General features: G+C 37.3%; 2 protein-coding genes across 3 annotated transcripts; one reads left to right on the top strand and one right to left on the bottom strand.

The window, feature by feature from the left end:
• The first annotated feature begins 38,359 nt into the window (after nt 1-38,359).
• On the top strand, nt 38,360-40,114 carry LOC111189643 (uncharacterized). Of its 2 annotated transcripts, XM_022663307.2 has the most exons (4): nt 38,360-38,626; nt 38,924-39,034; nt 39,133-39,409; nt 39,789-40,114. In XM_022663307.2, exons 1-4 carry the CDS (start codon nt 38,538-38,540, stop codon nt 39,996-39,998), a joined length of 687 nt encoding a protein of 228 aa, XP_022519028.2. In that variant the 5' UTR covers nt 38,360-38,537; the 3' UTR covers nt 39,999-40,114. The 2 variants fall into 2 exon arrangements, with proteins under 2 accessions (XP_022519028.2, XP_022519029.2); XM_022663308.2 differs by lacking the exon at nt 38,924-39,034 and having other exon boundaries at nt 38,365-38,626.
• A 1,179-nt stretch (nt 40,115-41,293) lies between these two features.
• Nucleotides 41,294-46,097, bottom strand: LOC111193424 (uncharacterized). The gene is made up of 13 exons (XM_049471995.1): nt 46,037-46,097; nt 45,434-45,528; nt 45,252-45,308; nt 44,918-45,134; nt 44,649-44,724; nt 44,242-44,516; nt 43,845-43,918; nt 43,509-43,639; nt 43,169-43,366; nt 42,366-42,452; nt 42,030-42,283; nt 41,531-41,925; nt 41,294-41,440 (listed from the first exon to the last, which is right to left on the bottom strand). The coding sequence occupies exons 1-12, from the start codon at nt 46,049-46,051 to the stop codon at nt 41,773-41,775; spliced, it is 1,632 nt and encodes a 543-aa protein (XP_049327952.1). The 5' UTR covers nt 46,052-46,097; the 3' UTR covers nt 41,294-41,440; nt 41,531-41,772.
• Between the last annotated feature and the right edge of the window lie 25,992 nt (nt 46,098-72,089).

The raw sequence follows: 72,089 nt of genomic DNA, 5'->3' as shown, positions 1-72,089 counted from the left end.
GGTTACATGACTTGCAAATACTGCTATGTTCTCTTACGGACACTAGAGGGCGCAAGAACACAAAACATATGAGTAATGTGTAAATGTTTTTTTGTCGTTTTGCAATACTAACTAAAATGTTGTTGAGAAAAAGCTAAGAGACTTATTTTGTTGTTCCCACGATAATTTTATGAAAAACGTTAAAAACCAACATTTAAACCAACCTTTTTATTCAGGCAAATATATATTTTTTAAACATCACCTTTTTATTGGTTTAAATAAATAGACATCTGCATAGAACAAAATATACCAGCTGATAACAGCTGTTAAGAAATGAAATTGTTTATTTTTTTAATTAGCAAGTGTTAAATGAACAATTAAACAAGCCTTTCAGTTAAAAAAAATAGATTTTGATATCAAAATATTCTTGAAAATATATGCCTCACAAAAAAAACAAACAAACAAAAAAAAAGATCTGTGCAAATTATTCTGTAGATTCTGTAGACACAGCAGATAAGAGAACATACCACTAAAGTAAATATGCACTATATAAACATTTTTGGGTAACCATATTTGCCAGTGGTATGTCATTATTAAATTAACACAGAGTCCACTTTTCATTTAAGATTTATTTAATACATACAGCACTGATTTACCGATGGCAAATTTGCTATGTCAAATATACCAAAATTAAAAAAAAAAACTGCTCTGTTCAATTTTCAAAGAAGGCACTGAACCCACCAAACGGCTCTTGTAGATCAGACAACATTTGTTAACAAACAACATTACAGAAGGAAACTCTTCATCTTTCATTTCCAAATGCTTCGGAAAGGTTACATAGTAAAACCATCTCTTGAAGCAACAATACTCGCAGCGACACAAAAATTTTATATTTATATTCAAATATTCAACATACACATAAAGGGTCCATTAAACTGAACTGGATTTTAAGCATAAATTATATTATTTTATTAAAAAACTCTGCAATTTGCAGAGAAGGCCTTGAATGTTACGAGCTGTTGTTTTGTTGACATTATTTTGTACTAGCTAGTACTAGTACTGTATTGTAGTGTACTAGTCCATCCAGTTTGAGGAGTAACTTTTGAAAAACTTCAAAGGTATGCCTCAGTTGTCTTGGGTAGCTGAGATTAAGAGCTTATATAAGACCCATCACAGCAAGGCACAAGAACTTGGTATATCCAGTCCCCTCAGGACTTCTGTTCCCCCTATAACGAGAGTGGCACTGGTTGGGGCAGCTTTGTCAACCGCAATTTTCAGAACCTTCCCAGCAAGTTGTCTGTTCAGAACTTCAGCATCCTTATAGAAAAAACAGTTAATATTTCAGTTTCAATGTTGCTGTAGTTACCGTAATGTTTTAAAGTAGATTGCAATTTCATTTTACCCACAAAGTATTCCTTAAAGAGGTCTCCTATCTCCGAGGTAAACCACCATGCAACGGAGTGCAACTCCTCTACGTCTTTCAAAAAAAAATGTTAAACGCGTAGGTCATTAAAAAAATTATGTTGCACTACAGTCAATGACGAGTCCGGTTTGAATAACTGGTTCAGAAAATAGTCAGACAAAAGCAATCCTGGGAAATGGTGTGAAGACTTCATTGGATATGAGAGGCCTCGTGACATCTAGACATATTATTAATGGGGCTTTCACACCTACTTCCTTTGGTCCAGATATTCTAATTTTTCAGTCTGGTCTGAACCCAAGTGTCAGGTGTGAAAGGGGTCAATAATAGATTTTACTTGTGTGCGCCTTTCTTGTCACCTTACATGATTCAACATAAAACTGACAGAACATACAATACATATATAGAGACAGAATATAGAATATACATTGGAAAAAAAGTACAGAATAGGATTAATAATCACAAATCATAAGCAACTTTAAACAGATTTTAAACAGAAGTTTTGAGTTTGGATTTGAAATGTGGCAATGAGTCTATGTTATGGTGAGTAGGTGGGAGTGAATTCCAGAGCGGGCAGGAAGAATAGTAAGATAAATAGAAGAAGAGGATCTGAGGGTACAAGCAGGTGTAGCAATGTGAAAAAGGTAGGAAAGATAAGGAGGGGCAAGATTGTGAGGGGGAATATTTTATAGTTTATGCGATATGGGATAGGAAGCCAGTGAAGCTGTTGTAAAACAGGTGTTATATGATGGATTGAGGGAGTCTGGGTAATGACACGGGCAGCTGCATTTTGAACCAACTGTCATTTATGTAGGTTTTTTTTTGTGGCAGGCCAAAATAAAAAGAGTTACAATAGTCTAAACGTAAGGTAACCAGACTGTGGACCAGATTAGTTGTAGTGTGAGCAGTAAGAGAAGGACAAAGACGATTAATTTTCCGGAGATGGAAGTAGCTGACCAACTATTGACATGGGATCCGAAGGAAAGTACTCTTTTAAGAATGGCACCCAAACTCTTGACCTGAGGGGAGGGAGAGATGGAGGAGTTATCAACAGGAATGTGAAAGTTATGAGATTTACTTAGTGTTGATTTAGTACCAATCAACAAAAGTTCTGTTTTATTGCAAATTTAATCAAAGAAAATTTACACTGTAAAATGTACTGTGAAATTTACAGTAAGTAACTGGCAGTAATTGACAAGTAACTTACTGTGAAATAAAATCACAGTACCTAACTGGCAGTAGTTAACAGTAAGTTATTGTAAAAACAAATTTTGTTAAATTAAATCACTGTTAAAAAAATGGCAGCAGCTGAATAGTAAATTAGCCTGTAAAAAATGTTTCATGCATACTGTAATTTTGTGTATAGTTGTATTGATCAGACTTTCAAAAAAATATATATGTGTATTGTGTTTTTATTTACATGTGTTTTCACAACAGAATGATACCTTACTGCTTTATTTTGAAGTCAGTATTAAATCGCTGTTAAACATAAGCATTTTTTATGCTTAAGTACTGCATGACATTTTTTATTGTTCAACAAAATCTACAGAGACACAGCAAACAATTATCATTAACTATTTTTTTCCTCAGTGTGAAGAACAACAGTTTAATCTAATTGTTTTGCCAGTCAAACTCTGAAGTCCTTATAAAATAAATGACGCATGGATTCATATCTGATGTCTTCCGCTTTACAGTTCTTCCAGTTTTCTGGCTTCTCTTGAACTTTTCACTGCACTGGAGTCAGGATTCATTCTGACAAGAAACCAAACAGAAATTAAAATAAAAGTTAATGTTCACAATCACCAAACTGGTATTTCAAGCACATCATGTTAATAAGAAGCTGACTTTTCAAACTTCTTCTTCTTTTTCTACTTCTTCTTCTTCAGGTTGTAAGTGTGTCGAATCCAAAATGAATCCAAATGACTTCTGTCCCAACGTTTTATTTCAGCGAGACAGTCAATGAGGGATGAAGGTGAAAGTGCAACATTAGGTTTGGTTGAGAGGTAGAGCTGGGTGTCTTCAGCGTATCCTGATATATAATGTTTAACACTATAATGTGTAGTTTATTAGCTTCCCATAGACATCATATACTATGAGGCTTCCGTACTAGCCCACTGCGCTCCGCAAAACCAGCAAGCTGATTTTTCCTTCACACACGGCCAGTGACCTGTCTCCTCATTAATAATACAGCTTAAAAAAATAATCGGGGCTAAAGTCCCAGAAGCCGAGGCCAGGCGATGCTGAGGAAATTTAAATGCTAACACTTCTTTTCCTTTTAATTGTGATAAATGGTGTCTTGACAGGTGCGATTTAAGGCTACCCAAAGTTCTATATCAAATTTCAAATCAAATTTATTTACATGATCAAAGGGAAAGAATCAGGCAAAACATTAAACATAGAAAATACAGAATACAGAATCCCCAGTGAGCGCAGAGATAAGGAAAAACTCCCTCAGAGCTGGAGGAGGAAGAAACCTTGGGAGGACCTAGACTCACATATAAGTGGTGACCTTCTTACCACTGGCCAAACGGCTTTTTAAAATGTCCTCTTCCTCATCCACATAGGTTTTATAGTATAACAGGAGTATAACAGCGCCACTAATGGAAGCAGTTACAGTTCATGTGGGCTTGGATGTAATCTGTAGTGAAGAGTAAGATGGATGATGAGCAGCTGATCTGTGGTAGGTGATGGAAAAGGCTGACTTCAGAAACTTCCATCAGTCTGGCCGGACAGGGGACATGAGGGTCCAGCATCCCTCGGTATCGGGTCAGACAGGTGGGCAGTCAGTGACTCGGAGAAAAGCAGAGAGATGGAATTCGTTTTGAATGGATTTGTGTAAAACAGAAAATATAAAACATTATCAGTGTGGCTAATGACTTCGGCAGATCTGAATAAAACAGCCTAACTAAAGGGAGAGAGCCAGAAGGTAGCATAGACACGGAGGCACCCTGAAACACCGGCATCCACCCACTCCACAGCACCAGCATCTCAGTTTACCACAATTCCCTATATCCATGAACCCCTGGATCTGCAACCTTATCTAATGAGAAAAACATTAATTACCAAAAGCTAAACTAAACAAGTAATTTTTTTGTCTTGAGACTGTGTCCCGAACATATTCGGGGAGATTATTCCAGAGTTGGGGTGCTTTATAAGAGAAAGCTCTTTCTCCTGCAGAGCTCTTCTAAATTCTGGGAACTATAAGAAACCAGCACATTGTGATCTAAGTAATGGCAGTGATGAGGTCTCGCAGTGATGAGGTCTCGCAAATACTCAGGAGCGAGCCCATGTAGGGCTTTATACATTAACAGGAGAACTTTATAGTCTATGCGGAATTTGACTGGAAGCCAGTGCAATGCTTATAGGACTGGACTAATATGATCAAATGTTCTAGTTTTAGTAAGGATCCTGGCTGCAGCGTTTTGAACTAGCTGCAGGAACATTCTGACAGTAGCGCATAGTCTGACCCTGAGGTAATGAAGGCATACACATTCTTAGCCTGAGCTCCTCTCTCACTTCTTTGTGAATACGAAGTACTTTTAAGAGCACTGACAGTATATTTAAAAAAGGTCAAGAATACTAAAATTATATTTTCCATTTCCTATACTTTAGAAAAGTACACATAAAATATACCTTTTTTGTATTTTTATAAAATGTATTTTAAAGTAATACATCTTAAATTATACTTTAATGTGTTGATAGAGAATACATTTAAATCTAAACATACTAAAGCAAATTTAATCAAAGTGTTTTTACATATAATTCTATTTTAAATATATTATTTAAAAAGCATATTTTGTAAAAAAAGAAATACCTTTTACACTATGCTATGGTACAATTTGGAAAACAAAATTTCCTGTGTTGCTTTTTGTCAAATATTAAGTATACTTAACTAATGTATATTTAAATATGAAACCATTTTTACGTTATTACTTCAAATATAATAAAATGAAAGATTTGCTTTTTATATTATGCTTTAATCCAACGTAAACAATTGAATGGACTTCACTCACATTCTAAAGCAAACATGATTCCAGTGTCACATTAAATTAAACGACTTACTTTCCTATTACATTCAGGCAATAAAATGTACATTATTGTCATGTAATATGTATGTATGTATGTATCGGTGTATTATTAAAAACATTCTTACATTCATTCTCACATAAAATTTTCTTTAAATTAAGTATTGTAGTATAAAGTAAGTATTTTATAGTATTGATTATTGTAGTTTTACACTTCCAACTGTAGCGGGCTCAGTGGTTTAATACCTGGTGCTAATTGAGATGTTGAAATATTTTTAATTGGGTGCCAGTTATTAAATTAATTTAATTAGATTAATTAATAAATTAATTAATCAAATTAATTAATAACACAAGACATCTCAGGGTGTGGTTTCTACAGGTGACAGAAATTTTCATAACCAAGTTATCCAGAAAAACACACTGAAATGACAGGTTTTGTAAAATAAAAGTATTTTATTAAATCACACAGATATGAGTAAATAATTCATTAAAAAGTCATAAATGTAGCCATTAGATATCAAATCATAGTGTAGAATGATAAATGAGAAATAAAAGAACAAACACGTTATAATACTGATATGAAAGGAATAAAGATTAATAGAACTATTAAGTGAATATTTCTAAATAAGGGTCTGAGGCATTTTAAGTCTACGAAACCAATTCTTATTTCCACCCAAGACACTCAAAATGAGTCATCTATACTAAAGACGCTCTATTAAAGACCCGACCCAGACCATGACCAACAGAACACCATCTGCCGAAAGATTAAACCCAGCTCTGCCTTACTCTGAGTTGTTGAAGTGGGCCTCGGTGACGTCCGCCTGGGTTGGTCGTCTGATGCTTCACCCCGAAAAAGGATCACGTGAGCCTGTCTGCAGGGTGGTTTGACTTCCTGTGTCAGCACGGAGCCCCATTAGAACCCACAGGGTAAATCCCCACTCTCAGCTGGCTTGCTGGTGGCCTCCGGACCGCAGGTTTCTGGGTTGGATCTGGCGGATCTCTTTTTCAGCTGTACTTTAGCTAAACTTAGATGGAATAATGCTTGGCTTCGTAGATTGTAAAATAACCTTAGATATTTTAACTAGGATAGCTAATAGTATTATACTTGAAGATTAAATGCACTAGTCTAAGAAAACTAACTTAAGATGACTAAACTAACAGTCTATCCTTTCTCCATCTCTGGGCTCCCTAACCTCTCTCCTCTAACTGTTTTCCTCAACTCATCTTCTCCAACTCCTTCTCCCACTCCTTCTCTAACTGCTTCTCCTCCAACTGCTCTGACCTGAACTCCCAAAACTCAACTGGACTGAAAACTCTAAACTGGCCAGTTTAACTATTAGTCTCTGTGGCCTGTTTGGCCCTCGAGCTATGATTGGCCCTGTGGCCCAAATGTCTGTGTTTTGATTGGTCTAGGAGCAATTTCAAACTTTGGCAGGGAAGATCTTATTCACAAAGGGCCATAAAACCCCCCCTCGCTCGCATGGTCAGCATGCTTCAGCATTTAGATCAAACCAAAAGAAAACTCAATTAAACAGTGGATCAAAATACATTTTTCAGCATATCAGTTTGTGAGGATAAATTCAGGAAACAACAATCTTACAATTGAATCACAATAAATGTAATATATATATATTTTGCCCACAAACAGTTTTGTAATACTCAAGATAATCTTAGGAATACAATGATGGATGGTACTCTGTCAGAAAGAGATCAAGAGTCATGTTATTATTTAAACCCAATTAAATCACTTAAAAGATAATACATGGTTAAACCACTGATAACCAAATAAAGCTAAATTATCAAATGCTAGTTAAACCTTGTTGATTCAGACTTGAATGTGTAGGAGAATTTAATCAGGACACATCCAAACACATATACCATATACCAGACACATATACCATTATCTAGTAAACATTCTATAAAACACCTTTTTTATATAGTCAATATATATGTATTTTAAGCAAAATCTTCTCAGTGAGAAATTCCTCTTCCCTCTGCTGTGTTTAGATAAGCGGTTGGCGTCGGAATTTATGATGGTGGGGGAAGGAGTTCTTTCTGCACCCCACAGAATTTGAGCCTGCAATGTTGAAAATGGAATCCCAAGCTTAGAACATTTCTCTTAATTTCATTAATCTTATTTCTAAGTGATTGCAGAAATAACTAGGCACAAACCCCTAAATTGGTACAACTTGAATGTGTAGGAGAATTTAATCAGGACACATCCAAACACATATACCATATACCAGACACATATACCATTATCTAGTAAACATTCTATAAAACACCTTTTTTATATAGTCAATATATATGTATTTTAAGCAAAATCTTCTCAGTGAGAAATTCCTCTTCCCTCTGCTGTGTTTAGATAAGCGGTTGGCGTCGGAATTTATGATGGTGGGGGAAGGAGTTCTTTCTGCACCCCACAGAATTTGAGCCTGCAATGTTGAAAATGGAATCCCAAGCTTAGAACATTTCTCTTAATTTCATTAATCTTATTTCTAAGTGATTGCAGAAATAACTAGGCACAAACCCCTAAATTGGTACAACATTTGGTGAATTAACAATTTCCAAGGCATTAATTAAGTTTTGACACTCTCTTAAGTCCGCAGTCCCGTCCTAGTGATGGTGTTCATTTGGTGTTTCAAATGTTTAACATTAACTCCGAGGTTTACGACTTGGAGGAATGTAAACAGAATTTTACCCTAAACTCGCATTTAGGGGTCTTGAGCGAGGCTGAGTGAAGAAATAGTCAGTAAATGTCATTTTGAAATTTAAGGTTGTTTGAAAAAGATTACTCCAAGGTTTTTTTAGAGTGTTCTGGGTTCGAAGTTTCCTTATAGGCCGTAAAGTGGGGGTAGTGTGTGTGTGTGTGTGTCCAAGCAATGAAGAAATCCTCTGGTTAATCCACTACATTCCCCCCCCATCGATCGATGGGCCACTGGACGTTGGGTCATCGGTCGATGTCAACGTGGATTTCTGTAGACAGAGCATGTTAGGGTACATCTTTCATGCAATTGGTGTCTTGTTGGTCATGCTTTCTTAAGACAATCTACTACAAGGTAGCTGACAGAGTTTTTTGGTCTAATAGATTTCTCTGATGATCAGTTTTTTTGTTGTAGCTATTGGCTTTTGGTTCTGAATAGAATAGTTAATTTAATGTGATAGTGTGGCAACAAGCATATGAAAGGGTCACAAATAGTTTGCTAGCTATTTGTTCCTTTATAACTTTATCAAGACAACCTACCCATAAGGTATGCTTCAATAATTAGCCACTACTTAGTCAACAATTGAGAACAATATAGCGGAGCAAACGTAGTCAGAAGGGGAACAAAATATGTTTTGGGCACCTGAAGAGAGGAGAAAAAAAAAATTGGCACCCCCCCTCTCCACGTATTTGTTATACTGCTATGCTAATGGTTTGAAATGGTGATTCAAACACTAGGTTTAACAAAATATCCAATTTGTTGTGAGTTATGCTACTTGGATAGGTGAGTTCCAGACAGTGAATGTGTGGTACTTTCTCAATTTAACAATTGCGTCAGGTCAGAATATGGTGGACAATGAACACTCAGTGTGTCTAAGTATTTGGACCAGTATTATGATTTAACCTAGGGCATTATTGGTCCCGACTTGTCCCATGGGGCTTTTGCATAGTTTGATTGGGTTACAGTGAACTTGTTTGACAATCGGTTTAATAAAACACTGACGATGCGGGATTTGGTTCCAGATGCGAGGCAGTTTGTCTGCCTTTGCCTGAGGACCAAACCAATGAGACCTGAGCTCGCGAATTGTTTTGCCAGTGCTGTGCTGGGACCTCACCAGTAGCTTGTCAGCAGTGTAGCACAATGGTTGGTATCCAAGCGTGCTTTTTCCCAGTTTTGGGTGTTTCCGCAGTTCACCGCTAGAACGGTGAGATATACCAACACCTGAGAAAGTGTGGTTCAGCGAAAAAGTTGTGGCCTGAGCCATTTCAATAGGGTCTGGGGGACGTCCCCCCCATCTGGCAAATGCACCTGCCACAGTGATGAGATGTTTGTTCCTTCGGACAAATTTCATGAGTCTTTCGACCCAATCCATTTGTGGAATTGGCCATATACCACACAGATCTTCTGAAGATTGGGGCTGAAAACACACTAGCCTTTTTCCAACAAGTGGCAGATATGTCAATTGTGGGAATGCTCGGTGTGTTTCCCCCATCATTTTGTGGTCCACCCATGGGTGATCGAGGGCCTGGGCCAGGCTCTCCCCCCCATGACGCTGAGGCACCACGAATGAAGATGAAGCGTGTGTATCTGGGGCATAAACAAACGGGCCCTTGAGCATCCTGAAAGACGCACAGTAAGTGGCAAGTGGATCAAGTTGAAATGCCAGTGTTCTGAAAGAAGTGTTGTCACATGCACCAATTGTCATGTTAACTTTCCATTTGATTTGAGCATTCCGAAAAGCACATCCATCTGTGTAGATGGTGGGAATGTTTTTACATTCATAAGAATCCAAGGGACTGTGTTTGTCTGGAACCACTGGTGCAGGAACAAGAAGAGAACAATCCTTTTGGTGCACGAACAGAGGATCACAGTTAGTCCGGTGCAAGGAACCTGACTTGTCAGCCCATGGAACAAAGATTTCACCGTTGACCGTTGTGTTAAGAGTGAATGACTTTCCAGCTTTTGAGTTGTACTCATCTACAGCCGTAGAGGGAGTCAATGCCCATGAACAGGTGTTTTGTTTTAGAATCATGGTAGGGGATTCTGAGGGTGGTGGTTTCAGAATCCTGACAGTGAGCTTCTCATTGATTTCCGTGGAATTTGAAGGCTCAATGAGCTTGTGTGGCTCAATGTTGCTAGCAACATGATAGCATTGAACTCTATCCTGTGCCTTAGGACAGGGCAGGGGTTCGCAAACCTGTGCCCAGATTCTACGATGCTGAAAGTCAATCAATGGTTTGAACCGGTCAAGGAGGTCTTTGCCAAAGAGCAATGGGACGTTCTCCAATGGAGAAATGTGAATTGGATGGGTGAGGCTCATTGGACCGATGGCAACGTGCACCAGGGCTGCTGAATGCAGAGTGATACCAGTGTGCGAATATGGTTGAAGGTGAAGAGCACACTTTTTCAGAGGTATCTCTTTGTTGTTTCGGCGGGCTGTCGCCCTCACCTGGTCAAAAAGTGAATTTGACATCAAAGAAATGTCTGACCCTGTGTCCAAAAGAGCTTCATACCCGAACACATCTTCCAGCCTGGTGGCTAGATAGAATTTTGGTGTTGAACCTTTCTCGGTTAAGAAACCCAAGAATTGTTTAGGTGGTGGGTCCTCCAGGCTGAGGGAAGGAGCTTCCTCAGTGTGGTTATTTTCAGCGTCTGGCTGTACAACCCAGGCTGCATTGGGGTGGATGGATTTCGCACCCCCCCAAGCAGGTTGATCAGGAGCTTGGACAATTGGCAAGAATTCAGATTCAGCATTGTCCTGCTTGCGTATTTCGTCACGAAATTGTCTGAGCAGACTGCCGTCTTTAGTGCTCAGGTTAGTTGGATATCTCTCATGCTTGTGCCCTTTAGGTGGACACCAACGTTTGTGGTGCTTTGGGCTCTTTCTCCTGAGCGGAGATTGAAGTTTGCTGGAGCTCTGTGCTCGAGCATGGTGCTGTGAGTGTTTGCCATTCCAACTGCGTTTTATCCTACCTTTCCTTCGATAGGAGGGCTTTTGGTCACTTTGCTTGGCCCAATGTAGGGACGAGCGACGCCAAGAGTGGAACACTCTCTGGTTTTTGTGGTTTAACTGGGTCTTAGGTGGCATTGGAGCCTTGTGTGCCCCTTTTTGCTTGACGTGGGAGGACTGCTCATTAATTATCAGGACGTCATTTGACTCTGATTTTTTCTTAATGTTTTGTTGGAACTTAGCAAATCCTCTGAGAGCCAAATCACGCAGCTGCCGGCTTGTTAGCGTACGAGGGCAGGCTGCGACTCCAAAAGAGTGACTGGTGGAGGGATGGAGGTTTCTCACGAACAAGGTTTTGAAAACTTCCTCTTCCTCCATTCCAGGCTCATTTCTATAGCCGAAATAAGCGTGCCTGAGGCGGTGATAGTACTGTAGGGGTGTTTCCTGGCGACTCTGCTTTATTGCAAGAGCCGCAGCAAGGCCGGTTTGAACAAGGTGGTTGGAGAACTCATTCTCCAAAGCCTTGCAAAGAGCAGGATAGTCTCTCTTAACCTGGGGTGGTTGGCGCTCAATGAAACGTCCAACTTCCCGACTAGAGGACACCTTAATGAGGTAGATTTTATCATGTACCGTGGCCTTGGGGAAACGGCGTAAGAAGAAGTCAATGTCGCGAAGATACTGGTGGACATCATTAGAACCGTCCGGTTCTGGTTCAAAGCGTGGGATGTTACGCGCAATTTTGTCCAAATCTCTATCAGAGGGTGCTTGAGGTAGCACAGAGGTCCCATATGGCTGGGAACGCTGAGTGAACCTTGGTTCTACTGGCGCTTCAGCACCTTTAAGGGAGACTAGAGGGAATGTATTTGTGGATGGTTGTTGCTTAAGATCAGGAACCCCATGGGTTCCTGATTTACCAGCTGGATTGATGGGGGAGTCTCCCTCCATCATCAGCTCAAATGTTAACTCTGTTTGGTCTCGAGTTAATTTGACTGCATTGTTAGCATGTGCTAATTCAGTTTGTAGCTCAACCTGTTTTGCAATAGCATGTTTTAGTTTTTCCTGTGACTGAGCTGCAAGTTGGGTAGCTATGTTGGCTTCCTTTTGAAGCAGCTGCACTTCGGTTTTGAGGTCTCTTTGGTTCATTTCAGACTGTACAGTTTTGTTCTCTAGGTCTGCAACTCTATCATTTAAAGTCACAATCTCTGCTTGGAGATTTTGAATGGTTTTGGAGGAAGCAGCAAGTTGATCCTGTGACAACAGCAGTTGTTTCCACAGTATTAGGGAAATCGGATCCACTTGTTGCTTGCCCTCAAGGATTTTAGATACACACTCATTGAGGCTTTTGGCAATTAGTGCATGGAGACCCCCACTGTCCATTTGTTGGACTGGGATGGTAAGTCCTGGGGGTAGACCAGCTGTAAGCTCTAAAAGAGCTTTTTCGGTGGCACACATTTTGATTTACGTAAAGCACGTGGAATCAAACAATTTTGATGACAAACAAGTTTATTTTATGTTCGAGTCAATTAGCATTGTGCCTTTTCTAAGAAGAAAATCTGTTAAAAGGGGGCGACCTAAGGTTACAATTAGTAGATTAATTTTAAAAGAATAGTTAGATTTGTTGTCAGTGGTGCTAGTGAACAGTTTAATAACTGTAGGCCACTATATGCAGTAGGTCTAAATATGGGTATAGTTATTAACTATGTACAGGATGGGAGAATTTAACTATGTATTAAGCACAGGTGTGCTGGGTATATGGTTGAGTAACTGATAACTGGATACGTTTTTTTTTTTTTTTTTTTTTTTAATGGTTAATTAATTAATTAATTTCAATTACTTATTAATAATTGATCTTAATCGATCAATAATTAATCTTAATTTATTTGAAGATGGTTGAATTAAATTGAAAATAATTAATTAACAAAAATTTCATTAACTTTACTTAATCAAATTGATTAAAATGACCAGTTAATTATTTTATGTTGTGATTAGTTACTCAATGGAGATAGCTATTTAGCTTGGTTCAATGTAACATAAAGAGTAATGTTTGAGAGAGCAGACCTAAACTTAAATTTAACTATTTAATATAAACCGATTAAATTAATGCAGTTATTTGTTTACTTATTTACAAACCATTTAACGCAACCACAATGCAAATTCCCTTTATTAACTTAACAAAAAGTTTGTTTGAAATTGGCACCCTCTGGCGACAGAAACTCTAAATGCACTCTACAGGATTATAGCAATTACACAAGTACAACACCAGGTGGCGACACAGCTACGTGGCTAAGTGGCTCCCTCTGGTGGTCAAACAAATGAAATGCACCTTTCTGCACTGTATGCAGTTACCCAAATCAAACACCAGATGGCAATGTGGCAGTGTACCCCCCCTAGTGGTGAGGGGTAGTAAAACACCCTTTGAGTTTGAGTGTAAATAGTCAGGCTGTCCACCAGATGGTGGCAGAGGCTGACTGGTGGGAGTGGTCACTCCCACTGATGATGCCACGTTAAGGACCGCCCCTTGGGTCTTGGACCTGGTCAGCAGATTTGACTGACTCAGTCGACTGTGAATAGCAGAGGAGAAGGACTCGGCGGTCCGAAAGTTTAACACAGCAGCAACACACTGACTTCACAAGATGAGCAAAGAGGATTTACATCCTGGCGTGGTTAGTTTAATCACACACACAATAAACTTCCTGCCACTCAGGGTGGTGTTACGTAAAAGTTAGCTACTCTTTTACGCACGTGGAAGTGTCCAGTACTGCAGGACTTTACGGATTTCGCGCAAAAACCGGCAGTTTTAACTGGAGCGCGGAGTCAATGAGCCGGAGATCCGCGACTCAGACCTGCGCGAAGGCCTTATCAGATCAACACTGGCAAAATATGTCTATTTTACCGGAAACAGTTCGAACTTTATGTAAGTACACACGTATATACACGTATATACACCCGGGTTTAAGGTTACCCACACACGGCGGTGTGTTAACCAAGCTTATTTTACAAATAAGCGTAATGTTTTCAAGAGCGCTCACGTACCACACACACACAACTGTACACGTTATACAGACACACAGGGGACCGTGCGCGCGACGCGCACACACAGCGGGGGACTGGCCAGTCCTGAATTGTAAACAAAAACACGTGTAGAACATGTGCGTGTGTTTCTAACACGCTAGGTTTATGCAGTTAACTCCAGCTAGGCCAGCTAGCCAGCAGCTAACGCATTTAGCAATAAAAACAAAATACACTTTATTCTGCAACTTACAGCGCTATTTTCTGGAACTGGTTATGAAATGTGTATACTCTGGTCCCGCGGCGGAGAACCAATAAGAATATAATCCTGCCCCACGTCGGCGCGCCAAATTATGTAGCGGGCTCAGTGGTTTAATACCTGGTGCTAATTGAGATGTTGAAATATTTTTAATTGGGCGCCAGTTATTAAATTAATTTAATTAGATTAATTAATAAATTAATTAATCAAATTAATTAATAACACAAGACATCTCAGGGTGTGGTTTCTACAGGTGACAGAAATTTTCATAACCAAGTTATCCAGAAAAACACACTGAAATGACAGGTTTTGTAAAATAAAAGTATTTTATTAAATCACACAGATATGAGTAAATAATTCATTAAAAAGTCATAAATGTAGCCATTAGATATCAAATCATAGTGTAGAATGATAAATGAGAAATAAAAGAACAAACACGTTATAATACTGATATGAAAGGAATAAAGATTAATAGAACTATTAAGTGAATATTTCTAAATAAGGGTCTGAGGCATTTTAAGTCTACGAAACCAATTCTTATTTCCACCCAAGACACTCAAAATGAGTCATCTATACTAAAGACGCTCTATTAAAGACCCGACCCAGACCATGACCAACAGAACACCATCTGCCGAAAGATTAAACCCAGCTCTGCCTTACTCTGAGTTGTTGAAGTGGGCCTCGGTGACGTCCGCCTGGGTTGGTCGTCTGATGCTTCACCCCGAAAAAGGATCACGTGAGCCTGTCTGCAGGGTGGTTTGACTTCCTGTGTCAGCACGGAGCCCCATTAGAACCCACAGGGTAAATCCCCACTCTCAGCTGGCTTGCTGGTGGCCTCCGGACCGCAGGTTTCTGGGTTGGATCTGGCGGATCTCTTTTTCAGCTGTACTTTAGCTAAACTTAGATGGAATAATGCTTGGCTTCGTAGATTGTAAAATAACCTTAGATATTTTAACTAGGATAGCTAATAGTATTATACTTGAAGATTAAATGCACTAGTCTAAGAAAACTAACTTAAGATGACTAAACTAACAGTCTATCCTTTCTCCATCTCTGGGCTCCCTAACCTCTCTCCTCTAACTGTTTTCCTCAACTCATCTTCTCCAACTCCTTCTCCCACTCCTTCTCTAACTGCTTCTCCTCCAACTGCTCTGACCTGAACTCCCAAAACTCAACTGGACTGAAAACTCTAAACTGGCCAGTTTAACTATTAGTCTCTGTGGCCTGTTTGGCCCTCGAGCTATGATTGGCCCTGTGGCCCAAATGTCTGTGTTTTGATTGGTCTAGGAGCAATTTCAAACTTTGGCAGGGAAGATCTTATTCACAAAGGGCCATAAAACCCCCCCTCGCTCGCATGGTCAGCATGCTTCAGCATTTTTCTAATAGATCAAACCAAAAGAAAACTCAATTAAACAGTGGATCAAAATACATTTTTCAGCATATCAGTTTGTGAGGATAAATTCAGGAAACAACAATCTTACAATTGAATCACAATAAATGTAATATATATATATATATTTTGCCCACAAACAGTTTTGTAATACTCAAGATAATCTTAGGAATACAATGATGGATGGTACTCTGTCAGAAAGAGATCAAGAGTCATGTTATTATTTAAACCCAATTAAATCACTTAAAAGATAATACATGGTTAAACCACTGATAACCAAATAAAGCTAAATTATCAAATGCTAGTTAAACCTTGTTGATTCAGACTTGAATGTGTAGGAGAATTTAATCAGGACACATCCAAACACATATACCATATACCAGACACATATACCATTATCTAGTAAACATTCTATAAAACACCTTTTTTATATAGTCAATATATATGTATTTTAAGCAAAATCTTCTCAGTGAGAAATTCCTCTTCCCTCTGCTGTGTTTAGATAAGCGGTTGGCGTCGGAATTTACGATGGTGGGGGAAGGAGTTCTTTCTGCACCCCACAGAATTTGAGCCTGCAATGTTGAAAATGGAATCCCAAGCTTAGAACATTTCTCTTAATTTCATTAATCTTATTTCTAAGTGATTGCAGAAATAACTAGGCACAAACCCCTAAATTGGTACAACATTTGGTGAATTAACAATTTCCAAGGCATTAATTAAGTTTTGACACTCTCTTAAGTCCGCAGTCCCGTCCTAGTGATGGTGTTCATTTGGTGTTTCAAATGTTTAACATTAACTCCGAGGTTTACGACTTGGAGGAATGTAAACAGAATTTTACCCTAAACTCGCATTTAGGGGTCTTGAGCGAGGCTGAGTGAAGAAATAGTCAGTAAATGTCATTTTGAAATTTAAGGTTGTTTGAAAAAGATTACTCCAAGGTTTTTTTAGAGTGTTCTGGGTTCGAAGTTTCCTTATAGGCCGTAAAGTGGGGGTAGTGTGTGTGTGTGTGTCCAAGCAATGAAGAAATCCTCTGGTTAATCCACTACACAACTTTAAAAATAAACAGAAAGAAAACAGATCTAAAGTGAATTTTCTAATGTATTTAATTTTTCATAAATATTGAACATATGAAAACATGTGTACAGATTTTTGACAAGCAATTAATTATTGTCTTCAAATTGTTTGTCTTTTTCAACGTGACAAATAAAATGAAAAAAAGCATTAATTCATATAGACTATAACTACTGGAACACCTGCTCATTTTTTGTTTCTACAGAAATCAAGGGTATTAAAATTATTCTAGCATGCTGTCATTACTCTCTGTAGAAAGCTTTGATTGCATTCAGCATGAAAAGCATTAGTAAGGTCAGAGTATTAGATGGTCACCACCCCACCTCATCCCCAAAGCACCAACTCAGTACCACTGCTCTCTATTGAATAGATCTTTCCATGTGATTCCATAATTTTATGTTAAATGTGACAAAAATCTCATTTTGGATCTGTAAAACATTTTCAGTCTCTCTCTACATTATTTGGTAGAGGAATGGCATATGTTTTTTGCTCTTGATCATGACACATTTTCCTTTGATAAACCCTGCATGTATTTGACTCAGATACCTCATGCACGAACATAGATGAAGTGTTTAACTGAGTTTTCTTTCTGACCTAACAAGCTCCTCCACCCCCACACAGCACGTTTTTTCACCTGCACAATTTACAGTTTTCCATCTTGTAATTCTTCAATAGAATTATTTATCTTCTGCAACCTGTTGTTACCATCAGAGTGGAAATATACATCATCTAAAAGGAAATGACTTTAATGCGTGGACTTTGTTACTGGACCATCATTAAAGGCTTTAGTGGCTAGGTTGTGTTATAAAGACACTCAGTTTGAAGCAGTACCAAACACCCTTACATTTCCACTGAGGTATTCTGATTTGGTATTGAAACAATTGATGTTCTGAAGCTGAGAGAAGAGATCTTTGATGTCATTGGTTGCATTCTTTATGCACTTTACTCCCCTTTTAGATAGACTATTCCACCTAAGGAATCTCTTTACAATCTGGACAGGCACATGTTTAGTTCCATTGTACTTCACAAGAGTGCCACTGAATGAAAAAAAAATTTAGAAGTTGCCCACAAAGGACCCCATTTTGGTACGCTGGCTGCAATGTGTGTCAGCAGGTGTACATTGAACAACACATTTGCAGTGCCTTACAGCACCTCAAACTGGATGACCATTTCTGCTGAATTAACATTACATACAAGTGGCAATGAATAGAAACGAAGAAATGACCTCAACTCTGAAGCTTTCCAAAATTTATGTTTTTTTTCTGTTTTTCTGCATATACTTTTTGCTGTGATTTATTGAATCCAGTCACATATTCACCTTCTGTGGAGTCACACCAAGACAAACACTATGTTAGTACTCAGGAAAAAAGCCATCAATCATCTAAAACGTTTTTTAACCTCATCAATACAGATGGGCCTTTCACCCCATGACTGACATAGCATGGTCATAATGTTTTGCCTCAGATCTGAGAACAGGTTCTGGTCTTCTGAATGGATAGGGTCCTCCACCTGTGTGACAGCAAAAATCACACCCATACAGCCCATTGAATTGTTCAGTGTTCTGAATTAATGGGCGGGCAACAGAGTCTGAGCTACATATGAGTGCAAACACCTTGGACCGCTGTTCTCTATTCTGTGGATGTCTTCATGCGATACCATCCTTTTCATCCTTTTGTAGAGATAAGAGAGTTTATCTACAAAGGAGAGAGTGCATGTTTGGTTTCTTTTCTCCAAGCCAAATACATGGCATACAAATGTCCTTTTCCTGTCTTTAGGCTGTAGTTCAATAACCTGACACTGAACTGGCCAAATCTGGTACTTTTAAAAGTTGGAATTTCATCAAGGTTCCACAGTAAACTAATATCATGTTCACATAGTTGGCCAGTTTGTCTTAATTTTCTGTACTCTGCTCCAAACTGTATGTCATTCAGAACCCCTTCTTTATCTGCTGTCTCTCTAGATAAATGTAAATTGGGTTTTCAAGAATGTCTTTAATCTGGCATGACAAACGAATCATTAAAAAAATGAGTCATTTTTAAGATTTGTATCTGCATCAAATACAAACTGGCATGCTGGCATGCTGTATTTTTGTCAACAAAATGTTGACAAAAATATAATCTAACGAATTAAAAAAAAAAAAAAAACGAAATTCTCCACACAACCAAAGAAAATTACTAAAACGGAAAAAAACGGAATAGCGCGTCTGGGGATGAAATTAAACAAACCAAGCCACACTCAAAGGAAATATTTATATATGAACAAAACAAAAGAATGGACAAAAACAACAATCGAATGACCGTAAAAATGGTATTAATATAACAGCTTCACCAAAAGAGAATAGAGCTTAGATCGGGACCAAAAAATCCTACCCGACCGAGCCCGAGCCGTGCACGTTTTGCCCGAGCCCGACCCAACCCGAAACATGAACTGTCATTATGAGCCCGACCCGATCCGCCCCATAAACTGTCTGTTTTCCGGCTGATTGAATGAGCGAAATATAATTAGAATTATGTTAATTAACACTGTAACATAGAAGCATGTAACTATTATTTAATTAAAATGATTAAGAACAGCTACACACAGTGCTGCAAGTCAAACGCGGAGGCGTTCACGTGCGCCCAGCTATGTGATTACATTTTTCATTTTTATTATAGTTTAATTTTATTATTTTTTTTTCTGTTCAGTAAGTTTTTAGAGTGGACTTGCTAGTTTTTTTTTAGTTTTCACACATCTTATCAGAGAGATCAGTCTAAGAAACGTGAGAGAGAAAGAGAGAGATAGAGAAAGAGAGAGATTTGCCTGTTTTGGTATGAGCTACTCACAGGTAAATGTTCTCACCTACTGTATCTCCTGTTTCACTTTCATCTGCCTGGCGCTCATATTCTAATCCCATACATAATTCTGCAGTTTCTCAGTGTTTTCTGTTGTATTTTGCGGCTAGCGCGAGCGCTTTACACAAGGACTAACGCCACTGACCACGAGGTGCCGCGCGCTGCTGCTGCTCTGCCGTATCCGACTCCCTGCTGAATCTGACTCCGCTTTGCAAACAGAATCGGCACAACACCGCCCGCTGTGCAACTCCATGAGTGAAAACAGCGCTTATAAGTAAATTAAACACGAAAATTAGGGTTTTCTATCAGTAATTTCAGTTTTAGTTTTATAAACACAAAATACAGTTCCAGATAGTTATGTTTCTTCCTTTTAATTACCGTTTTTATTAGATTCAGTTAACACAAATGTTTTTTTCACTTTCAGTTTTCGCTATTTTGTTGGCTTTAGTGAACAATAATAATTGGTTACTTAGCAACATTGTGATTATATAAAATAAAAATAGGAGCCCGATTTCGGGTCGGTCCTCGGGTTAGGTCGGGTTCGGGCAGAGAATCTAAGCTCTAAAAGAGAAAGCAGCAGCACCACAAAAACCGAAGCAGCTAAAAAGAGCTTGACGTCCTTACATCGGAAATTGGCCTGTCCACGGCAATCACTGAATTGATTAGAGCACGCAAATCGTCACAATTGTGCCTCACTTCACCACGCCAAACCACAGGCACAGCGGCCAGAAGCTCGAGTTCACCGGAAAGAGACCGGAGTCAAGCTATCCGCGCTTCGGAAATTCCCAGTCAAGTCATCCGCGCTTTAAATTTAGATGCGCGTATACGCGCGATTTTACGGTAAACAGACGCGCTGGCGGAGAGCACGCTAAAAAAACACAGAGAAGGGGAGACCGACACGCTTCAGTCAGTTATATTAATTCAGACATACATTAAGCCCAGAAACGAGAAAATGCCAAAACAGATCCAGTACCTTGTAAAAGAGTCCATCCTAGACTATCACTTCTGCAAGTGTGGGCAATTTTCACTGTATGGTTTATTTTATATTAATTAAAAAAATTGTATGCATGTTTAAAATTAAATTTCTCATGATTTTCCCATAATGCCAAAACTGCTCCACTACCATTTGAAAGAGTACAACATAGGCTATCACCTCTGCAAGTTTGGGCAAATTTCACTGTATTGTTTATTTTATATTATTATTATTATATATATTTTTTATTCATGTTTAAAATTAAATTTCTCATGATTTTACCAAAATGCCAAAATACCGGAGTCAAGCTATCCGCGCTTCGGAAATTCCTAGTCGAGTCATCCGCGCTTTAAATTTAGATGCGCGTATACGCGCGATTTTACATAAACAGACGCGCAGGCGGAGAGCACGCTAAAAAACACAGAGAAGGGGAGACAGACACGTTTCAGTCGGTAATATTAATTCAGACATACATTAAGCCCAAAAACGAGAAGAAAACGGATTAAAATAACTCACCTCACTGTAGATTTTGTGCAGTACATTATCTATTTGATATAATACCATAACAATCCCATCAGTGTTTAAGAGAGAGAGAGAGAGAGTTTTATATTAATATTATTTTTTCAATCCATGCTTCAAATTAAATTTCTCATTGTTTTCCCATAATGCCAAAACAGGTCCACTACCATTTGAAAGAGTCCATCAGGGTATCACCTCTGCAAGTATGGGTAAATTTCACTGTATTATTTATTTTATATTAATTAAACAAAATTTTATGCATGTATAAAATAAATTCCTCATGATTTTCCCATAATGCCAAAATAGGTCCACTGCCATTTGAAAGAGTCTGTCCTAGGCTATGACTCCTGCAAGTTTGGGCAAATATCACTGTATTGTTTATTTTATATTATTTGTTTTATTTTTTATTCATGCTTAAAATTAAATTTCTTATGATTTTCCCATAAAGCCAAAATACGTCCACTACCATTTGAAAGAGTACAACATAGGCTATCACCTCTGCAATTTTGGGCAAATTTCACTGTATTGTTTATTTTATATTCATTTTCTTTATTTTTTATTCATGTTTAAAATTAAATTTCTCATGATTTTCCCATAATGCCAAAATAGGTCCACTACCATTTGAAAGAGTCCATCCTAGGCTATGACTCCTGCAAGTTTGGGCAAATTTCACTGTATTGTTTTTTTTATAAAAATTTTTTACATTTTTTTATTCATGCTTAAAAGTAAATTTCTCATGATTTTCCCATAATGCCAAAACAGGTCCATGACCATTTGAAAGAGTACAACATAGGCTATCACCTCTGCAAATTTCACTGTATTGTTTATTTTATATAAATTGTATTATTTTTTTATTTATGACTCCTGCAAGTTTGGGCAAATTTTACTGTTTTGTTTATTTTATATTAATTTATTTGTTCATGTTTAAAATTAAATTTCTCATAATTTTCCCATAATGCCAAAACAGGTCCACTACCATATGAAAGAGTCTGTCCTCGGCTATGACCACTGCAAGTTTGGGTAGATTTTACTGTATTGTTTATTTTGAATTAATTTTTTTAAACACATGCTTTAAATGAAAATTCTCATGATATTCCCATAATGCCAAAACAAATAAAACAAAGTACAACAAAGTCCAAGTGTCAAAGTTCTCCTTTTCCTTGTGGTCTTGTGTGGTAGCCAGTATTTCCCCTTGAATCCTGTGGTCATAGCCTAGGACAGACTTTTTCAAATGGTAGTGGACCTGTTTTGGCATTATGGGAAAATCATGAAAAAAAAAAAACATTTTTGAGCATAAAATTTTTTCCCCCAAACTAGCAGGAGTCATAGTCTAGGACAGACTCTTTCAAATGGTAGTGGACCTATTTTGGCATTATGGGAAAATCAAAAGAAATTTAATTTTAAGCATGAATAAAAAATAAAACAAATAATATAAAATAAACAATACAGTAAAATTTGCCCAAACTTGCAGGAGTCATAGCCTAGGACAGACTCTTTCAAATGGCAGTGGACCTATTTTGGCATTATGGGAAAATCATGAGGAATGTATTTTATTCGTGCATAAAATTTTGTTTAATTAATATAAAATAAACAATACAGTGGAATTTGCCCATACTTGCAGAGGTGATACCCTAGGATGGACTCTTTCAAATGGTAGTGGACCTGTTTTGGCATTATGGGAAAACAATGAGAAATTTAATTTGAAGCATGGATTGAAAAAATAATATTAATATAAAACTCTCTCTTTAACACTGATGGGATTGTTATGGTATTATATCAAATAGATAATCTACTGCACAAAATACAGTGAGGTGAGTTATTTTTTCTTCCGTTTTCTTCTCGTTTCTGGGCTTAATGTATGTCTCCCCTCGGTCTCCCCTTCTCTGTGTTTTTTAGCGTGCTCTCCGCCTGCGCGTCTGTTTACCGTAAAATCGCGCGTATACGCGCATCTAAATTTAAAGCGCGGATGACTCGACTAGGAATTTCCGAAGCGCGGATAGCTTGACTCCGGTGGAAAGAGGAGGGATTAACCAGGGCAAAGCGAAGTTAAAACAAAAAAAAAAGTTCATAGAGCGGCTAAAGTAACGTGCAGTAACGGGGTGTCAGAAAATGGTAACGGCGTTATAGTTACAGTCAGAGTAATTAGTTAGATTACTCGTTACTGAAAAAAAGTAACGGCGTTACTCCCAACACTGTTCAGCAGGTATGCCTTAGTTAGAGCGCAGCCTCTGTCTGGGTGAGGCGGAGCAGCTGAAGGCTGCGGGGAGCTGCGCTGAATGAGCAGGGCTCTTATTAGTAGGGCGCAGTGGCTGGGTAAGGGCTGGTGAACGACTTTTGAAAACGTTATCTGATGGTGGACTAGTAAATAAGTAGCACAGAGTTCAGAACATGTGATCTTACCTAATGTAAATGACGACAAAACCAAATAAGACCATCGTTTTAACTTTAAGCTACGAATGTGAATGTTAGTTAACTAGCTAGCTAACCACTGTGAACGCTAGTTTGCTAACTAACTAGCTAACTAGCTAGTGAGATAACCTAGATAGCAAGCTAGCAGAGGCTGTGCAGTGCAGTGCAAAGCTTCATTAGATTCAAATCTCAGTGTCTTTTTGTTTTAAGTAGTATGTAATGAATATAGTTGTTCCAAAGTGCAATACATGATTTAAAAGAACTGTTTACGTATAAAAATGGCAAGCTAGATGGTGTATATTTTTGTGTAACGTTATATATTGTATAACTTACTTATATTGTAACAAGATATATATATATATATATATTTGTACATTTCCTGAAAACAGTATACCCTGACAAAATCATGCACATTTTCCCAATAGTGACACTTATCTCACATTATTAGAGGCTAATAAAAACTTTCTAATATTGTAATATTATAATATGTGCAATAATACGTTGTAATAAAATGTAGTATGTTTCAACAGATCTTTTTGAACATGAAGAACAAAAGCAGAACAACCCTTAAAACGAAAGGAAAGGTTAGTCACATGTTCAGTTTTATTTGTAATTACTAGTTAAAAGGTATTGTTGTGTACACATACACAGTTTTGCTAAAGTAGTGCAAAAAATATTGAAGAATTTTAAAAAGGGTCACAAGATTATCTGAATGTGACGTAACCTGAGCTTTGATACGGTTTAGCTAGCTGTCTAAATGTGTCTGTTGATTGCCATGAGTGGACCAGTACTTACAGCCAAGTGTCCCAAAGATTGCAACACACTGCTTCTAGCAGTGTTGTAAAAGTATATTATACTGTGTGCTCTGCTTAGACATCATGTATCCAATTCCTTTATGTTTTTTTGTAAGATCACTTTTTCTGTGCTCTAGTGATTTTAGCAAGTCCTCACATACAGAAGAACCTACAAGAAAGGTATTTTTGCAGCATTTTGATTTACCTCATACAGTTGTTAATTAATTGTTGAGAATTAAATGCATGCACATTAACTTGCTAGTTTTTTTATACACCGTGGACCTTTGAAGTCTGTTTTATGTTTACAGGTTCCGTTTAGAACCCAGACATCACAACTACTGCACTTCGTGTTAACCCAAAGAATAAGGCAAAGGTTGACTACAATTTTGACTACAAAGCATTATTCCTTTAATATAGAAGCCTACTATTTTTTCACTACAACTATATTATTAACAAGAATATTATCCAATTGTGTTTCATTATAAGTAGTTTGTGTCAGTTTATATAAGAAAATCAGTATTTATTTAGAACTGTATTTTTTCAGGTGCTTGAAATTGTGAACTCAAGACCTAACCTGAATGCCTTATTGTGCAAGGTATTTCTTGCACAATTGTATGATTCACAGACATAATGAAGGCAGACGTTATTTATTACTATAATATTATGTTTGTTATTATATTATGCTACATTATATTAGATTATCCCGCCTATGATGCAGGCCTGGACAATTTAAACAAAGTTAACTTAACTTTAGCTTTTTCTTTACTGTTTAGAAAAACAATAGAAAATGCAATAGAAATATATTATGAATAAAAAGTATAATCATGTGTTTACCATCTTACAAAAACTTGTTATCCTGGCATTTATCAAATTATACTGCAAACATCTGCATTACTTTAGGTTTATGGCATCTTGTTGCTTCCTTTGTAGTTTTCTGGGAATTTTCCAAATTTATGATTATTACCTTCATCAGGTTACTTATTGGTCATCATCAATGACATCACCTTTTTTGATCAGGCCTACATTGCGGTTCCCCATTATACATCAGCTGTATAATTACATATTGTAGGCTATTACTGTCATTCCTCCTCAGATTTATTACTAGTAGTTTTCTGACCACAGAAACAATGTTAACTAGATGTTTTTGGATAATAGACCATTCTTAGCACAAAAATTAAATTGACTTGATCGTGACATCAGCAGAACTCTTTCGATTTCTGTGATTGTGGGTGTCTCTAAGTTTAACATTTTTACATTTTTTATTTAATTTTGTGCTCACACACTGTCAAAAAGGCACAAAAGCACATGGTTGAGGCTCTTAAAGAAGATCTCAGGAAGAGAAAATGCTCTGATCCCAACACAGCCCCTCCACTGTGTGATACAGATACAGACTCAGATGTAAGAGTTGTTGGCCTGGAATCCACAACCATAAATAATTCACTGGAAATTGTGAGTTTCAGCCAGTGGTGTGCACAGACATTTTGGGGGCAAGTGCTCTGGGGGAAAAAGGGCACTTTTTAGCGCACGTGGTGCTGTATGAGACATTTTACTGCACAACAAAATGATTTCACGTTGGGCTTAGAGGGCAAACGGTACAATTTTACTTGATGTGTATGTTACCTGGCTGGTGGGACACGGGGGAGAAGAAGCCTATCTGTTGCCGTGCTGAAGACTCGCTGAACTGAACTGCTGCTGCAGCACATCTAGTGTGCCTTGCGCGCAACCGCGCGGGGTCACGTGACAAAGGAAGAGAGAGGTCGGGTGTGTGCGAGCTGATTTCAGGGCATTCTGTTTTCACTCGTTTTTAATCACTCAGGTTTCTGTTTTTAACATGTAAATCAAGTTACATTTAAAACTCACATTGCTGATTTAACACTGGCAAATTTGCTTTGTTGTGTTAAAGAGTCTGATAGATGCTGAGAGTGAAGAGAGCTTTGTGCAGCCTCCGAAAAAGAGATCTGTGCTCATTGAGGACATAGTGTCAGCACTTAAAGGTATGTAACATACCACAGTATGTATTATTTGTCTCTCAACAAAAAACAAGTTATGTGACATCCCACAAATTCTTTAATCGTGTTCTTTTTTTTTTTTTACTTAAAGTTACCAGATATTGTAAAAAAACTGAAGGACGTTGTGTCAGCAATTGAAGGCTCCTCCTCTCTCACTGGCACCCTCATGCTCTACATCATGTAGTGATCTTCAACCTGCTACATCAGCACCAGTTTAAAAAGTAAGGGCAGAGGCAGTATACATTGAAAATATGTTATACTTTGAGAAAACCATTTTTGCGGCCTGGTATGTGTCAAAGTAACATTTATGTGAATGACTGGACCCAAGTTTTACCAGCAGAGCACAAGTCAAAACATCACAGTGCCCATTATAGGGCTTTGTGTACCTTTGGGGAAAAAGACATTTAAATAAACAAACAGTTAAATATGTATATAAAGGTTTATTTATCCAAAAATAAAATCTCATATCAATTTATCAATTTTAACAAGTGCAGTGTGCAGCTATAGTGACTGGAGCACAGCATACAGGCTGAGTACATACATGGTGCTGTAAAAAAAAAAGATTATAAAGATGGATATCCAGGCAGGAGTATTAAGAACTGAAAAAAACACATTCCCTGTTGTTTTGAGACTGTTGGTTGCAATGGTGAATTTGACTGCCTAGATTTGCAGTGTTTTAACAGCGTTTGGTGGGGTTCAGACACTTTTGATAATCAGTTCATACTTAGATCATCTATAATCCTCTAGTGTGGAAAGATGTCTTTGCAAATAGTGGTGTTTTTTCTTAGTCCTGATTTTTGTGAATTAAGATAATGTCATTTCCCATCCTGAAATCTGCCCGTATTCATCATGGTTTTATTTCTAAAGCTTGAACAAAGTGAAACAGTTTGTTTATATTTTTATCTATGAACTATAGACTATGACCAAGGACAGTGAGACAAAATTAAATGATGTGATTTCTTTTTCTTTTCCTTCAATACAGTTAACCCTTAGACTGCCATTATGTACCGGGATGAGACCCATTGTGAGATCATATGCTGGTGCAGTGGGCCCTGGATTCCTTCATTTGTGTCTTGAATGCAGGAAAGGCTGTTGATTGATGTTTCAGGCTCTGAGAAGCACAATGCTGAGCTCCTTTCTCTCCTTAGAGCAGGGGTCTCAAAGTAGCGGCCCGCGGGCCACATGCGGCCCGCGACACGGTTTCATACGGCCCCTCACGGGTTAACAAAATAAACATACATCTGGCCCGCAATTCAATTTAATTATTTATGCTTTATTATGTTCGTTTTCATATTTTATCTTAACTTGTATTTTGGTGTGTGTGTGTGGTTTTTGTTTTTTTTTTGCTTACGCTGCGTTGCCTGCTTTAGTAGTCTTCAGTAGCCTTCAACAGTCTAACCTTGCAGCCGTGGTGTGTCCACTAAACTCCGTAGTTATAAACATCCTGAGGTTAGCAGCGCGCTAACTGACCTGTTTATAATGTAATCCGAGCAGTGACTCCGTGACGCTGCTCTAAACTGCTGCTGTTAGCTGCTTGGGCTGAAAGATGAACTGTAGAGAGCTGTATTATCCGGTTAGTGGGGTTATTTTATTTCATACACAGAAGAACTTACAAATTTTTAAAAACGCTCCAGACTGGCTCAGCTGAGCCCTGTAGCCCGTGGCTGGGCTGCAGCTCTGACTAAGCAAAGACTGCGGGCTTGTGGTGCTGCAGCTGCAGCTCCGACTAGTGGTTGGATGAGGAACTGCTAAATCTGAGGAAATGCTAAATCTGTCACAGCTCACAATTTTTGATTTTATATTTATTAAGCCTTATTTCAGTGATCAAAGTTAATATAACTTATAAATTAAAAGGATTTATGTTAATAGAGCAACAAGCAACCATTTTTCCATGCAACTGTAATATTTGATTGAATAAATAGTATATTGAGAGTTATTTAACATTAAGGAGTAATTACATTAATTTTGTATTACATCTGGTTACATTTTCTTATATTTATAAGTTACATCTGGCCCTCAGAGGACAGCCAATATGCCAACGTGGCCCTCGGCAAAAATGAGTTTGAGACCCCTGCCTTAGAGAGTTAAACGGCTTTGTTTTGAACTTTAAACTTCTCTTTTATTCAGAAGCTGCAAGAAATAAATTATCAGACGTAATGTTAAATCTGGCCGACTTCTTAGTCACACCTGGTTCAGCAGCTAATTTTGGCGTTATTATAGATTCAGATTTGGCATTCGCTAAACACATATCTAGTGTTACTTGAACAGCTTTTCTACTCCTCCATAACATTGCCAGGCTAAGAAATGCCTGATCCCTGCATGACAAAGAAAAATGATTACATGCCTTCATTACCTCAAGGCTAGACTATTGTAATGCACTACTGTCAGGATGTTCCTACAGTAACTTAAAGCAACTTCAGTTAGTTCCAAATGCTGCAGCCATGGTCCCTACTGAAACTAGAAAATTTGACCAGATTAGTCCAGTCCTATCATAACTGCACTGGTTTACAGTCAAAGTCCGCATAGACTATAAAATTGTCCTATTAAAGTATACAGCCCTACACGGGTCCTACACAAGTTCTTGTGAGTCATGATGTGTAGAGTATGTCCTGTGATGCATTTGACTATCTTCATCAGGGTGGCTTCAACTGGGGAGAGATTTTGGCAGCATTATTTTTAAGCGTGCCGAAACTATACTACCCCTATGAACTCAGGACTGCAAGGTCTGAATGTAATGTCATTTATTTTGCATTCGTGGCATAGTGTGTAGAGTATGTCCTGTGATGCATTTTACTATATCTTCAACAGGGGGGCTTCAAATGGGGGGAGTATAATTTTGGCAGCATTATTTTTAAGCCTGCCGAAATTATACTCCCTCTATCATCACAGCACTGCAAGGTCTGAATGTCATGCAATTTATGTTTCATACATGTCATGGTGTGTAGAGTATGTCCTGTGATGTATTTTGCTCTATCTTTAACAGGGGGGATTCAAATGGGGTTAGTATAATTTTGGCAGCATTATTTTTAAGCCTGACGAAATTGTACTCCCCTATGATCTCAGCACTGCAAGGTCTGAATGTCATGCAATTTATGTTTCATACATGTCATTGTGTGTAGAGTATGTCCTGTGATGCATTTTACTATATCTTCATCAGATTAAACTGGGGGGAGTATAATTTTGGCAGCATTATTTTAATCCTGCTGAAATTATACTTCCCCTATGAACTCAGCACTGCAGGGTCTGAATGTAATGTCATTTATTTTGCATTCATGGCTTGGTGTGTAGAGTATGTCCTGTGATGCATTTTACTATGTCTTCAACAGGGGGGCTTCAACTGGAGGGAGTATAATTTTGGCAGCGTTATTTTAAGCCTGCCGAAATTATACTCCCCCTATCATCTCAGCACTGCAAGGTCTGACTATCATGCTATTAATGTGTCATACATGTCATGGTGTGTAGAGTATGTCCTGCGATGCATTTTGCTTTATCTTCAACAGGGGGGCTTCAAATTGGGGAATATAATTTTGGCAGCATTATTTTTCAGCCAGCTGAAACAATACTCCCTCTATGATCTCAGGACTGCAAGGTCTGAATGTAATGTCATTTATTTTGCATTCGTGGCATAGTGTGTAGAGTATGTCCTGTGATGCATTTTACTATATCTTCAACAGGGGGGCTTCAAATGGGGGGAGTATAATTTTGGCAGCATTATTTTTAAGCCTGCCGAAATTATACTCCCTCTATCATCACAGCACTGCAAGGTCTGAATGTCATGCAATTTATGTTTCATACATGTCATGGTGTGTAGAGTATGTCCTGTGATGTATTTTGCTCTATCTTTAACAGGGGGGATTCAAATGGGGTTAGTATACTTTTGGCAGCATTATTTTTAAGCCTGACGAAATTGTACTCCCCCTATGATCTCAGCACTGCAAGGTCTGAATGTCATGCAATTTATATTTCATACATGTCATGGTTTGTAGAGTATGTCCTGTGATGCATTTTACTATATCTTCATCAGATTAAACTGGGGGGAGTATAATTTTGGCAGCATTATTTTAATCCTGCCGAAATTATACTTCCCCTATGAACTCAGCACTGCAGGGTCTGAATGTGATGTCATTTATTTTTCATTCATGGCTTGGTGTGTAGAGTATGTCCTGTGATGCATTTTACTATGTCTTCAACAGGGGGGCTTCAACTGGAGGGAGTATAATTTTGGCAGCATTATTTTAAGCCTGCTGAAATTATACTCCCCCTATCATCTCAGCACTGCAAGGTCTGACTATCATGCTATTAATGTGTCATACATGTCATGGTGTGTAGAGTATGTCCTGCGATGCATTTTGCTTTATCTTCAACAGGGGGGCTTCAAATTGGGGAATATAATTTTGGCAGCATTATTTTTCAGCCAGCTGAAATAATACTCCCCCTATGATCTCAGGACTGCAAGGTCTGAATGTCATGTAATTTATTTTACATACATGTCATGGTGTGTAGAGTATGTCCTGTGATGCATTTTACTCTATCTTCAACAGGGGGCTTTGACTGGGGGGAGTATAATTTTGGCAGCATTATTTTTAATCCTGCTGAAATTATGCTTCCCCTATGAACTCAGCACTGCAAGGTCTGAATGTAATGTCATTTATTTTGCATTCATGGCATAGTGTTTAGAGTATGTCCTGTGATGCATTTTACTATATCTTCAACAGGGGTGCTTCAAATGGGGGGAGTAAAATTTTGGCAGCATTATTTTTAATCCTGCCGAAATTATACTCCCCCTATGATCTCAGCACTGCAAGGTCTGAATGTCATGTAATTTATTTTACATAAATGTCATGGTGTATAGAGTATGTCATATGATGCATTTTACAATATTTTCAACAGGGGGGCTTCAACTGGAGGGAGTATAATTTTGGCAGCATTATTTTTAAGCCTGACGAAATTGTACTCCCCCTATGATCTCAGCACTGCAAGGTCTGAATGTCATGCAATTTATATTTCATACATGTCATGGTTTGTAGAGTATGTCCTGTGATGCATTTTACTATATCTTCATCAGATTAAACTGGGGGGAGTATAATTTTGGCAGCATTGTTTTAATCCTGCCGAAATGATACTTCCCCTATGAACTCAGCACTGCAGGGTCTGAATGTGATGTCATTTATTTTTCATTCATGGCTTGGTGTGTAGAGTATGTCCTGTGATGCATTTTACTATGTCTTCAACAGGGGGGCTTCAACTGGAGGGAGTATAATTTTGGCAGCATTATTTTAAGCCTGCCGAAATTATACTCCCCCTATCATCTCAGCACTGCAAGGTCTGACTATCATGCTATTAATGTGTCATACATGTCATGGTGTGTAGAGTATGTCCTGTGATGCATTTTACTCTATCTTCAACAGGGGGGCTATAAATGGGGAGAGTATAATTTTGGCAGCATTATTTTTAAACCTGCCGAAATTATACTCCCCCTATCATCTCAGCACTGCAAGATCTGAATGTCATGCTATTTATGTGTCATACATGTCATGGTGTGTAGAGTATGACCTGTGAAGTATTTTGCTCTATCTTCAACAGGGGGGCTTCAAATTGGGGAATATAATTTTGGCAGCATTTTTTTTTCAGCCAGCTGAAATAATACTCCCCCTATGATCTCAGGACTGCAAGGTCTGAATGTCATGTAATTTATTTTACATACATGTCATGGTGTGTAGAGTATGTCCTGTGATGCATTTTATTCTATCTTCAACAGGGGGCTTTGACAGGGGGGAGTATAATTTTGGCAGCATTATGTTTAATCCTGCTTAAATTATATTTCCCCTATGAACTCAGCACTGCAAGGTCTGAATGTAATGTCATTTATTTCGCATTCATGGCATGGTGTGTAGAGTATATTCTGTAATGCATTTTACTATATCTTCATCAGGAGGGCTTCTAATGGGGGGAGTATAATTTTGGCAGCATTATTTTTAAGCCTGCCGAAATTATACTCCCCCTATGAACTCAGCACTGCAAGGTCTGTATATAATGTCATTTATTTTCCATACATATCATGGTGTGGCCAGAATGTTTTGTGATGCATTTTGTTCTATCTTCAACAGGGGGGCTTCAACTGGAGGGAGTATAATTTTAGCAGCATTATTTTTGAGCCTGCCGAAATTATACGCCCCCTATGATCTCAGCACTGCAAGGTCTAAATGTCATGCAATTTATGTTTCATACATGTCATGGTGTGTAGAGTATGTTCTGTGATACATTTTACTCTATCTTTAACAAGGGTCTTCAACTGGGGGGAGTATAATTTTGGCAGCATTATTTTTAAACCTGCTGAAGTTATATTTCCCCTATGAAATCAGCACTGCAAGGTCTGAATGTAATGTCATTTATTTCGCATTCATGGCATGGTGTGTAGAGTATGTCCCGTGATGCATTTTCCTATATCTTCAACAGGGGGCTTCAACTGGAGGGAGTATAATTTTGGCAGCATTATTTTTAAGCCTGACGAAATTGTACTCCCCCTATGATCTCAGCACTGTAAGGTCTGACTGTCATGCAATTTATGTTTCATACATGTCATGGTTTGTAGAGTATGTCCTGTGATGCATTTTACTATATCTTCATCAGATTAAACTGGGGGGAGTATAATTTGGCAGCATTATTTCAATCCTGCCGAAATTATACTTCCCCTATGAACTCAGCACTGCAGGGTCTGAATGTAATGTCATTTATTTTTCATTCATGGCTTGGTGTGTAGAGTATGTCCTGTGATGCATTTTACTATGTCTTCAACAGGGGGGCTTCAACTGGAGGGAGTATAATTTTGGCAGCATTATTTTAAGACTGCCGAAATTATACTCCCCCTATCATCTCAGCACTGCAAGGTCTGACTATCATGCTATTAATGTGTCATACATGTCATGGTGTGTAGAGTATGTCCTGCGATGCATTTTACTATGTCTTCAACAGGGGGGCTTTAAATGGGGAGAGTATAATTTTGGCAGCATTATTTTAAGCCTGCCGAAATTGTACTCCCCCTATGATCTCAGAACTGCAAGGTCTGAATGTAATGTCATTTATTTTTCATTCATGGCTTGGTGTGTAGAGTATGTCCTGTGATGCATTTTACTATATCTTCAACAAGGGGGCTATAAATGGGCAGAGTATAATTTTGGCAGCATTATTTTTAAACCTGCCGAAATTATACTCCCCCTATCATCTCAGCATTGCAAGATCTGAATGTCATGCTATTTATGTGTCATACATGTCATGGTGTGTAGAGTATGTCCTGTGATGTATTTTGCTCTATCTTCAACAGGGGGGCTTCAAATTTGGGAATATAATTTTGGCAGCATTATTTTTCAGCCAGCTGAAATAATACTCCCCTTATGATCTCAGGACTGCAAGGTCTGAATGTCATGTAATTTATTTTACATACATGTCATGGTGTGTAGAGTATGTCCTGTGATGCATTTTATTCTATCTTCAACAGGGGGCTTTGACAGGGGGGAGTATAATTTTGGCAGCATTATGTTTAATCCTGCTTAAATTATATTTCCCCTATGAACTCAGCACTGCAAGGTCTGAATGTAATGTCATTTATTTCGCATTCATGGCATGGTGTGTAGAGTATATTCTGTAATGCATTTTACTATATCTTCATCAGGAGGGCTTCTAATGGGGGGAGTATAATTTTGGCAGCATTATTTTTAAGCCTGCCGAAATTATACTCCCCCTATGAACTCAGCACTGCAAGGTCTGTATATAATGTCATTTATTTTCCATACATATCATGGTGTGGCCAGAATGTTTTGTGATGCATTTTATTCTATCTTCAACAGGGGGGCTTCAACTGGAGGGAGTATAATTTTAGCAGCATTATTTTTAAGCCTGCCGAAATTATACGCCCCCTATGATCTCAGCACTGCAAGGTCTAAATGTCATGCAATTTATGTTTCATACATGTCATGGTGTGTAGAGTATGTTCTGTGATACATTTTACTCTATCTTTAACAAGGGTCTTCAACTGGGGGGAGTATAATTTTGGCAGCATTATTTTTAAACCTGCTGAAGTTATATTTCCCCTATGAACTCAGCACTGCAAGGTCTGAATGTAATGTCATTTATTTCGCATTCCTGGCATGGTGTGTAGAGTATGTCCCGTGATGCATTTTCCTATATCTTCAACAGGGGGCTTCAACTGGAGGGAGTATAATTTTGGCAGCATTATTTTTAAGCCTGACGAAATTGTACTCCCCCTATGATCTCAGCACTGTAAGGTCTGACTGTCATGCAATTTATGTTTCATACATGTCATGGTTTGTAGAGTATGTCCTGTGATGCATTTTACTATATCTTCATCAGATTAAACTGGGGGGAGTATAATTTGGCAGCATTATTTCAATCCTGCCGAAATTATACTTCCCCTATGAACTCAGCACTGCAGGGTCTGAATGTAATGTCATTTATTTTTCATTCATGGCTTGGTGTGTAGAGTATGTCCTGTGATGCATTTTACTATGTCTTCAACAGGGGGGCTTCAACTGGAGGGAGTATAATTTTGGCAGCATTATTTTAAGACTGCCGAAATTATACTCCCCCTATCATCTCAGCACTGCAAGGTCTGACTATCATGCTATTAATGTGTCATACATGTCATGGTGTGTAGAGTATGTCCTGCGATGCATTTTACTATGTCTTCAACAGGGGGGCTTTAAATGGGGAGAGTATAATTTTGGCAGCATTATTTTTAGCCTGCCGAAATTGTACTCCCCCTATGATCTCAGAACTGCAAGGTCTGAATGTAATGTCATTTATTTTTCATTCATGGCTTGGTGTGTAGAGTATGTCCTGTGATGCATTTTACTATATCTTCAACAAGGGGGCTATAAATGGGGAGAGTATAATTTTGGCAGCATTATTTTTAAACCTGCCGAAATTATACTCCCCCTATCATCTCAGCACTGCAAGATCTGAATGTCATGCTATTTATGTGTCATACATGTCATGGTGTGTAGAGTATGTCCTGTGATGTATTTTGCTCTATCTTCAACAGGGGGGCTTCAAATTGGGGAATATAATTTTGGCAGCATTATTTTTCAGCCAGCTGAAATAATACTCCCCCTATGATCTTAGGACTGCAAGGTCTAAATGTCATGTAATTTATTTTACATACATGTCATGGTGTGTAGAGTATGTCCTGTGATGCATTTTATTCTATCTTCAACAGGGGGCTTTGACAGGGGGGAGTATAATTTTGGCAGCATTATGTTTAATCCTGCTTAAATTATATTTCCCCTATGAACTCAGCACTCCAAGGTCTGAATGTAATGTCATTTATTTCGCATTCATGGCATGGTGTGTATGGAGCCAGATAGCTGACAAAAGTATTTGAATCTGAATTTTGTATATTTGAATTATATTTACATGACATTTCAAAAAAATGAATTTTTTAATGGTGTAATTAATAAATTTGAATTTTGACAATGCATTTTGTGTTTTGAACTTATGATGTGGTGACATTTGCTGTTGAAAAAAATTCATTTCAAAATTACAACTTGCAATTTTCAGATTTAAAAAAATCAGATGCATACATTTCAAGTCGCTCAAATTCAGATCTCAGAAATACGAATTCAAACCGGAGTTCCAACATCCGGGGCTTCCCAGGAAAAGTAAATTGTGTAGAGCGATCGATCGCAGCATTAGCGAGACACAGCGCCATCTCACGGCTGCACTCGAGTTCACGTCTGAGGAGGTGAAGCTGAGCAGATGAGCCGCGTTTGTACGGGAGAAAACTAAGGATGAACCCCAACGAGGTAAGTGCATACAAAGTTCTTCACGCCCACATAATCATCTAGGTAATTAATTAGAGTTCTAAATACTCAGTGCGCCACACGGCAAGCTTGATATTTTGCGTTATATAACGCGGGGTGACTAGCTAGCTAGCTTGTTGGTTGTGGGTAGCCAAGGGTTTTGGTTGGCCTGAGCTGGTCTGAGTTTAGGAAGGCATGGGTATTGGGTATAAACTTTTCACTTTAGAATTCAGTATTTACGGCACAGTCTAAAACAGCTTAACACGGCTTAATGTATTTAAACAATGAGCCAGGAACACCAAACATCACTCACTCATTACTCTTCATAAGTACTCTCTAATAATGTAAGGATGAACCTGTACTCCAGTAGCACAATGTTAAGCTTTTTCCACCCATTGAAACCTATTACTAGGAAACAGTTTATTGTATTTAGACAATGAGTGAGGAACACCAAACTTTAATTAAATATGCCAAATCAATGACCCCACCTTTTAATTAATATCTAACCAAATAGTTTTATTTAAGCTTTAATTATTTACAATTATGCATAATATTCAATTCGATAAAGTAAATTTAAGTTAAATGTCATTTTAAGTATTGTGTATCATGTGCAATTGAAGGTCTTGATGTTCTTTTATTTTTAACTAAATTCAAACCAAATAATGGTTGAAAGACTGGGGCTGAATTAACTGTTTAATTAGCAGGCAATGATTAATTGGCTGTGGTGGTTTTTAGTGTTAAATGAATGGGTAAGGGATGGTTGACTGTGTGGTATTTAGTGGTTAGTTGACTTTGGGCATACTTTAATAAAGTTTGGTGTTCCTAGGTTGCTGTTGTAATATATTAAGCCACATTAATCTGTCTCAATGGGAGGGGAAAAAAATGTAACATTTTATTTTAACTTTACTGTTGTAGTACAGGTTCATCCTTACAATATTAGAGAGTACTAATGAAGAGAAATAAGTGAGTGAAGTTTGGTGTTCCTAGCTCATTGTTTGAATACATTAAGACACATTAAGCTGTTTTCACGTTAAGCATTCTGTCTACCTCATTTACATAAATGACACACCTGGTTTGACTCATATGGTCAGTTGAATCTCTGCAGAGCCTAGCAGTGGTCTGCTAGTAAGAATTTCATGTAAGATTTGACTATTGTTTGAGAGTCAACTGTTAGGAATTGGTGTGTTAAAATGACATGGTAATTAAAGCTTATTTTGTTCTTGTTTTATGTTTAGCAACTAACCTTACTTCTGGATCATGTTTGGGAGAGGCTTCGTTCGCGTCTGGAGCGTGTCCTTGACAGGATGCCTTTGGATTTAGACTATATGGAATTTGTCTGTGCTCAAGAACTAGTTTTCCTCACTGCCATCTCCCCTCAGATCAGTGTACCCCATACCATATTGGAGGCTTTAACTGAGCTAAATAGTGCAATTAACATGGCAAAGCAACAGAATGAGACACACATGGTGGTCTCAGATGGAACAAGGTTGCCTTGGACGACCAAAAGTGGTGATCAGTCAAGAATACCTGAAAAGTTTACTTGACATGAATTTACCCATTTCATGCATCGCTGGTCTATTAGGAGTATCAGAAAGAACTGTTCATAGGCGTATGACAGAGTACAATCTCTCAGTTAGGGCACACTACAGTACTCTCTCAGATGAGGAGCTGGACACACTGGTGTCTGATGTCACATCCAGAATGCCACACTCTGGTTATAGGATGGTGAAGGGAATCTTGCTGGCTGAAGGGCACAGAGTACAGTATGACCGTGTTAGAGCATCACTTCATCGTGTTGACACACTCGGAGTCCTGTCCAGGATGACGGAGATGGGTTGCGTTGTCAGAAGAAGATATTCAGTTCCAGGCCCCAAGTCAATGATGCACGTTGATACTAATCATAAACTAATTAGGTATGTGTCCTTCTATGCTCCTAAAGCTATTAAAATTATCGGAAGGTGTTGCCTGGTTTGTTATTCCTTGTTTTATTTGTAATTTATAGTATCCTCTGGGTTCAGCTTAGATTGTGCATTCCTATTAACGTCTGTGGACAGCTACTCCAGCCTAGTATTGATTATGGTCAGCTTTCATATGTTACCTACTAAAAACTTTTTTTTTTATCTCATATTAGATTCAACATTGTTGTGTTTGGTGGAGTGGATGGCTTTTCAAGAAAGGTGATTTTTATGAATAATTGTTTCTTGAATTACAGCACCTTTTTAAATCTTGCACTTTTCATTTCTTTCTCTCTTTTTGGTTGTTAAATCATATTTTGCTATGTCTTAAGTTTATTGTATAATGTTTTTAATTACTTTATTAAAATTGTGTTGTTTGTTATACTGTTAAGAAGCCTGGACATATTTTTATATGACCTAGATAATGTACCTGGGAGCTGCCACGAACAACCTGTCATCAACTGCACTGACCTTCTTCCAGGAATCAGTGGACAGATTTGGTTTCCCTCTTAGGTATGTTATAATAGTCTATAAATTATGCACATAATGACTTAGGTTAATTATATTGAGTTAAGCTTTTTCATTTTGTTTCAGTAAATGTTGAGCATATTGTTATAATATTTTACATATTTCTTTAAAACACACTTTTAATGAAATCAGCTTAAATACTTTTTTCATTGTTTTAGCCAAACCCATGATGTTGCCATTGCTAGTGCTTTGTTTAGTAACTACAGGAATATGTACTTTTAAGTTAATAAATCACAAATTATATATTAATAATATTAATAGTAATATTCTGCAACCTTATAGAGTAAGGGGCGATCAGGGAGTTGAGAATGTCCAGATAGCACGCCTCATGTTCACAGTCCGTGGAACTGGGAGGAGCAGTTTCATTTCTGGAAAAAGTGTCCACAACCAGCGGTGCGTTTAATCAAAATAATACTTTTTTTAATTAAGCTGCTACAGCTGTACTTACTGTCTTGTGATAAATTCTGAGGTGCAGTACTTTTACTTTTTAGCATCGAGAGATTATGGAGAGACGTGTGGACTGCAGTGACCAGCATGTACTACGATGTCCTCCACTATCTTGAGGAAGGCAACTATCTTGACATTGCAGACCAAACACACATTTTCTGTTGCCATTACACCTTTGTACCAAGACTTCAAGATGACCTGGACATTTTTCGAGAGGGCTGGGACAATCACCCCTTAAGAACCGAGGGCAACATGACTCCAAACCAGCTGTGGGCAATAGGACAAGTTTATGAGCCAGTTCAGGAGCCCCAAAATGAGGAGGTACAAACTGTTACAACTTAAAATGGTTGTACAATTGTGTGTGTGTGTATGTAACAACCTGCAAACAAATCAGTAGTATATTTTTTGGACAGTTCAATAGTTGTTTATTCAAATTTTATATAATGATTTATAAATGAGCAAAACTTGAACATTTTTAATTTATTTTAAAATTTTAAACGATGTTAAAGATTTAAGGTAATGGATTTGTCACCAGAGCCTTTAACCTAGGTATGCCATGCTACCCATCATGTATCCTTATTAACTGTAATCCACCTGGTTTCAACACTGACCCTGGATTACCCGGACCTGCATATTTGTGTGTATGTAGCTGTTTGGTATGATGCATTTCCTTGATAAGTGAACTTTTTCTTTTATCTAGGTGTTGGGCATACCAGAGATTGATTGGGAGAGCAGTGGGTTACCTCACATTAGAAATACTGGAATTCATGTTCCTGCCACAGGCTGTCCACTTACAGCAGAGCAGTTTACAGCACTCAGAGACTTCATTGACCCCAGAGCAACATCACAGTCACGGGGTGCTGACATCTATATGGCTGCTGTGCAGTTCTGCCAGACTCTTTTGGAATGAGAAGTTTCTGAATGCATTTTAGAGGACGATGGGGTGACAGCAAGAAAAATACCACAGTGGATTCTTTTCCAATGGAAAACAGTGGAATTGTTAAGACATTATTTCCTTAAACATTTAAGTTTCATCTATGTCTGCTAAAATTAGTTACATTATGTTGATTATAGGGAGTACCAAGATACCATAAAAGCTTAAGAAAGGCATTCATTTTTCTGTAGACGCAACATTTTATTTCTAATTCACCAATTTTCTATGTAAAACATTGACAAATAAAATATTTTACATCCAGAATTGCCATGTGTCCAATATTTTGTTAAATGAAAGAAAGAGTGCATGATTACAAAACAGTCTATGCAAACAAACTTTCGAAGGCATATATAGTTGTAACCAACTATGTTAATACAGAATTAGCTGAGTGTAAAAACAGGTGGTAAAAATCTTCCACTTAGAAAATCGGTGAACACATCCTCCAGAGACACCCAACCTCTGTTTTAATGCATCTGTGCATTTACTGAATTTAAATTACTGGGAGGAGGGGAACAGAATGACCATTGCATGTGTAAATTGTTTTTTTTCCTTCCCATTATTCAGTAAATAAACTATACGGGTGTGCAGAATTTGCAATATGCAAATGTAAAATTTTAGTTTCCTGTCAAGAATGTGTTTACATTTCACTTTTACACTGAACGTTTAAATACACAATACTTGTAAATACTGTGTGCAGAAAATTCAACTGAATAGGAATACAATTACATAAAAATAAGTACAATTGCTTATACAGGTGCTGGTCATAAAATTAGAATATCATTGAAAAGTTACCTTATTCCAGTAATTCAGTTCAAAATGTGAAACTCATATTATATAGATGTATTAAACACAGAGTGATCTATTTTAAGAGTTTATTTATTTTATTTTTGATGATTTTGGCTTACAGCTAATGAAAACCCAAAATCAGTGTCTCAGAATATTAGAATATTATATAAGAGCAATTGGTACTTTTGTGTGCTCTTTGTGAATACTCTTTGTGAATACTCTTTGTTAATGTCAGGTAGCAAGTGCATACAATTAATGTGAAGTCAAATAAACCTCTAAATGATGTTGTGGCAATGTTACTTAAAATGTGAACATGATTTATTTTTAGCAGAGCAAAAAGCAGAACTGTAGTAACATGGAAAGTTATATGTCTGTATAGAATCACCAGGTCTACAACTACACACTTTTTTAATTTAGACAAGGCTTATTCCTGGTCTATCAAGGTAAAAAAAATTGGCAGGTATACAGTACATTTAGGGCAACAGCAAATGTTATGTAAAAAAATACATACCAGTCTCAATGAACTGCCGAAAATATCCTGAGATGCGACACTTGTTTTCCAGTGGACAGTCATCATCATCGTCTTCATCTGCACTGTTTTCAGTGGGCCAGTGTATGTATGGGAGCAGTATCTTAAAAAATAACATCATGCCTGTAGATTAATGTTGTTTGTATATAACTAGGTCATGAACACAATATATGTCTCTATATAATAAACACACCTGTGGCGTAAGTGAATATTCACTTTCCTTTGGAAAGATCTGCACATCTTTCCTTTCAATCAAAAGTGACCACACCTTGGTTTCCTTTAGTCCTTTCCGAATTTGTTTCAACTGACGTAATCTTCTACCATTGACCTGCAGATTTGGCAAAAGACTGTTACTGCTTACTTTAATGTATTGGTTACTTAAAAACTAAAAAGTCACACTAAGGCAGCAGTGTTAAAATTTGCAGGGAAAGAGGATCATGTGTAGACAAGGCATTTTACCGCATGCCACAAAAGGCGTTCAAAGAGCCATCTTCTGTTTGTATTGGTTGGGCCAGGTAGATCCCAAGAAAGACACAGATCAAGGACAGCCTTGCGTTCATCATCACTTAGTTCAGCATCTCCATCAAGCTGGAAACAAAATTGAAGAATACAAACAAAATACATATGTGTAACTCAACTTCCTTTTTCAATAAAAATAGAAAGAAAAAAATTACAACACATGATGTACATACCAATTTGATTATTTCTCGTATGTCATGGTCAGGACAATCTTCTATCTGCACTGTGGCTGTCTCAGGTGAATCTCCTACAAGTACATGGACAATTGCTCTGCTGAGCCCAGACAGTCGAGGTCCCCCATGTAAGAACGAATGTCCCAGCATCCGTCCAGCTACTAGAAACAGGTCACCCTCAATGAGGAATTGGGATGATGAAGGGACCAGATGATCAGGTTCCCCTTCAAATAGGCAAGTACTTTCAGCATTTCCTGTAATTGAAAGATGGACATGAATGTCAACATTTCAGATCCCAAGAAAGGTAATAAACTTTTGTAACAATGACTATCATACCTAGGTTAATAGTGAAGCCAGCTTTAAGTCTTTGAATTAGTGCTGAAAAAAAGTATCTTGTCACTCCTTCACCCACAGCAACATCTCCTAATATGGAGAACACCAATTAATAGACAAAACATACTAAAACAGCAAATTCCTATTCATCAATAATTTGGTGATTCTTCAGTTCAACCAACCAGAATGAACCTGACAATTAATAAGGTGTACTGGACTAATGCCCTCAAAGATCTGAAATTGAATTAGGGTCATCATCTATCATCCACAATAAAGAACTTGACTCTTTATAAAAGAGCTTGAAAGTGTTGGGGTTAAAAGCATTAACCATTAACTAATATATATATGCTACAGACTATTTCTGGAGCATTGTCCAGTTCTATATAAAAAAATCTCTACAATTCCTGACTTGAAAAGGTCCAGAAACATCTAGCACAACACCTGTAGCATGAAGGTTGTCTTCCACTACAAGATCACTAAAAGATTCAACTGAATAATAATATAGTACTTTTTAGACCAGCTCAATAAAACTATGGGGCAATTATTTAGGTGATGATGAAAAGGGGGCTGACATTTCACTGTTAATGGCTGCACTTATTGCTGAAAATGAATCAGAAGTTATTTCTGTTGAAAAACAAACAAGAAGGTCTGATTTTCACTGATTTGAGCATTATTTGGTCTATTCTAATAAGCGACACAGAAATAACTATATATGGTTGGTATCTAAATCAATAAGAAATATGTTGAACAGCAATGTCAGACAAGAAATAAACACTGTGTAAATTTGCACTTGTATAGACAGTCACCTTGAAGTTTACATGTCACTGGACATCCCCATTCCACACTCGACTGCTTGTACAATGCAAGCAGTTCTCGGTCTTGATCCTCCTTGCTCATTCTCAAATCCATGTTCATGAAGAAGGGCTTCCCAGTCTCATGAAAGCGAAGAATCCCCTTACTATAAAGAGTTGCTGCTCTTTCAGGATCTGGATGAGTTTTCCAGTCTGATATGAAAATAGAATTTTAATATTATTATTATTTTTAAAGTGCGATCAAATATCAATACTGTAATTCTTTCATGATGCTGAACAGCTCAATTAAAAAAACAATGTATAATAATTAAAATATGTAGGCCACATCACATACCATAATCATTCATGCATGTGTCATGAGTTGCATTTGAAGGTTCAGCATTACATGCAAGTAGAGTGACATTTCCTGAAGAAGTGTGGGGTATGGATGGTCCTGCCTGGGACAAGCTGTCTACAGGTGGTACCCTTAAACACATGCGTGTAAATAACAAGTGACATTTATGGTAACATTTTAGGAGCCAAGTCAGCAACAATGACACACTCTAAACCAATAGTTGTGAATTTACACAAAGATCAATCAATAGAAATACTAAATACATCTCAGATCCACTAAACAATGTGGAGTTTCTGTGATTAGGAATGTTAGGAATGGAAAGTCCATTTCTCTTACCTTTCTTTGCAAGAACTTGCATGTATTTCCAGAATATCAAGTGGCATTTCCTCCTCACATATGGGACAGGTTGCCTTAAAGTAAAGAAGTACAGAAGTAAAATGTTTTAAAAATAGGTTTTCCATTGCAACATGACAGTATATGCATAGTATCTATTAAATACACTGAACTTTCTTTTTAAGTTAGGATATAAGATTTACATCAGATTTGTTGAGTAATCAATTTTAGATGCTAATTTTAAAATGGTACAGAGACATCAGGATTCCTTATGATGTGGTCTAGAAACTGAATCAGTGGATTTTATTTATTTATATTTTTCATACCATTCAATAAACTATTCCACAAAGTACCACACAATAAATGTAACTTTTCAGTTTTTGAATAATAAGTTAATTACATTCTGATCATCCTCTAGATTGATGACCTCGCAGGACTTTATATGGGCAGGTAGGATGACAAGCGGGTAAAAGACACCACATTTCTGGCACTTCTCTTTTGGCATGCCGCTGAAGCTTCCCGAGGTTGGTGGCAGAGGAGAAGTATCAAGTTCCATTTGAAGAGGAGCTATATACAGAATTCCTTTACCATTCTGACTTGCAGTTTTCAAAAGCTTACTGCAGTATCCTCCATCATCAGGTGTTACAAGAGTGAGCTTTCGGGTACCCCACCCTCCTTAAAATGAAAACAACAATAATGAGCACAGTGTTTGCTGGCAATTTACAGGGTTACCACTCTTATCATGTTCTTCACATCTTAAAATCCCCCCCCCCCCCCCCCCCCCGACACACACATCCCTATATGTACCTGAGGCTTTGTAAATGAGCCAACCACCTGTCAGCTCCTTTAATTTTGGATATAGTTCCTTTAGTTGTGCACATATCTAAAAATGAGAAGAGGTAAAAACCCAAAAACAATTCAGAAAATGTTAAGGCCTTCTCATAAAACACTAAAACAATTAACTTTACTTGTGATTTTATTTTAGGAATTAGGTATTGATGGGCACCGTATAAAACAGGGAACAGAACCATAGTCTGTTTGTTTTTGTTTTTTTGTTGAATGACAAACAAACATACTTCCTCATGTGTAGCATTTTCATCCATGTATGCCGTCCTACGCCCCAACCCGGCTTGCATGTGCAACAGTTGGTCCTCTTCCTTAGGTGTCCGATCATATTGGTGAGGTAGGAGGTAAATGGTCAATGGCATTATTTTAGCTGGTTTGCAGGGGACAGGTGCAGCAGCACAAAAACGTTTTTTCCCCCGTCCTTTGGTGAAAAACCCAGGGAAGGACCTGTCAAGATATTACATTTACAAACCATGGCAATGAGTGTACTAAAAACTCAGCTCGTTATATATCTTCACTATATATCTTTACTTAACAGTACATAATCAAAATAGGTAGTAAAACCTGGCCATCTCGGTCTGAACAGCTGCTCTCTCACCCTGAACTGAAATGAACTGCTGCCTAAAGGATGTAAAACCATTAAAAGCAGTAAGATATTCACAGTTTAATATTTGTATTGAAGCAGGCAATGCACATATCACTGTTAAGACAAAATATTTAGTTCATTACATTAAAATAATAGAGACCTGGCATTTTCTTGACTAGGGCCAGCTGCACTTCCTGACTGTGAGGTCAACAAGGACAACAGGTGCCTTGCTGACCTGACAACATCAGCATTTCCCTATAAACACAAGCAAAACATTACTATAATTTGTAGAAAGTACAAACGGTTTAACAAGAATGAATGAGAAAACCGTACAAATGGTGGCATGAACTACTTATGGAACACACTGCTAACCCCTTATTTAGCAGGTTAGTCTAATGCATTTAAATATTAACTGCCAATAGGATACCATTTACTACGATACTTAGAAACGCATTCCCTGTTTTACAGACTGTAGTTAGCTCCAACCATTGTACTGACGAAACGTTAACGTTCAAACGTCAGGGAAACACATACTTAACAAACTATAATGTTAACCAATACACTTCAACATGCCTTCCTAAACTCAGACCAGCTCAGGCCAACCAAAACCCTTGGCTACCCACAACCAACAAGCTAGCTAGCTAGTCACCCCGCGTTATATAACGCAAAATATCAAGCTTGCCGTGTGGCGCACTGAGTATTTAGAACTCTAATTAATTACCTAGATGATTATGTGGGCGTGAAGGACTTTGTATGCACTTACCTCGTTGGGGTTCATCCTTAGTTTTCTCCCGTACAAACGCGGCTCATCTGCTCAGCTTCACCTCCTCAGACGTGAACTCGAGTGCAGCCGTGAGATGGCGCTGTGTCTCGCTAATGCTGCGATCGATCGCTCTACACAATTTACTTTTCCTGGGAAGCCCCGGATGTTGGAACTCCGGTTTGAATTCGTATTTCTGAGATCTGAATTTGAGCGACTTGAAATGTATGCATCTGAATTTTTTAAATCTGAAAATTGCAAGTTGTAATTTTGAAATGAATTTTTTTCAACAGCAAATGTCACCACATCATACGTTCAAAACACAAAATGCATTGTCAAAATTCAAATTTATTAATTACACCATTAAAAAATTCATTTTTTTGAAATGTCATGTAAATATAATTCAAATATACAAAATTCAGATTCAAATACTTTTGTCAGCTATCTGGCTCCATAGGTGTGTAGAGTATATTCTGTGATGCATTTTACTATATCTTCATCAGGAGGGCTTCTAATGGGGGGAGTATAATTTTGGCAGCATTATTTTTAAGCCTGCTGAAATTATACTCCCCCTATGAACTCAGCACTGCAAGGTCTGTATATAATGTCATTTATTTTCCATACATATCATGGTGTGGCCAGAATGTTTTGTGATGCATTTTATTCTATCTTCAACAGGGGGGCTTCAACTGGAGGGAGTATAATTTTAGCAGCATTATTTTTAAGCCTGCCGAAATTATACGCCCCCTATGATCTCAGCACTGCAAGGTCTAAATGTCATGCAATTTATGTTTCTGTAGTGGATTAAACAGAGGATTTCTTCATTGCTTGGACACACACACACTACCCCCATCTTATGGTCTAAAAGGAATGTTCTAACTTTACAATCACCCCCAGAAGAACACTCTAGAAGCCTTGGAGTAATCTTTTTCAAACAACCTTAAATTTCAAAATGACATTTCCTGACTATTTCTTCACTCAGCCTCGCTCAAGAGCCCTAAATGCGAGTTTAGGGTAAAATTCTGTTGACATTCCTCCAAGTCGTAAAGCTCGGAGTTAATGTTAAACATTTGGAACACCAAATGAACACCAAACATTTGCAACACCATCACTAGGACGGGACTGCGGACTTAAGAGAGTGTCAAAACTTAATTAATGCCTTGGAAATTGTTAATTCACCAAATATTATACCAATTTAGGGGTTTGTGCCTAGTTATTTCTGCAATCACTCAGAAATAAGACTAATGAAATTAAGAGAAATGTTCTAAGCTTGGAAATTCCATTGACCGTTTGTAAGTGAGACTCTCTCTGTCCACCGACCTCCCCAACCGTCGTAAATTCCGACAGGCAAGGACCAAGCCTTATCTGAGCACTCAGCAGAGAGGAGAAATTTCTCACTAAGAGGATTTTGCTTAAAATACATATATATTGACTATATAAAAAAGGTGTTTTATAGAATGTTTACTAAATAATGGTATATGTGTCTGGTATATGGTATATGTGTTTGGATGTGTCCTGATTAAATTCTCCTACACATTCAAGTCTGAATCAACAAGGTTTAACTAGCATTTGATAATTTAGCTTTATTTGGTTATCAGTGGTTTAACCATGTATTATCTTTTAAGTGATTTAATTGGGTTTAAATAATAACATGACTCTTGATCTCTTTCTGACAGAATACCATCCATCGTTGTATTTCTAAGATTATCTTGAATATTACAAAACTGTTTGTGGGCAATATATATATATTACATTTATTGTGATTCAATTGTAAGATTGTTGTTTCCTGAATTTATCCTCACAAACTGGTATGCTGAAGAATGTATTTTGATCCACTGTTTAGTTGAGTTTTCTTTTGGTTTGGTCTATTAGAAAAATAGCTGAAGCATTGTGACCATGTGGGGGGTTTTATGGCCCTTTGTGAATAAGATCATCTTCCCTGCCAAAGTTTGAAATTGCTCCTAGACCAATCAAAACACAGACATTTGGGCCACAGGGCCAATCGTAGCTCAAGGGCCAAACAGGCCACAGAGACTAATAGTTAAACTGGGCAGACACAGTTCAGTTTCCAGTTCAGTTTTTCCAGTTCAGTTTTTGGAGTTCAGTCAGAGCAGTTGGAGTTGTAGAAGTAGGGGGAGAAGATGAGTTGAAGGAAGCAGTAGAAGATGAGTTGTGGAGGAGAGGTTCAGGGAGAAGTTAGAGGAGAGAGGTTAGAGAGGGCCTAGAGATGAAGAAAGGATAGACTGTTAGTTTAGTCATCTTAAGTTAGTTTTCTTAGACTAGTGCATTTAATCTTCAAGTATATTAATATTAGCTATCCTAGTTAAAATATCTAAGTTTATTTTACAATCTACGAAGCCAAGCATTATTCCATCTAAGTTTAGCTAAAGTACAGCTGAAAAAGAGATCCGCCAGATCCAACCCAGAAACCTGCGGTCCGGAGGCCACCAGCAAGCCAGCTGAGAGTGAAGGGATTTACCCTGTGGGTTCTAATGGGGCTCCGTGCTGACACAGGAAGTCAAACCATCCTGCAGACAGGCTCACGTGATCCTTTTTCGGGGTGAAGCATCAGACGACCAACCCAGACGGACATCACCAAGGCCCACTTCAACACCTCAGAGTAAGGCAGAGCTGGGTTTAATCTTTCGGCAGATGGTGTCTGTTGGTCATGGTTTGGGTCGGGTCTTTAATAGAGCGTCTTTAGTATAGATGACTCATTTTGAGTGTCTTGGGTGGAAATAAGAATTGGTTTCGTAGACTTAAAATGCCTTAGACCCTTATTTAGAAATATTCACTTAATAGTTCTATTAATCTTTATTCCTTTCATATCAGCATTATAACGTGTTTGTTGTTTATTCCTCATTTATCGTTCTACACTATGATTTGATATCTAATGGCTACATTTATGACTTTTTTATGAATTATTTACTCATATCTGTGTGATTTAATAAATACGTTTATTTTACAAAACCTGTCATTTCAGTGTGTTTTTCTGGATAACTTGGTTATGAAAATTTCTGTCACCTGTAGAAACCACACCCTGAGATGTCTTGTGTTATTAATTAATTTGATTAATTAATTTATTAATTAATCTAATTAAATTAATTTAATAACTGGCGCCCAATTAAAAATATTTCAACATCTCAATTAGCACCAGGTATTCAAACCACTGAGCCCGCTACATTTCATACATGTCATGGTGTGTAGAGTATGTTCTGTGATACATTTTACTCTATCTTTAACAAGGGTCTTCAACTGGGGGGAGTATAATTTTGGCAGCATTATTTTTAAACCTGCTGAAGTTATATTTCCCCTATGAACTCAGCACTGCAAGGTCTGAATGTAATGTCATTTATTTCGCATTCATGGCATGGTGTGTAGAGTATGTCCCGTGATGCATTTTCCTATATCTTCAACAGGGGGGCTTCAACTGGAGGGAGTATAATTTTGGCAGCATTAATTTTTAAGCCTGACGAAATTGTACTCCCCCTATGATCTCAGCACTGCAAGGTCTGAATGTCATGCAATTTATGTTTCATACATGTCATGGTTTGTAGAGTATGTCCTGTGATGCATTTTACTATATCTTCATCAGATTAAACGGGGGGGAGTATAATGTTGGCAGCATTATTTTAATCCTGCCGAAATTATACTTCCCCTATGAACTCAGCATTGCAGGGTCTGAATGTAAAGTCATTTATTTTTCATTCATGGCTTGGTGTGTAGAGTATGTCCTGTGATGCATTTTACTATGTCTTCAACAGGGGGGCTTTAAATGGGGAGAGTATAATTTTGGCAGCATTATTTTAAACCTGCCGAAATTATACTCCCCCTATCATCTCAGCACTGCAAGATCTGAATGTCATGCTATTTATGTGTCATACATGTCATGGTGTGTAGAGTATGACCTGTGAAGTATTTTGCTCTATCTTCAACAGGGGGGCTTCAAATTGGGGAATATAATTTTGGCAGCATTATTTTTCAGCCAGCTGAAATAATACTCCCCTTATGATCTCAGGACTGCAAGGTCTGAATGTCATTTAATTTATTTTACATACATGTCATGGTGTGTAGAGTATGTGATGCATCTTCAACAGGGGGGCTTCGAATAGGGGGAGTATAATTTTGGAAGCATTATTATCCTGCCGAAATTATACTTCCCCTATGAACTCCGCAGTGCAAGAACTGCAAGGTCTGAATGTCATGTAATTTATTTTACATACATGTCATGGTGTGTCCAGAATGTACTGTGTACTGAGTATAATTTTGGCAGCATTATTTTTAAACTTGCCGAAATTATACTTCCCCTATCATCTCAGCACTGCAAGGTCTGAATGTCATGCAATTTATGTTATTTACATGTCATGGTGCCTGTCTTCAACAGGGGGGCTTCAAATTTCTTAAAGTCAGCTTTCCCTATCACCTACCAAAGTTCAGCTGCCCTTCAACCAGTTTATTCACCTTCTTTGCACTAGCTGTCCACTCTCCACTACTAATTGCATCGTAGTTTACATGAACTCTGCTTTCATACTCATATTTCTATACACATGGATATATTAAACCTGTGTCTTTTCAAGAGAGAGAAACTGTATCAATTATTGCTTTGAACTGAAAACTTCTCTTTCGTTCAGAAATTACATTTTAAGACCTAAAACATATGTGTAAAATGCAATAAACGTCTTGTTTTCAACATTTCTAAAGTGTTTGAATTCATTTGTGTGTTGAATGTATTAAAGTCGATTCAGGCTAAGCGATGCGTTTCTCTCATTCAACAGAGCGATAAAGTGTTGTTTTAAGTGTTTGGATTCATTTGTGTAATCAATGTAATAAAGTCTGTTTTTCGACGATTTAGGCTGACAGAAGCGTTTTTATAATAGTTTTGAGCTCCTCTCTCACTCCTTAGAGCGAAGTGTTGTTTTGTACTGGAAACTTCTCTTTTCATCACAAATGAGTTTTTAAGGTTTTAAGACACATTATGACTGTGTAAAATGTACCACATCATGTAATAAACATTTCTTAAGAGTTGGGGTTCATTTGTATGTTGAAGCTTGTAAATTCTTTTTTCCCGCTTAGAAAACTGTTTTACGCTTAGTTTTGAGCTCCTCTATCACTCCTTGGAGCGAAAACTGCTTCAAGTGTTGTTTTGTACTGAAAACTTCTCTTTCGGTCAGAAATGAGTTTTTAAGACCTAAGACACATGATAGCTGTGTAAAATGCACTAACATCTCGTTTTTGTCGTTTCTTAAGTAATTGGGTTCGTTTGTATGTTGAATGTAGTAAAATCTTTTTTCACGCTTAGAAAGCGTTTTACGCTTAGTTTTGAGCTCCTCTTTACTCCTTAGAGTGAAAAGTGCGTCAAGTGTTGTTTTGTACTGAAAACTTCTCTTTCGGTCAGAAATGAGTTTTTAAGACCTAAAACACATGATAGCTGTGTAAAATGCACTAACATCTCGTTTTTGTCGTTTCTTAAGTGTTTGGGTTCATTTATTTGTTAAATGTAGAAAAATCTTTTTTTCACGCTGAGACAAGCGTTTTACGCTTAGTTTTGAGCTCCTCTTTCACTCCTTATAGCGAAAACTGCTTCAAGTGTTGTTTTGTACTGAAAACTCTTTAGGTCAGAAATGAGTTTTTAAGACCTAACCCACATTCTAACTGTGTAAAATGCTCGAACATTTCGTTTTCATTCTTTCTTAAGTGTTTGGGTTCATTTGTATGTTGAATGTAGTAAAATCTTTTTCCACGCTGTGAAAAGCGTTTTACGCTTAGTTTTGAGCTCCTCTTTCACTCCTTAGAGCGAAAACATCTTCAAGTGTTGTTTTGTACTGAAAACTTCTCTTTCGGTCAGAAATGAGTTTTTAAGACCTAACCCACATTATAACCGTGTGAAATGCACTAACATCACGTTTTTGTCGATACTTAAGTGTTTGGGTTCATTTGTATGTTGAATGTAGTAAAATCTTTTTCCACGCTGTGAAAAGCGTTTTACGCTTAGTTTTGAGCTCCTCTTTCACTCCTTAGAGCGAAAACATCTTCAAGTGTTGTTTTGCACTGAAAACTTCTCTTTCGGTCAGAAACGACTTTTTAATACCTAAAACACATGATAGCTGTGTAAAATGCACTAACATCTCGTTTTTGTCGTTTCTTAAGTGTTTGGGTTCATTTGTATGTTGAATGTAGAAAAATCTTTTTCCACGCTGAGAAAAGCGTTTTACGCTTAGTTTTGAGCTCCTCTTTCACTCCTTAGAGCGAAAACATCTTCAAGTGTTGTTTTGCACTGAAAACTTCTCTTTCGGTCAGAAATGAGTTTTTAAGACCTAAAACACATGATAGCTGTGTGAAATGCACTAACATCACGTTTTTGTCGTTACTTAAGTGTTTGGGTTCATTTGTATGTTGAATGTAGTAAAATCTTTTTTCACGTTGAGAAAAGCGTTTTACGCTTAGTTTTGAGCTCCTCTATCCCTCCTTAAAGCGAAAACTGCTTCAAGTGTTGTTTCGTACTGAAAACTTCTCTATCTGTCAGAAATGAGTTTTTAAGACCTAAAACACATTATAACTGTCTAAAATACACGAACATTTCGTTTTCATTCTTTCTTAAGTGTTTGGGTTCATTTGTTTGCTGAATGTAGTAAAATCTTTTTTCACGCTGAGAGTTTTGAGCTCCTCTATCACTCCTTAGAGCGAAAACTGCTTAGTGTTGTTTTGTACTGAAAACTTCTCTTGCGGTCAGAAATGAATTTTTAAGACCTAAAACACATCATAACTGTTCACTAACATCTCGTTTTCGTCATTTCTTAAGTGTTTGGGTTGAATGTAGTTGAATGTATGTTGAATGTAGTAAAATCTTTTTTCACACTGAGAAAAGTGTTTTACGCTTAGTTTCAAGCGTTTTTTTTTACTGAAAACCTCTTTCAATCAGAAATGAGTTTTAAGACCTAAATCATGTCCTCAGGTTACATGACTTGCAAATACTGCTATGTTCTCTTACGGACACTAGAGGGCGCAAGAACACAAAACATATGAGTAATGTGTAAATGTTTTTTTGTCGTTTTGCAATACTAACTAAAATGTTGTTGAGAAAAAGCTAAGAGACTTATTTTGTTGTTCCCACGATAATTTTATGAAAAACGTTAAAAATGTATTCATTTAAACCAACCTTTTTATTCAGGCAAATATTTTTTTTTTAAACATCACCTTTTTATTGGTTTAAATAAATAGACATCTGCATAGAACAAAATATACCAGCTGATAACAGCTGTTAAGAAATGAAATTGTTTATTTTTTTTATTAGCAAGTGTTAAATGAACAATTAAACAAGCCTTTCAGTTAAAAAAAATAGATTTTGATATCAAAATATTCTTGAAAATATATGCCTCACAAAAAAAACAAACAAACAAAAAAAAGATCTGTGCAAATTATTCTGTAGATTCTGTAGACACAGCAGATAAGAGAACATACCACTAAAGTAAATATGCACTATATAAACATTTTTGGGGAACCATATTTGCCAGTGGTATGTCATTATTAAATTAACACAGAGTCCACTTTTCATTTAAGATTTATTTAATACATACAGCACTGATTTACCGATGGCAAATTTGCTATGTCAAATATACCAAAATTTAAAAAAAAAACTACTCTGTTCAATTTTCAAAGAAGGCACTGAACCCACCAAACAGCTCTTGTAGATCAGACAACATTTGTTAACAAACAACATTACAGAAGGAAACTCTTCATCTTTCATTTCCAAATGCTTCGGAAAGGTTACATAGTAAAACCATCTCTTGAAGCAACAATACTCGCAGCGACACAAAAATTTTATATTTATATTCAAATATTCAACATACACATAAAGGGTCCATTAAACTGAACTGGATTTTAAGCATAAATTATATTATTTTATTAAAAAACTCTGCAATTTGCAGAGAAGGCCTTGAATGTTACGAGCTGTTGTTTTGTTGACATTATTTTGTACTAGCTAGTACTAGTACTGTATTGTAGTGTACTAGTCCATCCAGTTTGAGGAGTAACTTTTGAAAAACTTCAAAGGTATGCCTCAGTTGTCTTGGGTAGCTGAGATTAAGAGCTTATATAAGACCCATCACAGCAAGGCACAAGAACTTGGTATATCCAGTCCCCTCAGGACTTCTGTTCCCCCTATAACGAGAGTGGCACTGGTTGGGGCAGCTTTGTCAACCACAATTTTCAGAACCTTCCCAGCAAGTTGTCTGTTCAGAACTTCAGCATCCTTATAGAAAAAACAGTTAATATTTCAGTTTCAATGTTGCTGTAGTTACCGTAATGTTTTAAAGTAGATTGCAATTTCATTTTACCCACAAAGTATTCCTTAAAGAGGTCTCCTATCTCCGAGGTAAACCACCATGCAACGGAGTGCAACTCCTCTGCGTCTTTCAAAAAAAAATGTTAAACGCGTAGGTCATTAAAAAAATTATGTTGCACTACAGTCAATGACGAGTCCGGTTTGAATAACTGGTTCAGAAAATAGTCAGACAAAAGCAATCCTGGGAAATGGTGTGAAGACTTCATTGGATATGAGAGGCCTCGTGACATCTAGACATATTATTAATGGGGCTTTCACACCTACTTCCTTTGGTCCAGATATTCTAATTTTTCAGTCTGGTCTGAACCCAAGTGTCAGGTGTGAAAGGGGTCAATAATAGATTTTACTTGTGTGCGCCTTTCTTGTCACCTTACATGATTCAACATAAAACTGACAGAACATACAATACATATATAGAGACAGAATATAGAATATACATTGGAAAAAAAGTACAGAATAGGATTAATAATCACAAATCATAAGCAACTTTAAACAGATTTTAAACAGAAGTTTTGAGTTTGGATTTGAAATGTGGCAATGAGTCTATGTTATGGTGAGTAGGTGGGAGTGAATTCCAGAGCGGGCAGGAAGAATAGTAAGATAAATAGAAGAAGAGGATCTGAGGGTACAAGCAGGTGTAGCAATGTGAAAAAGGTAGGAAAGATAAGGAGGGGCAAGATTGTGAGGGGGAATATTTTATAGTTTATGCGATATGGGATAGGAAGCCAGTGAAGCTGTTGTAAAACAGGTGTTATATGATGGATTGAGGGAGTCTGGGTAATGACACGGGCAGCTGCATTTTGAACCAACTGTAGGTTTTTTTTTGTGGCAGGCCAAAATAAAAAGAGTTACAATAGTCTAAACGTAAGGTAACCAGACTGTGGACCAGATTAGTTGTAGTGTGAGCAGTAAGAGAAGGACAAAGACGATTAATTTTCCGGAGATGGAAGTAGCTGACCAACTATTGACATGGGATCCGAAGGAAAGTACTCTTTTGAGAATGGCACCCAAACTCTTGACCTGAGGGGAGGGAGAGATGGAGGAGTTATCAACAGGAATGTGAAAGTTATGAGATTTACTTAGTGTTGATTTAGTACCAATCAACAAAAGTTCTGTTTTATTGCAAATTTAATCAAAGAAAATTTACACTGTAAAATGTACTGTGAAATTTACAGTAAGTAACTGGCAGTAATTGACAAGTAACTTACTGTGAAATAAAATCACAGTACCTAACTGGCAGTAGTTAACAGTAAGTTATTGTAAAAACAAATTTTGTTAAATTAAATCACTGTTAAAAAATGGCAGCAGCTGAATAGTAAATTAGCCTGTAAAAATGTTTCATGCATACTGTAATTTTGTGTATAGTTGTATTGATCAGACTTTCAAAAAAATATATATGTGTATTGTGTTTTTATTTACATGTGTTTTCACAACAGAATGATACCTTACTGCTTTATTTTGAAGTCAGTATTAAATCGCTGTTAAACATAAGCATTTTTTATGCTTAAGTACTGCATGACATTTTTTATTGTTCAACAAAATCTGCAGAGACACAGCAAACAATTATCATTAACTATTTTTTTCCTCAGTGTGAAGAACAACAGTTTAATCTAATTGTTTTGCCAGTCAAACTCTGAAGTCCTTATAAAATAAATGACGCATGGATTCATATCTGATGTCTTCCGCTTTACAGTTCTTCCAGTTTTCTGGCTTCTCTTGAACTTTTCACTGCACTGGAGTCAGGATTCATTCTGACAAGAAACCAAACAGAAATTAAAATAAAAGTTAATGTTCACAATCACCAAACTGGTATTTCAAGCACATCATGTTAATAAGAAGCTGACTTTTCAAACTTCTTCTTCTTTTTCTACTTCTTCTTCTTCAGGTTGTAAGTGTGTCGAATCCAAAATGAATCCAAATGACTTCTGTCCCAACGTTTTATTTCAGCGAGACAGTCAATGAGGGATGAAGGTGAAAGTGCAACATTAGGTTTGGTTGAGAGGTAGAGCTGGGTGTCTTCAGCGTATCCTGATATATAATGTTAAACACTATAATGTGTAGTTTATTAGCTTCCCATAGACATCATATACTATGAGGCTTCCGTACTAGCCCACTGCGCTCCGCAAAACCAGCAAGCTGATTTTCCCTTCACACACGGCCAGTGGCCTGTCTCCTCATTAATAATACAGCTTAAAAAAATAATCGGGGCTAAAGTCCCAGAAGCCGAGGCCAGGCGATGCTGAGGAAATTTAAATACTAACACTTTTTTTCCTTTTAATTGTGATAAATGGTGTCTTGACAGGTGCGATTTAAGGCTACCCAAAGTTCTATATCAAATTTCAAATTTATTTACATGATCAAAGGGAAAGAATCAGGCAAAACATTAAACATAGAAAATACAGAATACAGAATCCCCAGTGAGCGCAGAGATAAGGAAAAACTCCCTCAGAGCTGGAGGAGGAAGAAACCTTGGGAGGACCTAGACTCACATATAAGTGGTGACCTTCTTACCACTGGCCAAACGGCTTTTTAAAATGTCCTCTTCCTCATCCACATAGGTTTTATAGTATAACAGGAGTATAACAGCGCCACTAATGGAAGCAGTTACAGTTCATGTGGGCTTGGATGTAATCTGTAGTGAAGAGTAAGATGGATGATGAGCAGCTGATCTGTGGTAGGTGATGGAAAAGGCTGACTTCAGAAACTTCCATCAGTCTGGCCGGACAGGGGACATGAGGGTCCAGCATCCCTCGGTATCGGGTCAGACAGGTGGGCAGTCAGTGACTCGGAGAAAAGCAGAGAGATGGAATTCGTTTTGAATGGATTTGTGTAAAACAGAAAATATAAAACATTATCAGTGTGGCTAATGACTTCGGCAGATCTGAATAAAACAGCCTAACTAAAGGGAGAGAGCCAGAAGGTAGCATAGACACGGAGGCACCCTGAAACACCGGCATCCACCCACTCCACAGCACCAGCATCTCAGTTTACCACAATTCCCTATATCCATGAACCCCTGGATCTGCAACCTTATCTAATGAGAAAAACATTAATTACCAAAAGCTAAACTAAACAAGTAATTTTTTTGTCTTGAGACTGTGTCCCGAACATATTCGGGGAGATTATTCCAGAGTTGGGGTGCTTTATAAGAGAAAGCTCTTTCTCCTGCAGAGCTCTTCTAAATTCTGGGAACTATAAGAAACCAGCACATTGTGATCTAAGTAATGGCAGTGATGAGGTCTCGCAGTGATGAGGTCTCGCAAATACTCAGGAGCGAGCCCATGTAGGGCTTTATACATTAACAGGAGAACTTTATAGTCTATGCGGAATTTGACTGGAAGCCAGTGCAATGCTTATAGGACTGGACTAATATGATCAAATGTTCTAGTTTTAGTAAGGATCCTGTCTGCAGCGTTTTGAACTAGCTGCAGGAACATTCTGACAGTAGCGCATAGTCTGACCCTGAGGTAATGAAGGCATACACATTCTTAGCCTGAGCTCCTCTCTCACTTCTTTGTGAATACGAAGTACTTTTAAGAGCACTGACAGTATATTTAAAAAAGGTCAAGAATACTAAAATTATACTTTCCATTTCCTATACTTAAGAAAAGTACACATAAAATATACCTTTTTTGTATTTTTATAAAATGTATTTTAAAGTAATACATCTTAAATTATACTTTAATGTGTTGATAGATAATACATTTAAATCTAAACATACTAAAGCAAATTTAACCAAAGTGTTTTTACATATAATTCTATTTTAAGTATATTATTTAAAAAGTATATTTTGTAAAAAAAGAAATACATTTTACACTATGCTATGGTACAATTTGGAAAACAAAATTTCCTGTGTTGCTTTTTGTCAAATATTAAGTATACTTAACTAATGTATATTTAAATATGAAACCATTTTTACGTTATTACTTCAAATATAATAAAATGAAAGATTTGCTTTTTATATTATGCTTTAATCCAACGTAAACAATTGAATGGACTTCACTCACATTCTAAAGCAAACATGATTCCAGTGTCACATTAAATTAAACGAGTTACTTTCCTATTACATTCAGGCAATAAAATGTACATTATTGTCATGTAATATGTATGTATGTATGTATCGGTGTATTATTAAAAACATTCTTACATTCATTCTCACATAAAATTTTCTTTAAATTAAGTATTGTAGTATAAAGTAAGTATTTTATAGTATTGATTATTGTAGTTTTACACTTCCAACTTTAAAAATAAACAGAAAGAAAACAGATCTAAAGTGAATTTTCTAATGTATTTAATTTTTCATAAATATTGAACATATGAAAACATGTGTACACATTTTTGACAAGCAATTAATTATTGTCTTCAAATTGTTTGTCTTTTTCAACGTGACAAATAAAATGAAAAAAAGCATTAATTCATATAGACTATAACTACTGGAACACCTGCTCATTTTTTGTTTCTACAGAAATCAAGGGTATTAAAATTATTCTAGCATGCTGTCATTACTCTCTGTAGAAAGCTTTGATTGCATTCAGCATGAAAAGCATTAGTAAGGTCAGAGTATTAGATGGTCACCACCCCACCTCATCCCCAAAGCACCAACTCAGTACCACTGCTCTCTATTGAATAGATCTTTCCATGTGATTCCATAATTTTATGTTAAATGTGACAAAAATCTCATTTTGGATCTGTAAAACATTTTCAGTCTCTCTCTACATTATTTGGTAGAGGAATGGCATATGTTTTTTGCTCTTGATCATGACACATTTTCCTTTGATAAACCCTGCATGTATTTGACTCAGATATCTCATGCACGAACATAGATGAAGTGTTTAACTGAGTTTTCTTTCTGACCTAACAAGCTCCTCCACCCCCACACAGCACGTTTTTTCACCTGCACAATTTACAGTTTTCAATCTTGTAATTCTTCAATAGAATTATTTATCTTCTGCAACCTGTTGTTACCATCAGAGTGGAAATATACATCATCTAAAAGGAAATGACTTTAATGCGTGGACTTTGTTACTGGACCATCATTAAAGGCTTTAGTGGCTAGGTTGTGTTATAAAGACACTCAGTTTGAAGCAGTACCAAACACCCTTACATTTCCACTGAGGTATTCTGATTTGGTATTGAAACAATTGATGTTCTGAAGCTGAGAGAAGAGATCTTTGATGTCATTGGTTGCATTCTTTATGCACTTTACTCCCCTTTTTAGATAGACTATTCCACCTAAGGAATCTCTTTACAATCTGGACAGGCACATGTTTAGTTCCATTGTACTTCACAAGAGTGCCATTGAATGAAAAAAAAATTTAGAAGTTGCCCACAAAGGACCCCATTTTGGTACGCTGGCTGCAATGTGTGTCAGCAGGTGTACATTGAACAACACATTTGCAGTGCCATACAGCACCTCAAACTGGATGACCATTTCTGCTGAATTAACATTACATACAAGTGGCAATGAATAGAAACGAAGAAATGACCTCAACTCTGAAGCTTTCCAAAATGTATGTTTTTTTTCTGTTTTTCTGCATATACTTTTTGCTGTGATTTATTGAATCCAGTCACATATTCACCTTCTGTGGAGTCACACCAAGACAAACACTATGTTAGTACTCAGGAAAAAAGCCATCAATCATCTAAAACGTTTTTTAACCTCATCAATACAGATGGGCCTTTCACCCCATGACTGACATAGCATGGTCATAATGTTTTGCCTCAGATCTGAGAACAGGTTCTGGTCTTCTGAATGGATAGGGTCCTCCACCTGTGTGACAGCAAAAATCACACCCATACAGCCCATTGAATTGTTCAGTGTTCTGAATTAATGGGCGGGCAACAGAGTCTGAGCTACATATGAGTGCAAACACCTTGGACCGCTGTTCTCTATTCTGTGGATGTCTTCATGCGATACCATCCTTTTCATCCTTTTGTAGAGATAAGAGAGTTTATCTACAAAGGAGAGAGTGCATGTTTGGTTTCTTTTCTCCAAGCCAAATACATGGCATACAAATGTCCTTTTCCTGTCTTTAGGCTGTAGTTCAATAACCTGACACTGAACTGGCCACATCTGGTACTTTTAAAAGTTGGAATTTCATCAAGGTTCCACAGTAAACTAATATCATGTTCACATAGTTGGCCAGTTTGTCTTAATTTTCTGTACTCTGCTCCAAACTGTATGTCATTCAGAACCCCTTCTTTATCTGCTGTCTCTCTAGATAAATGTAAATTGGGTTTTCAAGAATGTCTTTAATCTGGCATGACAAACGAATCATTAAAAAAATGAGACATTTTTAAGATTTGTATCTGCATCAAATACAAACTGGCATGCTTCACATCGTGTTGGCCTTTTTTCCTTGTCCCCAAGTACATAGAACATAAAGAGCAGTGAAAATGATGTCCATAATGACCATACTCTACATAAGCTTTGTTAAACAGTTTACTCTAATTTATGCATTTTAAATTTGTAATATAATTAATCTTACAATAGGCTTATATTTAGAAATAGTGTTATTTTTTGGATTTTTAATTCTACAGAATTGAAAGCAAAACTTTGGGACAGTGATCACGGGGAGTTATCATCATTCAGCAGCAGTGTTGGGCACGTTACTTTGAAATAGTAATCAGTTATAGTTACTCGTTACTTCTCCAAAATAGTAACTGAGTTACTAATGGAGTTACTCCACTATAAAAGTAACTAGTTACCAGTAAAAGTAACTATGGCATTACTTTTATTATTTGCCCGTCAAAAAAAGGAAATCAATTATGTATTTACTATTATTATTAGAAAAATAACAAACGAAAATATACCCAAAATGTTGACAAAAATATAATCTAACGAATATAAAAAAAAAAAAAACGAAATTCTCCACACAACCAAAGAAAATTACTAAAACGGAAAAAAACGGAATAGCGCGTCTGGGGATGAAATTAAACAAACCAAGCCACACTCAAAGGAAATATTTATATATGAACAAAACAAAAGAATGGACAAAAACAACAATCGAATGACCGTAAAAATGGTATTAATATAACAGCTTCACCAAAAGAGAATAGAGCTTAGATCGGGACCAAAAAATCCTACCCGACCGAGCCCGAGCCGTGCACGTTTTGCCCGAGCCCGACCCAACCCGAAACATGAACTGTCATTATGAGCCCGACCCGATCCGCCCCTTAAACTGTCTGTTTTCCGGCTGATTGAATGAGCGAAATATAATTAGAATTATGTTAATTAACACTGTAACATAGAAGCATGTAACTATTATTTAATTAAAATGATTAAGAACAGCTACACACAGTGCTGCAAGTCAAACGCGGAGGCGTTCACGTGCGCCCAGCTATGTGATTACATTTTTCATTTTTATTATAGTTTAATTTTATTATTATTTTTTCTGTTCAGTAAGTTTTTAGAGTGGACTTGCTAGTTTTTTTTAGTTTTCACACATCTTATCAGAGAGATCAGTCTAAGAAACGTGAGAGAGAAAGAGAGAGATAGAGAAAGAGAGAGATTTGCCTGTTTTGGTATGAGCTACTCACAGGTAAATGTTCTCACCTACTGTATCTCCTGTTTCACTTTCATCTGCCTGGCGCTCATATTCTAATCCCATACATAATTCTGCAGTTTCTCAGTGTTTTCTGTTGTATTTTGCGGCTAGCGCGAGCGCTTTACACAAGGACTAACGCCACTGACCACGAGGTGCCGCGCGCTGCTGCTGCTCTGCCGTATCCGACTCCCTGCTGAATCTGACTCCGCTTTGCAAACAGAATCGGCACAACACCGCCCGCTGTGCAACTCCATGAGTGAAAACAGCGCTTATAAGTAAATTAAACACGAAAATTAGGGTTTTCTATCAGTAATTTCAGTTAGTTTTAGTTAGTTTTATAAACACAAACTACAGTTCCAGATAGTTATGTTTCTTCCTTTTAATTACCGTTTTTATTAGATTCAGTTAACACAAATGTTTTTTTTCACTTTCAGTTTTCGCTATTTTGTTGGCTTTAGTGAACAATAATAATTGGTTACTTAGCAACATTGTGATTATATAAAATAAAAATAGGAGCCCGATTTCGGGTCGGTCCTCGGGTTAGGTCGGGTTCGGGCAGAGAATCTAAGCTCTAAAAGAGAAAGCAGCAGCACCACAAAAACCGAAGCAGCTAAAAAGAGCTTGACGTCCTTACATCGGAAATTGGCCTGTCCACGGCAATCACTGAATTGATTAGAGCACGCAAATCGTCACAATTGTGCCTCACTTCACCACGCCAAACCACAGGCACAGCGGCCAGAAGCTCGAGTTCACCGGAAAGAGACCGGAGTCAAGCTATCCGCGCTTCGGAAATTCCCAGTCAAGTCATCCGCGCTTTAAATTTAGATGCGCGTATACGCGCGATTTTACGGTAAACAGACGCGCTGGCGGAGAGCACGCTAAAAAAAACACAGAGAAGGGGAGACGACACGCTTCAGTCAGTTATATTAATTCAGACATACATTAAGCCCAGAAACGAGAAAATGCCAAAACAGATCCAGTACCTTGTAAAAGAGTCCATCCTAGACTATCACTTCTGCAAGTGTGGGCAATTTTCACTGTATGGTTTATTTTATATTAATTAAAAAAATTGTATGCATGTTTAAAATTAAATTTCTCATGATTTTCCCATAATGCCAAAACTGCTCCACTACCATTTGAAAGAGTACAACATAGGCTATCACCTCTGCAAGTTTGGGCAAATTTCACTGTATTGTTTATTTTATATTATTATTATTATTATTATATATTTTTTTTATTCATGTTTAAAATTAAATTTCTCATGATTTTACCAAAATGCCAAAATACCGGAGTCAAGCTATCCGCGCTTCGGAAATTCCTAGTCGAGTCATCCGCGCTTTAAATTTAGATGCGCGTATACGCGCGATTTTACATAAACAGACGCGCAGGCGGAGAGCACGCTAAAAAACACAGAGAAGGGGAGACAGACACGTTTCAGTCGGTAATATTAATTCAGACATACATTAAGCCCAAAAACGAGAAGAAAATGGATTAAAATAACTCACCTCACTGTAGATTTTGTGCAGTACATTATCTATTTGATATAATACCATAACAATCCCATCAGTGTTTAAGAGAGAGAGAGAGAGTTTTATATTAATATTATTTTTTCAATCCATGCTTCAAATTAAATTTCTCATTGTTTTCCCATAATGCCAAAACAGGTCCACTACCATTTGAAAGAGTCCATCCTAGGGTATCACCTCTGCAAGTATGGGTAAATTTCACTGTATTATTTATTTTATATTAATTAAACAAAATTTTATGCATGTATAAAATAAATTCCTCATGATTTTCCCATAATGCCAAAATAGGTCCACTGCCATTTGAAAGAGTCTGTCCTAGGCTATGACTCCTGCAAGTTTGGGCAAATATCACTGTATTGTTTATTTTATATTATTTGTTTTATTTTTTATTCATGCTTAAAATTAAATTTCTTATGATTTTCCCATAAAGCCAAAATACGTCCACTACCATTTGAAAGAGTACAACATAGGCTATCACCTCTGCAATTTTGGGCAAATTTCACTGTATTGTTTATTTTATATTCATTTTCTTTATTTTTTATTCATGTTTAAAATTAAATTTCTCATGATTTTCCCATAATGCCAAAATAGGTCCACTACCATTTGAAAGAGTCTGTCCTAGGCTATGACTCCTGCAAGTTTGGGCAAATTACACTGTATTGTTTATTTTATAATAATTTTCTTTTTTTATGCTGAAAAAATATATATATATTTTTAATATCCCATAATGCCAAAACAGGTCCACTACAATTTGAAAGAGTCCATCCTAGGCTATGACTCCTGCAAGTTTGGGCAAATTTCACTGTATTGTTTTTTTTTTTTTTTAAATTTACATTTTTTTATTCATGCTTAAAAATAAATTTCTCATGATTTTCCCATAATGCCAAAACAGGTCCATGACCATTTGAAAGAGTACAACATAGGCTATCACCTCTGCAAATTTCACTGTATTGTTTATTTTATATAAATTGTATTATTTTTTTTTTTTATGACTCCTGCAAGTTTGGGCAAATTTTACTGTTTTGTTTATTTTATATTAATTTATTTGTTCATGTTTAAAATTAAATTTCTCATAATTTTCCCATAATGCCAAAACAGGTCCACTACCATTTGAAAGAGTCTGTCCTCGGCTATGACCACTGCAAGTTTGGGTAGATTTTACTGTATTGTTTATTTTGAATTAATTTTTTTAAACACATGCTTTAAATGAAAATTCTCATGATATTCCCATAATGCCAAAACAAATAAAACAAAGTACAACAAAGTCCAAGTGTCAAAGTTCTCCTTTTCCTTGTGGTCTTGTGTGGTAGCCAGTATTTCCCCTTGAATCCTGTGGTCATAGCCTAGGACAGACTTTTTCAAATGGTAGTGGACCTGTTTTGGCATTATGGGAAAATCATGAAAAAAAAAAACATTTTTGAGCATAAAATTTTTTCCCCCAAACTAGCAGGAGTCATAGTCTAGGACAGACTCTTTCAAATGGTAGTGGACCTATTTTGGCATTATGGGAAAATCAAAAGAAATTTAATTTTAAGCATGAATAAAAAATAAAACAAATAATATAAAATAAACAATACAGTAAAATTTGCCCAAACTTGCAGGAGTCATAGCCTAGGACAAACTCTTTCAAATGGCAGTGGACCTATTTTGGCATTATGGGAAAATCATGAGGAATGTATTTTATTCGTGCATAAAATTTTGTTTAATTAATATAAAATAAACAATACAGTGGAATTTGCCCATACTTGCAGAGGTGATACCCTAGGATGGACTCTTTCAAATGGTAGTGGACCTGTTTTGGCGTTATGGGAAAACAATGAGAAATTTAATTTGAAGCATGGATTGAAAAAATAATATTAATATAAAACTCTCTCTCTTTAACACTGATGGGATTGTTATGGTATTATATCAAATAGATAATGTACTGCACAAAATACAGTGAGGTGAGTTATTTTTTCTTCCGTTTTCTTCTCGTTTCTGGGCTTAATGTATGTCTCCCCTCGGTCTCCCCTTCTCTGTGTTTTTTAGCGTGCTCTCCGCCTGCGCGTCTGTTTACCGTAAAATCGCGCGTATACGCGCATCTAAATTTAAAGCGCGGATGACTCGACTAGGAATTTCCGAAGCGCGGATAGCTTGACTCCGGTGGAAAGAGGAGGGATTAACCAGGGCAAAGCTAAGTTAAAACAAAAAAAAAGTTCATAGAGCGGCTAAAGTAACGTGCAGTAACGGGGTGTCAGAAAATGGTAACGGCGTTATAGTTACAGTCAGAGTAATTAGTTAGATTACTCGTTACTGAAAAAAAGTAACGGCGTTACTCCCAACACTGTTCAGCAGGTATGCCTTAGTTAGAGCGCAGCCTCTGTCTGGGTGAGGCGGAGCAGCTGAAGGCTGCGGGGAGCTGCGCTGAATGAGCAGGGCTCTTATTAGTAGGGCGCAGTGGCTGGGTAAGGGCTGGTGAACGACTTTTGAAAACGTTATCTGATGGTGGACTAGTAAATAAGTAGCACAGAGTTCAGAACATGTGATCTTACCTAATGTAAATGACGACAAAACCAAATAAGACCATCGTTTTAACTTTAAGCTACGAATGTGAATGTTAGTTAACTAGCTAGCTAACCACTGTGAACGTTAGTTTGCTAACTAACTAGCTAACTAGCTAGTGAGATAACCTAGATAGCAAGCTAGCAGAGGCTGTGCAGTGCAGTGCAAAGCTTCATTAGATTCAAATCTCAGTGTCTTTTTGTTTTAAGTAGTATGTAATGAATATAGTTGTTCCAAAGTGCAATACATGATTTAAAAGAACTGTTTACGTATAAAAATGGCAAGCTAGATGGTGTATATTTTTGTGTAACGTTATATATTGTATAACTTACTTATATTGTAACAAGATATATATATATATATATATATATATATATATATATATATATATATATATATATATATATATATATATTTGTACATTTCCTGAAAACAGTATACCCTGACAAAATCATGCACATTTTCCCAATAGTGACACTTATCTCACATTATTAGAGGCTAATAAAAACTTTCTAATATTGTAATATTATAATATGTGCAATAATACGTTGTAATAAAATGTAGTATGTTTCAACAGATCTTTTTGAACATGAAGAACAAAAGCAGAACAACCCTTAAAACGAAAGGAAAGGTTAGTCACATGTTCAGTTTTATTTGTAATTACTAGTTAAAAGGTATTGTTGTGTACACATACACAGTTTTGCTAAAGTAGTGCAAAAAATATTGAAGAATTTTAAAAAGGGTCACAAGATTATCTGAATGTGACGTAACCTGAGCTTTGATACGGTTTAGCTAGCTGTCTAAATGTGTCTGTTGATTGCCATGAGTGGACCAGTACTTACAGCCAAGTGTCCCAAAGATTGCAACACACTGCTTCTAGCAGTGTTGTAAAAGTATATTATACTGTGTGCTCTGCTTAGACATCATGTATCCAATTCCTTTATGTTTTTTTGTAAGATCACTTTTTCTGTGCTCTAGTGATTTTAGCAAGTCCTCACATACAGAAGAACCTACAAGAAAGGTATTTTTGCAGCATTTTGATTTACCTCATACAGTTGTTAATTAATTGTTGAGAATTAAATGCATGCACATTAACTTGCTAGTTTTTTTATACACCGTGGACCTTTGAAGTCTGTTTTATGTTTACAGGTTCCGTTTAGAACCCAGACATCACAACTACTTTGTGTTAACCCAAAGAATAAGGCAAAGGTTGACTACAATTTTGACTACAAAGCATTATTCCTTTAATATAGAAGCCTACTATTTTTTCACTACAACTATATTATTAACAAGAATATTATCCAATTGTGTTTCATTATAAGTAGTTTGTGTCAGTTTATATAAGAAAATCAGTATTTATTTAGAACTGTATTTTTTCAGGTGCTTGAAATTGTGAACTCAAGACCTAACCTGAATGCCTTATTGTGCAAGGTATTTCTTGCACAATTGTATGATTCACAGACATAATGAAGGCAGACGTTATTTATTACTATAATATTATGTTTGTTATTATATTATGCTACATTATATTAGATTATCCCGCCTATGATGCAGGCCTGGACAATTTAAACAAAGTTAACTTAACTTTAGCTTTTTCTTTACTGTTTAGAAAAACAATAGAAAATGCAATAGAAATATATTATGAATAAAAAGTATAATCCTGTGTTTACCATCTTACAAAAACTTGTTATCCTGGCATTTATCAAATTATACTGCAAACATCTGCATTACTTTAGGTTTATGGCATCTTGTTGCTTCCTTTGTAGTTTTCTGGGAATTTTCCAAATTTATGATTATTACCTTCATCAGGTTACTTATTGGTCATCATCAATTACATCACCTTTTTTGATCAGGCCTACATTGCGGTTCCCCATTATACATCAGCTGTATAATTACATATTGTAGGCTATTACTGTCATTCCTCCTCAGATTTATTACTAGTAGTTTTCTGACCACAGAAACAATGTTAACTAGATGTTTTTGGATAATAGACCATTCTTAGCACAAAAATTAAATTGACTTGATCGTGACATCAGCAGAACTCTTTCGATTTCTGTGATTGTGGGTGTCTCTAAGTTTAACATTTTTACATTTTTTATTTAATTTTGTGCTCACACACTGTCAAAAAGGCACAAAAGCACATGGTTGAGGCTCTTAAAGAAGATCTCAGGAAGAGAAAATGCTCTGATCCCAACACAGCCCCTCCACTGTGTGATACAGATACAGACTCAGATGTAAGAGTTGTTGGCCTGGAATCCACAACCATAAATAATTCACTGGAAATTGTGAGTTTCAGCCAGTGGTGTGCACAGACATTTTGGGGGCAAGTGCTCTGGGGGAAAAAGGGCACTTTTTAGCGCACGTGGTGCTGTATGAGACATTTTACTGCACAACAAAATGATTTCACGTTGGGCTTAGAGGGCAAACGGTACAATTTTACTTGATGTGTATGTTACCTGGCTGGTGGGACACGGGGGAGAAGAAGCCTATCTGTTGCCGTGCTGAAGACTCGCTGAACTGAACTGCTGCTGCAGCACATCTAGTGTGCCTTGCGCGCAACCGCGCGGGGTCACGTGACAAAGGAAGAGAGAGGTCGGGTGTGTGCGAGCTGATTTCAGGGCATTCTGTTTTCACTCGTTTTTAATCACTCAGGTTTCTGTTTTTAACATGTAAATCAAGTTACATTTAAAACTCACATTGCTGATTTAACACTGGCAAATTTGCTTTGTTGTGTTAAAGAGTCTGATAGATGCTGAGAGTGAAGAGAGCTTTGTGCAGCCTCCGAAAAAGAGATCTGTGCTCATTGAGGACATAGTGTCAGCACTTAAAGGTATGTAACATACCACAGTATGTATTATTTGTCTCTCAACAAAAAACAAGTTATGTGACATCCCACAAATTCTTTAATCGTGTTCTTTTTTTTTTTACTTAAAGTTACCAGATATTGTAAAAAAACTGAAGGAGGTTGTGTCAGCAATTGAAGGCTCCTCCTCTCTCACTGGCACCCTCATGCTCTACATCATGTAGTGATCTTCAACCTGCTACATCAGCACCAGTTTAAAAAGTAAGGGCAGAGGCAGTATACATTGAAAATATGTTATACTTTGAGAAAACCATTTTTGCGGCCTGGTATGTGTCAAAGTAACATTTATGTGAATGACTGGACCCAAGTTTTACCAGCAGAGCACAAGTCAAAACATCACAGTGCCCATTATAGTGCTTTGTGTACCTTTGGGGAAAAAGACATTTAAATAAACAAACAGTTAAATATACAGGTGCTGGTCAACGAATTAGAATAATTTGAAATAGTGCAATCATGAAATTCTTTGAATGCATTTTTTGTGCAGAAAGCAAATCAGGTGTTCACCGCACCTGTCCTACTCGTTAGACTAATCACAGAACTCGTTACCCTATTTGCTCAGCTGAGCTTTCCAAAAGGCCCATTTAGGCCATTTAACTGTGACACTGTTGTTTTATTGAATTAGAATAATGGAGAAACCGTTTCATTGAATTAGAATAATTTTTATTATAATTACAATCATCACTTTCTCAGTATTTTGTGGCTGCCCCCTTGGCTTGTATGACTGCCTGAAGTCTCCGCGGCATCGATTTGACCAGCTTGTCGCAAGTTTCCGCACTCACAGCTTCCCAGGCAGTGGCGATGTTCTGCTTCAGTTGGTCCAGCGTAGTAGGCTTTCTGTCGCGAATTTTCCGCTTGACGATGGCCCAAAGGTTTTCAATTACATTGAGCCGGCCATGCCAAAACTTCAAGCTGTTTTTTAGTGAACCAATCTTTGGTCGACTTTGCCGCATGAGCCGGTGCAAGATCCTGTTGAAATATGAAGTCTTCTTCGCCGAACTGTTCCTCAACAGTCGGAATCAGGAACGTTTCCAGAACAACTGAATATACGGCAGCATTGACAGTCTTCTTGAGGAAGCAGAGTTTCCCTACACCTCGAGCGGACATGCATTCCCAGACCATAACGCTCTGGGGAAACTTGACGGATCTTTTCACGCACTCGTGGTTGTAGGTTTCGCCACCACGACGCCAGACACGAGGACCTTGGTCACCGAAGGAGATGCAGAAGCGTGATTCGTCACTGAAGACCACTTTCTGCCAGTCTTCAGCTGTCCACTCGTCCTGTTCTTTGGCCCACTTCAGCCGTTTCTCCATTTGTTTCTTGTTCAGCATCGGTTTTACTGCTGGAACGCGAGATTTGAAGCCGAGTTCGCGCAGACGACGGTAAGTGGTTGATCTGGAGACGTCAGCGCCGGTCTGCTTGTTCCACAAGTCGGTGAGCTCGGAAGTGGACTTGAACCGGTTGCTGACTGCGATCTTTCTCAGCTGCTTGTTGTCGCGAGCAGAAGTTTTTCGGACGCCGGAACAGCTGGTGCGCTTGCTGCAGTTTTTCTTGAGAGCTTTGCAGACGGAAGACTGGCTGATGCCGAGCTGCTCAGCAATTTTAGTTTGGGTCAAGCCTTGTTGGCGAAGGGCTTGAATTTGAGCCACTATTCCGGTTGAGAGGTCGCGCTGCTTACCCATGATTGATTTTACAACTTAGAAATTCTACTCAACCCTGACTTTATACTGCACAGTGAACACTCTTCACAGAAAACAAAAATTCGAGCATTTATTCTAATTCAATGAAACGGTTTCTCCATTATTCTAATTCAATAAAACAACAGTGTCACAGTTAAAAGGCCTAAATGGGCCTTTTGGAAAGCTCAGTTGAGCAATTTTTTTTCCAGGTAACGAGTTCTGTGATTAGTCTAACGAGTAGGACAGGTGCGGTGAACACCTGATTTGCTTTCTGCACAAAAAATGCATTCAAAGAATTTCATGATTGCACTATTTCAAATTATTCTAATTCGTTGACCAGCACCTGTATATAAAGGTTTATTTATCCAAAAATAAAATCTCATATCAATTTATCAATTTTAACAAGTGCAGTGTGCAGCTATAGTGACTGGAGCACAGCATACAGGCTGAGTACATACATGGTGCTGTAAAAAAAAAGATTATAAAGATGGATATCCAGGCAGGAGTATTAAGAACTGAAAAAAACACATTCCCTGTTGTTTTGAGACTGTTGGTTGCAATGGTGAATTTGACTGCCTAGATTTGCAGTGTTTTAACAGCGTTTGGTGGGGTTCAGACACTTTTGATAATCAGTTCATACTTAGATCATCTATAATCCTCTAGTGTGGAAAGATGTCTTTGCAAATAGTGGTGTTTTTTCTTAGTCCTGATTTTTGTGAATTAAGATAATGTCATTTCCCATCCTGAAATCTGCCCGTATCCATCATGGTTTTATTTCTAAAGCTTGAACAAAGTGAAACAGTTTGTTTATATTTTTATCTATGAACTATAGACTATGACCAAGGACAGTGAGACAAAATTAAATGATGTGATTTTTTTTTCTTTTCCTTCAATACAGTTAACCCTTAGACTGCCATTATGTACCGGGATGAGACCCATTGTGAGATCATATGCTGGTGCAGTGGGCCCTGGATTCCTTCATTTGTGTCTTGAATGCAGGAAAGGCTGTTGATTGATGTTTCAGGCTCTGAGAAGCACAATGCTGAGCTCCTTTCTCTCCTTAGAGAGTTAAACGGCTTTGTTTTGAACTTTAAACTTCTCTTTTATTCAGAAGCTGCAAGAAATAAATTATCAGACGTAATGTTAAATCTGGCCGACTTCTTAGTCACACCTGGTTCAGCAGCTAATTTTGGCGTTATTATAGATTCAGATTTGGCATTCGCTAAACACATATCTAGTGTTACTTGAACAGCTTTTCTACTCCTCCATAACATTGCCAGGCTAAGAAATGCCTGATCCCTGCATGACAAAGAAAAATGATTACATGCCTTCATTACCTCAAGGCTAGACTATTGTAATGCACTACTGTCAGGATGTTCCTACAGTAACTTAAAGCAACTTCAGTTAGTTCCAAATGCTGCAGCCATGGTCCCTACTGAAACTAGAAAATTTGACCAGATTAGTCCAGTCCTATCATAACTGCACTGGTTTACAGTCAAAGTCCGCATAGACTATAAAATTGTCCTATTAAAGTATACAACCCTACACGGGTCCTACACAA

Source organism: Astyanax mexicanus, chromosome 24 (assembly GCF_023375975.1).
Source record: "Astyanax mexicanus isolate ESR-SI-001 chromosome 24, AstMex3_surface, whole genome shotgun sequence".
In the NCBI taxonomy this organism is placed as follows: domain Eukaryota; kingdom Metazoa; phylum Chordata; class Actinopteri; order Characiformes; family Acestrorhamphidae; genus Astyanax; species Astyanax mexicanus.
The sequence above is the reverse complement of the archived record's forward strand: the minus strand, read 5'-3'. Positions and strand labels throughout refer to the sequence as shown.

Excerpts from the sequence above, each read along its gene's own strand:
- LOC111193424 (XM_049471995.1), bottom strand. Across the intron at positions 42,453-43,168 it reads AGTGACATGTAAACTTCAAG|GAGATGTTGCTGTGGGTGAA; the intron begins GTGACTGTCTAT and ends TCTCCATATTAG. Across the intron at positions 42,284-42,365 it reads TGGCTTCACTATTAACCTAG|GAAATGCTGAAAGTACTTGC; the intron begins GTATGATAGTCA and ends TTTCAATTACAG.
- LOC111189643 (XM_022663307.2), top strand. The coding sequence starts at position 38,538 with ATGTACCTGGGAGCTGCCACGAACAACCTGTCATCAACTGCACTGACC. Across the intron at positions 38,627-38,923 it reads AGATTTGGTTTCCCTCTTAG|AGTAAGGGGCGATCAGGGAG; the intron begins GTATGTTATAAT and ends GCAACCTTATAG. Across the intron at positions 39,035-39,132 it reads AAAAGTGTCCACAACCAGCG|CATCGAGAGATTATGGAGAG; the intron begins GTGCGTTTAATC and ends TTTACTTTTTAG.